The sequence below is a fragment of the Bombus vancouverensis genome, chromosome 2 (genome assembly GCF_051014615.1).
Source record: "Bombus vancouverensis nearcticus chromosome 2, iyBomVanc1_principal, whole genome shotgun sequence".
Lineage (NCBI taxonomy): Eukaryota > Metazoa > Arthropoda > Insecta > Hymenoptera > Apidae > Bombus > Bombus vancouverensis.
Genome location: NC_134912.1, coordinates 841,170 through 913,258, shown reverse-complemented (window position 1 = coordinate 913,258; position 72,089 = coordinate 841,170). Strand labels below are relative to the sequence as shown.

General features: G+C 39.8%; 1 long non-coding RNA gene across 1 annotated transcript; it reads right to left on the bottom strand.

Annotated features, from left to right (window-relative positions):
• Nucleotides 1-42,950: 42,950 nt before the first annotated feature.
• LOC143304229 (uncharacterized) lies at nucleotides 42,951-50,989 on the bottom strand. The gene is made up of 3 exons (XR_013060931.1): nucleotides 50,902-50,989; nucleotides 50,418-50,516; nucleotides 42,951-43,018 (listed from the first exon to the last, which is right to left on the bottom strand). It is a non-coding gene; the product is annotated as an uncharacterized LOC143304229 (long non-coding RNA).
• Nucleotides 50,990-72,089: the final 21,100 nt, after the last annotated feature.

Below are 72,089 nucleotides of genomic sequence, written 5' to 3'. Positions count from 1 at the left end.
GCTACTTTTAATGTATCTAATCGCTTCCTATGCTTCCTGATAATATTTCCTATCCGCTTTTCTTCGTTTCTTCTTCGCCATTCTTCGCAGATATAATTTTAGTCTAAATCATATTTGAGGCTATTATCGACGTTATCGTCGAAATTATAATCGACCATTCCAAATCTTTAGCAATGCGGGTGTTCACGCAAATTCACACTTTTATGAACGCAATCAAGGAAACGGTACGTGAGCAGAGATTTGTTCCATTCTTTAAACCTTAAAATTTTGGATATTTTTTGTAGATCTTACGTAGACTGTAAGTCTTTATCGTAAATATAGTTGTATGGAATAAAAGTAACGACGTAAAACTTATTTCGTTCAAATGCAACATTATACATTAATGGTACACTTTAATAACGTTTTCGTGTGTTTTCGTGTGTTTTCACGTAATTTTTAATTATATGCGAAATATTCAAAGAGACGTAGGAGGAGGACATTCTGTACGTGTTTATCGTGTAAGGATAATAAAGGAAATTGAACGTTAGTTAGCCAGTACAAAAATAGGTATAATTAGGAAGCCGGTATAACGAGCTTAAAAACTAAAATATTTTCCATATTTTTTTAGGTAACTAACTGAAACGGGTCTTTCCTTACGGAGGCTAATTACGAGTGTAGCGTATTTATATAGTAAGGATTTAGTATCAGAAAGTTTGAAAGCTTGGAACAAGATTTTATTACTTTCTAGAAGGAAAACGTATATTCGACCAACATACATACGTGCGATTGCGTGCTGTATGTATTTACGTATAATAATTAACAAGTCGCGTTACGAACGGATTACTAGTTAATAATCGTTAAGTATAAAAGCTACTATTTTGCTATCTTTTTTCTATATATTTTCTACAATTACCTTCAGCTGTTCTACTACTATTTTGTTATTGAAAATTGTTTTTCTATAAAAACCGAGAAACGTGACTTGTGATTTTCGTTTTTCTACTCTTTGTACGTGAAAGTTCTTAGCTCACAGAGAACGTTTCATTCAAAATTCATACTTTAATTGGTAATAGCAAACGAACGATGTTCCCTCATTATTCCATACACTTCGATTCTACGTTATACGTTGAAAATGGTAACTGCTATTTATCCGATTTGGCAAAAATGAAACGGCAGTTCTGCTGGAATCGAAGTCGAGCATCCAACGTAAGATATAAATATTTTAGGCGCGAGTTGTTCCGCTAGAAAATGGCGATTGTGGATTAACAGGTCGGTAATCGAGAAAAGTCCTCGTGATATTGAGACACAACGTGCATTTAGACTCACGGCGCGGTAGCTAACGACGTTTAACGGTAAACTCGTAGTTGTACAGTTGATTTCGCGTAATGCCACGTTAGCCGCAATATGGAAATCCGCGCTGCGTGAGGATAATACCCTGTCATATTGTGAGTGCCGCATAATATCATATTGCAAAACATTACAACGCAGGTGTGTGCATGTAGGTGAAACACGTTGTCGGGCTATTCAACCAATCTCTTCGCTATCCCTCTCTCTCTTCTTCCCTCTTATTTCCTTCCGTCGGAATTTTTGCTTTCCCCTTATTAATCGCGGCAACCTTCTTGCCGTCGCGTTAATAATTACAGCTGGCTGACCACGTGGTTTTGTTTCGGATTCTACTTAGCTTTTCTTTTGAAACTCGAATTATGATTCGAAAAGGGAAAGAGAGAAGGTAAAACACGGAGCTGAAGAAGCGACGCTCCGGCCGGCCCGTGAAATAAAAGGATCTCTTTTGAACAATTAGCTTCCGGCAGATATAAATATTGAGACAGCATTAACCGGAGAACTTTCTTTAGCATCGCGCGAAATATAATCAAAGGAAGGGAAATTGAAGGAGACTCGCGCCAGGGATGAATACTGCTTTCTGTCGTTTCCATGTAAATAAAAGATAAATTAGCATACGATCTAGTTATAGTTACAACGTTAATTAAAGAACTTGAATGGATAACGTTCGCTTTTTTTTTTTGATATTTTACATTCGTCTCGGATCGGACAGTACATCGTATAATGCAATACAAAATTTGCGCGGTAAAAGTAGAATTAGAATTACGAACACAATTTAATCTATTCGTTTTAAAGTTGAAAAATTTGAGAAAAAGATATGGTTGATTAAAAGAATGACGTTGTTGCAGCATACGATTTTAATTACCATTGAGATATGACTTTTAATCGCACGTATTTCTTATTGTCGTTTATTCTATTTATATCGCTATTTCATTGTTCGTCTTTATCGTTACTACTCGGTGATTGAAATTTCTAGCGCTCTAATCGATACGAACGTACTATGTATTTGATTGATTTGTTGTAACAGATACAAAAGGAAGCAGTATCAGTTACGGTCCGGTTAAATTAATTCTGATAATCCTACACATGTAACGTGCTCTAATTACTACAAATAATATTATTAGAATAGATTATTAAATCGTCCAAATTAATTAACTTATTGACAGATTTAACAATCACATTTAAACACTGCTGACGCGATTCAACGATGTAATATCACATTAATCGAGCGATTCGAACAATGAAAATTCATGGAATCGTCAAATCGTTACAGTTAGATGATACAGTTATACTGTACATGTGAATGTGTGCGTAAGCGTCAGAGGGCGTCCGGGTCTCAGTTGAGACAAAAGACGATTGGAGCCTGTTAGAAGAATCTAGAAGAGTCGGTTGACAATAAGCGTGCGTGCAAGAAGGTTATCGAGGTCTTCGGAGTGTAATATATAAGTATAGCTGTTGTGTGCGAAATAAAGTGAACTATTTGTATTTCCGAATCCTCTCTATACCTTAACAATTTCGTAAAAGTTCGTATATACGCGTGCAATTAATAACGATGAATATTGTATCGAATACTAACTATGTAATATAAATTATAGTTGAAACAATTGATTTCCCTTTTTTTAAAAAACCGAAACGATAGAACGTACAGGTCAACTCGGAACTTCTGAAACGTAATTGCATTTTACCAATATAATCAATCGAAAGTTAAACTATTTTAATCTTCGGCAGTACAATGCTGTTCGTTTTCGTCGAATGCGAACTTGGAGATTACGAAGCGATCGTGAGTACAGACAGATCGATCGTAATCTGACTACGAACTTCTGTATTCGTCGCATAAATCTAGCTTATCTACCAAGCCGCGGTACAGTCTCCACGCCTTCTTGTCCGGCTAGTTTTTGTTTTAACCCGATACGTTCATCCCTTTCTCCGACGATACATACAAACACTTGTCTTTTAACTTTTACTATCTGTTATATACATCGGCCAAAGAAAAGAAGTACTACTACTACTACAAATACTAAAAGCGAGCGTAGTGACAAAGTAGTAACAAGAATGGCTTCCCGGGCTCTGGATAGTCCAGAGGATGGGGAGTCATTGGTACTTGCCCTCTTCTATGGCAGTTTGCCGGTCCTCTTCGGCTCGTAACCTCTTCTTTCTTCGGGCGCAATGCCCGCTGAAGTTTCGTGTAAGCTCGAGACTTTCAAAATCGCAAACCAAAAAATAAAGTATAAAGGTGAAATAAAAACATAAATCGCGGAAGCTGATCCGAGTGCACATGGATGAACAACGATCATATAGCGATCGTTGTCCGTTTGCATTTGCATGCTCGAGCAATATTAAAGTTCGTTTCGAAAACTACTCGCGATCACGACGGCGAAATTAAAAAAATCGACGGGCAAAGCCAGAGACGATGACATGTTTCATTGGTGCCAGCTATACCGTCGATTATTCGAATGAAATTCCCTGAAACAGGTTGGTCACTCGAAAACGCGTCTAACCGATCAGAGGTTCACCTCCACAGCGTGGTTACGCTTAATCGTGTAGCTAATATTACCACGAATTGTGATTGTATTGATACGTCTCCACATTTTTCGTATCTTAAGTTGTAGCGAATGAGAAAAACGACGCAATTCCACAGCCTAACCACACACATACACAATATGGAAAATACGTCGTGCACGATACCCTAACACATGGTCAGCAGCTGAGAAATTTTTGCATTAATTATAGTCATCGTGCCCAATGTCTTTTTCCCATTCAAGTAACACCTGAGCACGTGAATGACATCCTGACAATGGGCACGGCAATTGTTAAATCTGAAAATCCTAATCTAAAAGCATGATTAGTTTGTCTCATTTGTATTTAACGGACTAACGTCCTTTGATTTTACATTTTATTACTTCGTTTTGGATTATAATAACTCTGCTTTATTAATTTAATAAATTACTGAAATTTTAATATTATCAAAAAAGTAACATTAATTGAAAAAAGACTAAGACTCGATGAAATAGAATAATTGTCTCTAAATGCATTACCAAGATAGAAATAATCTTCGGCAATCTCTTCGTCAAAGCACATTTCCAAAAATGCAGAAACAGTATTACGACCGTTCGCGGAGAGACGCGGTCGCGAGGAAAACGCGTCAGCGAGAGGCGTAAATTCTCGCTACGATTCGGTGAATCGACGCCGCGAAGTAGTCGTTCCCCTGTTTCGGTTAAGATAACAGAGGTGGTTAAATGAATATGACACAGTAGTAAGTTATATTTCACCGTTTATTCCAACAACTTATAACGAAGACAGTTACGCTGATGCGTATGTACGAGATGAGTGAGTGACTGATCTGCGGGTGTGTATACCCGGTGGAAGGACGTTGACCGTTCGAAGGATGTAAAATCAGTACTGTCTTGGGAGACGATGCTGTGTCGGAGGAAAGCTAAGGATGGGTGTGTCTAGCGCACGGGACCATCGGATTTGTTCGTGACGATTTTAGTTAGGAGAGTGAGGGAGTAGGCTTCGTCGTTAATTGGTTAAACGAAGGGTCTTAACCGCCCTCGAGAGAAAGTGGTTAGTGGGAGGAAAGTTGCAGCGTACGTGAGAAAAACTAACTTTCCATTTTCAGCCGTGGTAGACAATAGTCTCTAGAAATTCCTCGGAACCAGATGTTTGTTTCGTTTGAAGGACCTTTTCTAGGAAATCTATGAGATTTATGGTACTTGAAACTATGGAGGATACGTTGCGAGTATCCGAAGACATCTGGTTGCCATATTGCCCGCGGTGTGTGGCCTGGGCTAGGTAGAGTGTTACGCGACGTAACAAACAGTGTTCAAAATTATTGCTTTGTTTCAAAAATCTGCCTGTCGCGAAGTTTCTTCTTGCACATAAAATTTCACACATTCTTGTACGGAAACGAAATAAATTTTAATTCATATTTTAAATTCTACTTACGTTTATAGTATCTGAAGTCAAACAAAAGAATGTGATATATTATAATTAATATTGTCACAAAATGAATGTATCGTTTATTGCATGTATCGTCATTATCATTGAGTAAAAATAGCATCTTTCATTCCAACGAAATCGGAGGGCATCCGATTTTTCCTTCGGTACCTCTTATTTATACTAAAATTCATTGCTTAAGATTAAGTGTATTTATGTCATACAAGTATATTCGTCTAGATATTTGCCTTTTGCAAATATTTATACTGAATACTATTATACATATTTGTCAGTACCACGAATATATTCTCAAATTTATATGTTTAAACTAATTATTAAAAAATTAATGATTATAATCGCGATGTGTAAGAAAACCTATCCTGAACTAATAAATAAAGATATGAAAAAAAATGTTATTACTCACGGGTGTAAAAAATACCCGCGGTCACTATGCTCGCAAAAAATTCTACATAATACAACCAGTCACCCGTACCGATTCGGACCTTTCATCCTACGACATGATTGAGTGACCGGAGGAACAAAAACGCATGCGACTCACCATTAAAAGCGGAGAAGCGGAAAACGTTCCCATCGACACTGCATTATCTCAGCAAATATCGTTTCAAAGACTAACATCAGGCAGGAACTGTCGAAAATCCAATGGTGGAAATGGAGGTTATGAACAATCTGTTACAAAACAAAACACGATAAGTGATCGCTGATTATTTGGAATGTTGGAGATTGTGAAAAATGGAAATTTATTACACTCGTAACTTTAGTAATAATAAAGATTGAAATTCTAATAAACATCCTGTTACGACCGTTCGCGGAGAGACGTGATCGCGAGATAGCACGTCAACGAGAGTTGTAAATTCTCGCTACGATTATGTTAATCGACGTTCCCCTGTTTCGTTTAGGATAACAGAGGTGGTTTAATGAATATAGCACTGTGTTAACACTAATAAATTAACGTTTATTTCAACAACTTATTAATTAGAAGGATATAAATGGAACAACAAAAGAAATGTAACTACGTCATGCGCGATATAAGATATGTATTGACTGTTTGGCTTCTCGAAACGTTCTGCCCGCCTTTCGATTTTTTCCGTTTTTTCTGGAAGGCGACCCCCACTACGTTCGGATCACGCCACATTCTTTTACGCCGGATAAAATAACGGCCACGAATCGAAGTTTCTGGAGGTCGCCCTGCTTAATAAACTATGCGCTTGCCACTACAATGTTTGTTTGTCGGGCAGCCGCGACGATCCGCCCGCGACATTGTAGTGCCGCGACCGACGGTTAAGAATATGATCTATGGCAAGCCGCATGGCGTAACATTCTCCCCCCGTTGAGAGGGTACCGATCAAATTAGCGAGATGTGGTTGAAGTTCCTATCTTAGTTCGTCTCGGTGGCTAGTTGTTCGGGTTTCTCGAGATCGGGTTGAATTGGCAGTGGGACAAGCCTTTTGACGGCCCGATCCAAAACGCTCTTTGCCGTCTGAACTGTAGCTGTCCGGATGACACCATCGGCGCCTGGATGAACCTTGATAACTCGGCCCAGAGGCCAATGCATGGAGGGTACGTTGTCCTCTCTGAGGATGACGATTGTGCCCTTTTGGATGCCGTGTCCACCCTTGCTCCACTTATTTCGGTTGGTTAACTCGTTCAAATACTCCTTATGCCAGCGGTTCCAAAAATGCTGTTTAAGCTGTTGGATATGCTGCCATCTGGAGAGTCGGTTCGATGGAATGTCTCTGAAATCTCGATCACGTAAGCACATTAGTGAATCGCCAATGAGAAAATGTCCGGGAGTGAGGACTAGGAGATCATTTGGATCGGTGGAGATAGGAGTTAGCGGGCGGGAATTGAGGACTGCTTCTATTTCTATGATGAGAGTGTTCAATTGTTCAGAGGTGAGTAACTCGTTGCCGGCTACACGCCTGAGGTGGCGTTTGAATGACTTCACCGCTGCTTCCCATAGCCCACCGAAATGCGGTGAATGAGGGGGAATGAAGCGCCATTCGATTTGTTTGTCGGCTAAAAATGCGGTTACTTTTTCCTTGTGATCGTCCGATTGTAATAGATCGTGAAGCTCTCGTAATTCGTTGCTTGCTCCTCTGAAGTTGGTGCCGTTATCAGAATGGATGGTGGAGCAATACCCTCGTCGAGCGATAAATCTGCGAAGAGCGGCGATGAAGGCTTCGCTAGTGAGATCGTCAACGAGCTCGATGTGTACCGCTTTAATTGCTAGGCATACGAAAATGGCTACGTATACCTTTATCTGACGACGGTTACGATCTCGTTTTTCCTTGATGTGGAACGGCCCGCAGTAATCGACGCCGACGTTTGTGAATGGGCGAGATTCCGTTACTCGCGCCTCCGGCAGATTACCCATCACGTATTCTACCGGCGGTGGTTGAGCGCGGCAGCAGCGGACGCAGCCTTTGATCGCCCGCCATACTTGACTTCGACCGTCGACGGGCCAGTATCTTTGTCTTACTGCGTATAACGTAGCCTGCGTTCCGGAATGCATGTGGATCTTGTGCTCGTGTTCTATGATGCGTGTTGTAACGGATGACTTGGGTAATACTATGGGATGTTTCTGGGCGAAGGTCATCGACGAATGACTGAGTCGACCCCCGACTCGCAATATTCCTTCCTTGTCTATGAACGGATTGAGTCGCGTGAGCTTACCCTTTATCGCCGCGTTCCGATCTTTTTGGAGTGTACGAATTTCCTCGGAGAAATGGATGTTTTGCAACAATTTTATCAGTTTATTGTGCGTTATGCGTAACTCGGTAACGGTTAGGGGTGCCGCTCGGTTCCTTTCCTGTCTCCAACGGAGGCAACGAGCTATGATTCGTATCAACTTGGGCCAGGATGAATACCTTTCCAACAAACTGTAATCGGCGGGGTTTGCGGACAGACAAATCGCCCCTTTCTGCTCCGGTACTTCAATTTGCGGTGTTAGAGCCCATGTCGGCCAATAGCCTTCCGACTGGTAGAGCCATGCAGGACCGTGCTGCCAGATGGTTGGGCGCAGGAACTCTTCGGGTGTTTGGCCGCGTGATATTAAGTCCGCGGGATTGTCGTCGGTAGGAACGTGGCGCCAATCGCGGATGCTGGTTTTTGTTTGAATTTCGGAGACTCTGTTAGCGACGAATGTTTTAAGGGTGTGAGGTGATGTATTGAGCCAATGGAGGACGATAGTGGAATCGGTCCAATAGATAGTTCGAGTAATTTTTTGTGATAGGGCTTGTTGTACTGTTGACATCAGGGACGTAAGAAGGAGTGCTCCGCTCAGCTCGAGCCGAGGAATGGTCTGGCACTTGAGTGGGGCGACTTTCGATTTTGCGGTTAAAAGTTGGGTCCAAGCACGGCCGTTGATGGTAAGGGTTCGGAGATAAACACAGGCTCCGTAAGCCTTTTCGCTGGCATCGCAGAAACCATGCAGTTCAATTTCCATAGCGGACTCGATTATTGCTTTGCGTGGGAACCTGACGTTGTTTAATAAGGGTAATTGGGCATAGTACCTTTCCCACTCTGTATGTAACTCGATCGGAAGTGATTCATCCCAATCGATTTTCGACGACCATATTCGTTGAAGTAGCATCTTGGCCCGAACAATCACCGGTGCGAGCAGACCGAGCGGATCGTAAATTTTTGCAATCTCCGAGCTGATGATTCGTTTCGTGACTCGCGAGGGCGTGGGTTTGACTTCGACCGAGTAAAGAATAGAATCGTCGGATGAATTCCAAAACACCCCCAGCGTCTTCAAGGTTTGCGAGTCGCCCAAAAAATGTTGGTGATTTGTTTCTTCTAAGGAAAGTCCGTGTAACAAGTCATTATCGTTTGACGCCCATTTTCGTATGTTTAAGCCGGCCAGCTGAAGTAACTTGGTGAGTTCTGTTCTGAGCGTGAGGGCTTCGTCCTTCGTTTCAGCTCCGGTGAGAGCGTCGTCGACGTAGAAATCCCGCTGCAGTACCTGTGCTGCACGTGGAAATCGATGTCCTTCGTCCTCTGCCAGTTGCTTGAGGCACCGAATAGCTAGATACGGGGCTGCGGATAAACCGAACGTTACAGTGTTAAGCTCATATGTTTCTGTTTCTCCACTCGCGCTGCGCCATAATATCCTTTGATATTTCCGATCCTCTGGTCGTACGAGGAATTGCCGATACATCTTCTCGATGTCGCCAGTGAGTACGTATTGATGAGCGCGGAATCTAATTAATATACAAAATAGATCTTCCTGTAACTTGGGTCCTGTGTGAAGTGTATCGTTTAAGGAGGTTCCGGTAGTGCTTGGTGCCGATCCGTCGAAAACTACACGGAGTTTGGTGGTTTGACTCGATGCTTTGGTCACGCCATGATGGGGTAAATAGTATCCGTTATCGTCGGAGTGGTTGTCATTGACCTTCGTCATGTGTCCCAATGCCAGGTATTCCTGTATTACCGTTCGATATTCCGATTCGAAGCGTTTGTCGTGCTGGAATCGGCGATTGAGTGAGGCGAGTCGTTTACTCGCCAGCGTTTTAGAGGATCCGAGTGACTGAAGCTGATCGTTGAAAGGTAGAGCGACGATGTATCGTCCTTCGCTGGTGCGTCGGGTGTGGATTTGGAAGTGTTCTTCGCATCGTCGATCTGCCTCTGAGATATGTTTAATTGAGGGTCCTTCATCGATTTCCCAAAACCGCGCGAGATCTGCTTGTAAAGTCGTCGTGGATGTGTGAAATATGTTTGTCGCGGTTTGGGAAGTTGGACTCCCCCCGATTACCCATCCGAATCGCGTCTTTTGCAGACGCAGTCCAGGCTCGTCTGGCTGCGTGAGGTTGACTTGTCCCACACACATCGACGCGAGTGTTGAACCTGAGCTTAGTAGTACATCTATCGGAGCTGGTAAATGAAATCGTGGATCGGCCAATTTGAGATTTTTTGGTATCTCAAGTGTCGAACGATCGATGGGTTCGCTGGGAATTGAGGTTGATATGGTTGGAATGATAAGGAACGTTAATGTCCGCGTGTATGTACCGTCAGTGGAAGTGATCGTGGCCGTGATGTGTCGCTTAGAAGTCGTTGTCAAGGTATCTAGAGCTCCGATCGGGACCGAACATTTGTTTTGCCTTATCTTTAGCGATTTTGCTAATTCCTCGGTAATGAAATTCATACTGGATCCGGTGTCGAGCAACGCTCGACAACGGATTGGTTGATGTTTATCATTCAAAATGTTAATCTGCGCTGTGAGGACTAGATCATTGAACCGTAATTCGGATGCTATTGGTCTGATATGTTCGGTCATCAACGGAGTCGTCGATCGTCGGCGTCATTGGTTGTGTGTTCGTTTGTCAATGGGCGGTGGACTTGGAGACGCGGCTGTTCGTGGTGTTTCCGATCTGTGGTCTGTTGTGTGCCTTTTGCAACGAGTGGGTGATACGTAGGGTGGCAAAGAAGGTGTTGTGGATCGGCTATTTGATGGGGAAGATTTCGGGCTGGACGTGCTGGAACGAGACCCTGAATGGCGTTTTGTCCTATGCAGCATTGTATGATGTCGTTCTCCGCATACGCGACATGATCCTGCGAAACAATGCCGCGTTGTGTGCCCTTTCCCGAGGCAGTTGACGCATAGTGATGCTCTTTTGACCTCCCGAATACGTTCGCGAAGGGATTTGGTTTTGAAGGTGTCACATTTCCAAATGGGGTGTGGTCCTTGACAGGTGGGGCATGTTGGATTAACCTGTGTCGCCGTAAGTGCATGCCCTCGTGATGCGCGTTGACGGACCGGAGTAGTTTGTTCCGGTGATTCTCTTGTTTGTCTGACCGTGGTGATCGGTCTGGAGCTTCGTGCTAATCTCTCTAGGAAGTTTAGTAAGTGAATGTACGGAGGCACCTCGTTATTGGGCAGCGTCATTTCCCATTGCTTTTGGATACTCAGTGGTATTTTAGAGAGGATGAGGCTGGTGAGCACAGCACTGGTATCGGGGTAGGAGTCTCCTAATTTGTTCAATGCATATATGTGTTGTTTGAATGTGTGGACTAAGCGCCTTAATTCCGTTGGAGATTCCTTGGTTATCTTTGGATAATCAATTATTGCCATGCAGTGACTGAAAGCTGTGTATCGTGGACATTCGAAACTCTCCTTGAGAACGGCTATAGCCTGACTGTAATTTACATTGCTAAGGGGTAACGCGTTTAAACAATCGGCTGCTTCTCCTTGCAGGGCGGACTGCAGGTAATGGAATTTCTGTATGTCAGTGAGACTAGGATTTTTATCGATTGTGGAGGAAAAGGTGTCATAAAAAGTGTTCCATTTTTCTAAGCTTCCGTCAAAAGTAGGGAGCCGAAGATCTGGTAATTTAATGGATATCGGATTTAAACTTGCGGATGATGCACAGGTTGGAGGGTTTATGGATGTCGACGGCGAAGCTGTTTGCGCGTTCCTCAGAAGATTTTGTAGCCTTGTATCTACCGCGACGTACTGATCCCTTATTTCGAAGCCGCGCACTTGTTCCTCCTCGTCCAATACTTCTAATTCGAGTTGGATCGCTTCGAATTGACTCGCAACTTCGGTCAGTTGTTTCTCGTAATTCGTTAATAAGGAGTTTTGCTGACTCTCGGATTGCTCGTACTCGTCCAGTCGGTTCGATAAGTATGTGAATCGGCCGCTACAATAGCCTCGTCTCCGACGCAGGGAGATGAGTTGGTCTTCGCTCGTCATCGTTGCCGAGGATAGGAGATGGTCGAAATAAGGAACGAGCTTACCTTACTGTCGTGCGGCGTGAGGTCGCGTGTATGTTTGGTGAGGAACGCCTTGTTCCTTCCCGACGGCCACTCGTTCGATTGTATTGTTAAGTTGTGAAATTCGTTGCGTTGATGATTGTCCAGCTGCGACGGAAGGCTGCGTGGTTGCGTTCCCTTGCCAATGGGATGTGTTTCTTCGAAGATGACGCGCCTGACGTCACTGGTTTCGCTGTAGTGAATGCTCCTGCTCCCGCTGCTGGTTTTGATAAAGTCACGTGGCACTGTGTGGTCACTGGTAAGTGCACTCTTCACTGGCACGTGATCCGGCTCGAAGGACCAAAATGTTACGACCGTTCGCGGAGAGACGTGATCGCGAGATAGCACGTCAACGAGAGTTGTAAATTCTCGCTACGATTATGTTAATCGACGCCGCGAAATAGTCGTTCCCCTGTTTCGTTTAGGATAACAGAGGTGGTTTAATGAATATAGCACTGTGTTAACACTAATAAATTAACGTTTATTTCAACAACTTATTAATTAGAAGGATATAAATGGAACAACAAAAGAAATGTAACTACGTAATGCGCGATATAAGATATGTATTGACTGTTTGGCTTCTCGAAACGTTCTGCCCGCCTTTCGATTTTTTCCGTTTTTTCTGGAAGGCGACCCCCACTACGTTCGGATCACGCCACATTCTTTTACGCCGGATAAAATAACGGCCACGAATCGAAGTTTCTGGAGGTCGCCCTGCTTAATAAACTATGCGCTTGCCACTACAATGTTTGTTTGTCGGGCAGCCGCGACGATCCGCCCGCGACATTGTAGTGCCGCGACCGACGGTTAAGAATATGATCTATGGCAAGCCGCATGGCGTAACACATCCATAAATGTAAAAACTGAAACTCTAATATAAAAGTTTAAAATCTAGAAATCAGAAATCTAACGATTTTTTAAATATATTAGTCATTAGTTTTATAATTTGGTATTAAGACTTTAACACTTTTTTTATTTTAATAGAAGAATAATCTTAGAAAACCCTAACCTATGAAATTTTCAATCAAATTGTATTTCTTAATCAATAGTATTCAAAGCAAAATATACAGAATACACATAATTCAAGTAAGATATGTGAAGTTACTTACATTCTTGGCTTTTGAGCCACCGTTGGAGCATTCCCAAAAAGACAAAGAAGTTCAAGCTGTGATATGTCTATAACAAAACAGAAAATATCATTAATATTGTCAATACACAATAATAAGCATGGAAATTTAACAACAATAAAGACTAAACTCTAATAAGTATATAAATTGAAACACTAATATAAAAGTTTGAGAATAAAACATTCACTGATTTTTGATACGTATCAGACAGTTTTATTGTACCTTAATGTTAAGATTTTAAGACTTTATTTGAATTAAAAAGGACATTTACAGCTTTCTAAATTATCAATCGTTTTATTGTATAATTAACAATATTTCAAAAAAAATATAATAAATAGAACAAATTGAAATACAATGTGTAAAACTACTTACATTCTTGAGCTCCTGCAGAGGCTTTGTTTTCTTGATGCACTGACTCTAGTATCGAAAAAGAATGTTCAAAAGAATATAAAATAAGACCACATTACCACGACCGCAAAAATTATAACCGGCGAACAAGAGCTCTAATGTCGCGTAGAAAATTGTTTGATAAAATTTTACTACTTTCGCGTGTGATTATTTAATTGAATTTAATCAAAACGACCGTGATTTGAAAATATTGAAAAATACTTTTGCGGAGCAAACGCTGACTCTACAAACCGCATTGCACGTGGTCACAAATATTCCCTAAAAATAAAGTTGTTTATGGGTGGGGTGGGGTGGAATGGGGAGTAGAAAAGAAGCGAAATATTGTTTCGATGTTTTTCTTCTTTTCTCTATCGAACGTTTATTTAGAAAATACTGCTACTTTTCTTTTACGTATGAAAAATATTAATTTAAAATTATAAGATATTCCTCGATATCGAACAAATGTTTTTACGAGTACCATGAATGCAATGTAAGCATTTGCAAGAATTATACTATGAATGTTCGTTACTAGAATATGAGATATACACTAATACACTATAATCCCGCGTTATAAACAGTTGAAAATATTTGCAAGAATTCGAAAGTTCACAACCAAATATACTTAAATAATACTACAGAAACGCATGAGAAATCTTGTTTTAAAGTACTTGAGTTTAGTTGCGCGTCACCTCTATCAAAGGAACATATGTTACGAAGTTAAACGATGGTAAAAAATATAGTAATGAATAATGCGAAAAATACACTAATGAAAGTAATAAAGAACCGATGCCACCAATAGGTTTTAATACGTTACAAACCTGACGCAACGTTATCCACGTTATCGGTACGAAATGAGACGACTAAATGACTTCTTGTACCTTAGTTTCGCATAGCAACTTCCAAAGTGGCGATGGAAGGGGGGACACACGAGCCGGTGGCACAAGCAGCTAAGCAGTTAACGATTACACGTTACTAGACAAAGAAATGTATACATCAACAAAAACATTCCTATTCTACGGAGAACTTCCTTTCGAATTATGCAGCAGGAATCTTTCGAATTGCGCAGCACGACTCTTTCTCTACACCGATATTTACAAACATCGTACAATAATTCGTAGCCCTACTGGCAACATCACAGACATATTTGTCTAACTTATTACCTTAGTTACCTTACTTTATAATCTTAATTTCGTTAAAGAAAGCAAGATTGAAACAACAGCATGCAGAAAATGAAAAATTACTTAAAATTACCGGTCGGAAATGACCCAGTATGCAGAAGAAGGGTTAAGCGCTTTTTAAGTGCGTATTCGCTGTTAATACTAATATAAAAATAATAAAAGAGGAAAGTTATTTATTCCTAAGCGAAAACTGTGGTAAGAGAATAATTTTCTCACGGTTAAAAATTTGAAGTCCATTGATATTTTCTCTATAACATTTTTATTATCACGACATAGTATCTGAAATTTTGACCAATCCAATGATTTTTATTCTTAGAAATATCTTGAATACGGAGAATTAAGAAATGTACAGTGAAGGATGTAAATAATGAAAATAAATTATGGCGGAGGAATCAACGAAGGAAAGTTATTTCGCTAATTATTATACGAATGAATATTCAAAATGTCGCGCAACGACTACTAAACTATTTAATAGGCACTAACCTTACAGGGCTAGTCAAATGACTGGTTTAAAGATCTAATTTAAAATTGTACATTTATCGTTATTTCTTTTGTTCATCTAGGTTTAGATGAATTCTTATATTCTCCGATTAATTGATTTCTCAACTTTTAAAACCAGTTATGTGACCGGGCCTGATGAGATTAGTGTCAAAAGCCAGCCTGAAATTTTATTCAATTTCTGATCTTCGGCTGATTTTCAGTATTTTGCCTCCGACCTTTCACCAGCAATTAGATTTGACAAACAAAATGCAATGTAAGACTTGCCAACGTTTAGGCCATGTGGCTTCTAACTGCAACAGACTGCCGCAGCGTTAAATTCAACGATAAATTATGATCCAGATGAACGTATTAATCCAGATTCCAGAGGATAATACAAATCAACCTTGTTGCGTGTGGTGTAAAAATTTTGATCATCCTGTTCACATCAAGATTGCTCTCAATGCTTATTATTAGTGTTAAAATGCCGATAGCAAAAGAGAATTTGGAATATTAACGAAGACCGAAACAAATAAATACGATTCGTTCGTGAAACAAGTGACTCAAAAATTACTTGCAGTCAAATTCCATCGAGTAATAACTAGATAATTGTCCTAACCTCTGTATTCCCTTATTTCATCGCGATATATTTGATGGCTAAATATGAACCACAACCCTAATACTGTCCTTGGAGAAACGGCTAAATACTACAATACAAAGCTCAAACTCTAAACTTATAGGGGAAATCTTCACGTTTATACCGCAGCAACATAGCTCAATAGTGAACCGGCTCCTCTCACTTCACTAAATAATAGGGCGACGGTCCCCTAGACGAGTCAAGTAACTCGGCGGTAAGAACAGAGCATCGCTTGCAGCATTCAAGATTTTCAAGAAGCCAATATGAAGCTAAATCTGTATATCCATTATTAAGAGGGGGGGTTAAAGTTTATTCGTACAAAAAAAGGCATGTTTTGTGAATTTTTTCTGACGATACAGTTAAAATTTCTTTTTTAAAAGCAATAGTACATTAAAGTATGACATTCGAAGAATATTGCATAAAATTTTCGTTTGGGTCTGCAATTTTATCAAGATAAAGAGACCAAAGAGATAAAAGTATGTCAAGAGTAATATATTACAGATATGGTGAGGAAATTCGGTCTTGAGGATGCGGAAATTGCAACTACCCCATTGAAAGCAAAGTTGTTTTGATAACAACCCAAAGGAAAGTCATTGGTTATTCGCCAAAAGGGGCTGACGTTACTGTTACGCCATGCGGCTTACCATAGGTCATATTCTTAACTGTCGATCGCAGCACTATAATGTCGCAGACGGATCGTCGCGTCTGCCCGGCAAACAAACATTGTAGTGGCAAGCGCATGGTTCATTAAGCAGGGCGACTTCCAGAAACGTCGACTCGTGGCCGTTATTTTACCTCGCGTAAAAGAATGTGGCGTGATCCGAACGTAGTGGGGGTCGCCTTCCAGAAAAAACGAAAAAAAATCGAAAGGCGTTCAGAACTTTTCGAGAAGTCGAACCGTCAACACATCTCATATGTCGCGCATTACTTATCAACCAAACGCAGTTACATTTTTTTTTGTTCCATTTATATCTTTCTAGTTAATAAGTTGTTGAAATAAACATTATTTGTGTTAATTCCGTGGAATTTCATTGAACTACCCTTATTATCATAATCGAAATAAGGGGATCAGTTCGTGGCGTCGATTATTTAATCGTAACGGGAACTTACAACTCTCGTTGACGTGCTATCTCGCGATCGCGTCTCTCCGCGAACGGTCGAAACAGTTACCTTAAGGGAACATCTAACATTGGTCTGTGTTTCAGGGATATTGGTGATGATATAACAGGATATGTCGACTCCGACTGGCGGGGGGGGGGGGGGGTGTGATGTTGATGATAGAAAATCCAGAACTGGCTTCATATTCAAACTATCGAATGGTGCTATATCATGGGAATCTAGAAAGCAAAAAAGTATAGCAATTTCCAGCACCGAAGCAGAATACATGGCGCTAACAGAAGCCACTAGAGAAGCCGTATACTTGCGACGATTTCTATGCAAGTTTGATATGATGGCTGAAGAAAGAGCAACCGAAATATATTGTGACAACCTGAGTACAGCCAAATTAGTCCAAAATCCAGTATTCCATGGTCGCACGAAACATATAGACATCCGCCATCAATATATTCGTAAGATTTTCCAGAAAGGAATCATTGGAATTCACTATATGTTAATTTACTAACGAAAAGCTTGGGCAAGCCAAGTGCTCACATAGTGACCATTGGTTTGACGAGCATTCGAATTCCGATGAGAGGAGTGTTGAAAATTACAACGTGAGTTCGTGCTCGCCATCCATATGCAGATGCGTTAATTATAAGAAATAGTAACTAAAGGATGATCCTAGTTACATTCGATTGATTTAATCGATAGGCTTAAGATGCCTTTTTGTTTTTATCCCTAGTTTTTGTAAGCGCGTGCAATAACGGTTTTTTGGCTCAGAACGGTGTGATAGATTTATCCATTCAATAAAATAATAACTATTGTCATCTTACCTCTGAGTATAGAAATAACGACAAAAAGTCATGTCTTCGATTTTGTAAACAGCAAATTTACAAATATCTATCTTTCTGCAAAAGTTGATGATTTCTGACGCACAATGGTGAATGGATTTCTTATCGTGTATGGCTTGTGTTTGTTTGCACATTGTAATTCCTATTTTTATATTAGACTTTTGATCGAGGTATTCATTATCAACGCTCATGTATGTATATTGTTGTGTAAAAAATATTGGATGTTCAACTACTGGTGCCAGAAATGCATGGCCTCTTTTGGTTGGTATGAGGTATACTCGCACTATATCCCATGCCGAATCTGTTAGAAAAGGTACAATTATTTTAAAGAAAACTTTACTTGTGACAGCGAATACAGTTAGCCTTGATATATCTAGAATGAATTAATAATTTTTGTATTTCGTTTCTATTGCTGTGTTATACAGGTGATGTCATAATGCTTTCTTATAATTTTCGATAAACAGTACATATTTATAGCGTTGAATATTTCATCGAATGGAATCTGTTAGTAGTCTCTCTTTAGTGGTATTCATCATATATTCGTCAAGTTCTACTCTTACTTCATCGATTAATTGAATACTGTCGTATTTTATAATTTTGCGTATGAGCGCGATTTGATTTGCAACTATAGTTTTTAATTCGCTTCGTCTTTTCTTCGATCATTTTCATTCGATCATTCAACTATCATTGTTAATTTAACGCTAGCTATCGCCACTATAATACGAATGGCCTGTATACATATTAAATAAATTATAATAAATAACTTATTATTTTTAAATACAGCTTGTCTTATTTATTTACACTTTCCTTTGTCTTACGACCTACATCCGCCTTGACTTACGCATTGTTACGTAAAATTCGTGATATAAAAGGAGAAGCTGAGCTATAGCTTAACTTGACTGTCCTTGAAATAAAGTAAAACTCGAGCGAGAACGTAAAATATTTATTGCGGGCAATCGCAACCGCGGGTTCGACCTTTTCGCAATCTACTAGTGATAAAAAGTTCGCGTACAACGCAAATAGCGTGCAAAAGAACGGTATAGAGCATAGAGCGTAGGGTATAGCAGCGTCGCAGAAAAAGAAAAATCAACAGCTTACGAACAACGATACAAATGATCATGGAAGTGCGTTTCTGCTCCCCGGTCTGTTCGAACTATGACGATTTGTCTTTCTGATCTTTCCGACTCGACTGTCGCACCGTTGACTCGACCGTCAGCCTTAAATTGTTTCGCATTTTCTAGAGAACGGACGCTTGAAACTACGTGCTTGCGGTACATTCGATAGCCAGGACAAAGGGATTATTCGTGAGCCTGTTTTCGCCCTGCGAGACGAGAAAATTATTCCCTGATGCAATTGTACGCGGTTTTATGTAACTTTGATTCTATGCGTGAACGATATTTAGCACAGAGGAGACGGATTAAAATAGGTTCCCATAGGTTCCCACGTAGCTAAAATAAAGCAAAAGTGCGCGAAATTAACGGATGACAATTGACAAATTTCTTGGACGATCTACGTTTATTACGGAATGGTTGGCTGCGAGAACCGATATCTATAACATTTAAGTTGTCCGAGAGAGTTTCACGATAAAGGAACAGATCTCTGCCGATACTCTCTATCTAACTATCGTAGCAGACCTGCGTACTTTTGCAAGGTTCTCCCAATTAATACAAATTTCTAACTACCGTAAAATCGAGATATTATACGTCGTAAAGCAAAGATGAGGACAGTGGCGATGACCTCGGAAACGCGAAAAATATCTCAGAAGGTAGAATTTTGATGACGCAAACAACAAATGTTCGTGATGGTTTTCCCAATAGCGATTCTGATTCCCCCTTGACGTGTCTGCTCAACGCTACTTCCGGCATCGTGATAACCACCGTAAGACCTAGGACGCCATTACAGCCTCCTTTACATCGTATATGTCCTTCTCGCTGTTGATGAAAATCCTATTTGTTAAATTAGACGTTTTCTCGCTTTTAGACAAAGTAAACCGCGTTTCTCACAGATGTTCGACAGATGGTGATGATGCGATATAGTACAACAAAGTGAAATTTTACGCGCGTGAATCTAGCAGGATTATAATGTAACAGGAGCACAACAAAGTGGAAACTTGTAATGAACAAGGAAGAACATACTGTCAAAGAAACTCTTTTTCTCCATTTTCTTTCGTAGAATTATATTTCACTTGCGAGTATTATAGCATGTCTGCCTTTGATACAAAAGTCATAAAAGGTTTACGTATCTACACGTATATTTACACTGTATGAACGAGTATTACAAGCATGCATTATCGACAAATAGATGCACGTTCGAGATAAGAGTTCCTCGTTGATTCTTTCTCATGGTATAAATAACGAGAAATTATCAGGAAGTATGTAATAACGTTACAGTAAAACTACTCGTATTTGTTAATTTTACACGCATGTATAACAGCTACAACGATATTCTTCGTTAAATCTCTCGTCGTTCGTCCAGTCGTATAATGACCGTCGGGTCGAGCCTGGGACGCTACTCCAGTCGCCGACGGGGCCTGGGGGCTCCGAAACCCCTGTGTCGTAATTTTCTTTCCTTTATTAACTTTATCCTTATTTTTAACTTAAGAATGCCCTTTTTCGTAGCCGGTCGTCATAATATCTCACAGTAAACCTTCCAAATATATCCCCTCATAAACCAACAAGACTCGCCAAGTCGTCAACAATCTACGTCCTTATTCTGTTTTGCTAATAGAATTTTTTTGGTTTTTGCAAGCGACTATCGTGCTAATTTATGAGCAATCGCTTTCTCCGCAATGTTTGCATTTTCCGAAGCTTCTGTTTGTGCAGCAGCTCTAGTGTTTTGTTCTCGTGTTTTTGTTCGAGTTATTCTAGTTGGTGCATCAATATCAACAGCAAGTTTTGGACTGTTCATGCCTGCCTGTTCAAATACCTCAATTCTTTTTTTTTACAGATACCTTGATATATTGATCCAATAGAGAATTCGATTTATACGTGTTTCTTATTTCCTGGAATCCTGTAATTGTATTCTTTTCCCTCGGAGATGGTTTTGTTGGAGTATTAAGTATCGAATCTTCGCTCGATGTCATAGATCTGTTCTGCCGTTTTTGTCGTTTCTTAATTCCTTGTTTCTTAATATTTGCTTTAGACTTTTTCGCTTCAGGGGATGACTCATCTTCTATGAGTAATTCATCAAACTCTTTGTTTGTCATCGTTTCTTTTATCTGCTGCATCTTATCCTGCAATGTTATTGACGACGATGATGTAAATTTAGGTTCATTATTTTTTCCTATACTACTAGTCAAGTTTTTATTAATTACTACAGTTTCGTTTAATTTTATTGGTGATAAAGATTCTAATCTAATCTTCTGCGTACAAGTAGAATTGATGTCCATCGTGGAATTCATAAGAGAAGTAAATATCTCAAGTGCATTCTCGCACATTGAAAGTTCTTCAATATCATTTCCTGTTGGTGCGATTACTGTATCATCAATAATATTAGAATTTTTACTCTCCGTGTTTTCACTCTGTGAAAAAATTCTCTTTATATTACTATTTCTTGTTGTCATTGAAGACTTTAATGGTTCCATCTTTTCTGGCTGTATTGCATCTTCCACTATAAAAAGATGATCCTGTGAATGTATCTGTGAAGTACCAGCGATCCTCCTTGAAATTGTTTCGCTTAAAACATTCTTTTCTGTTTTACTATGTTTTGTAGGACCTTGTGTGTTTTTTTCATCTGAACTACTTCTACCCCTTTCGTTTTTTTTTAGATCGGTTTCCACATTTCCTCTAAAAATTTAGAATGTATGTAACAACGTTATAATAGTATCTATATGTCGGATTTGCACTGGGAGTAGGGTTGTGTGCGTCAAATGAATCTTCTCGAGAATTAGCCATTGGTACAGTACACACAGGTGTAGTTTATTGCAATGATAGAATAATTACAGTCTTGACAATTGATCACGGCGGTTCGGCACTCGCGACACTAGTGACAATGGTCTCAGGCTCAATAACGAATCCGCGGCCAACGGGATGACAAAAGAACGTACTCACAAAGTCTAAGTCTGGTTCTTTGTTAGTAAAACGTGAAATAACCACTGATCGCGAAGATGTTACTCTTTAATCGATGAGATCGCGAGCGAGAATGCCTTTCCCGTTCCGATGATGCCGCAGAGGAAAACTATCACGGGGTGTGTCTAAGGACACGAGATCATCGGATCCGTCGGGTATAGCCCTCGTTCCGAAAGTAAGGGAAATTGGCGTCGCTGTCAATTGGTCAGTTTGGGACAAAGACTGTCTGTCCGTTTGGAAAATCTTAATTGCCGGAAAAACCCAGGTTTTATAGCGGGTCCTCGGGTTAACTGGACCTGTGCTGTGTACGTGCCTCAACATCAGGTATTCATTGTCGGAAGGAACCGTTGGAATGTTTTACTGTCAAGTACCTCTATTGGTATTTCTTTTAATGAGGGTCATACTATAATTCCACACCTTTGTTAGGCGAAGCGCCCGTCCCGTTGACCGCGGCTACGTTCGGCGACGGATGGTCGCCTTGAGCCCAAGTTTATTATCACAAATCGCAAACAAGTACAATTGGGCAGGATGACGGCAAATTGTTTAATTACGACTGTAAACTTCAATTACAGTTTTACGGATTTTCCCGAAGTTCCAAAGGGAAGGCTCTGGTGTCCTTTCATCTCCGACATGTATATTCGATATATCTTTGGTAATCATTGCTTTAATCTCATTCTTTGATCTAGTACTCATATTTAAAATCTACAAATAAATTCTTTATAAGTATTTAATATATATGTCGGAGAAGCGTCAGGAGTAGGGTTGTGGACGTTTGATAAATCTTCATTGGAATTGGCCATCGTTGGGTTATAACGAAGGTACGGTCTGTTAATACGAGTATGGATACTACCGACTTGACAATCAACCGTGGCGGTTGGACACTCGCGATACTAGTGATGTTGGTCTTAGGTTCAATAACGAATCCGCGGTCAACGGGATGATAGATGTACGTGCTCACAAAAATCTAAATCGGACTCTTTTCGAAAACGTGGAATATCCACCGAGCGTATAGAATCTAAGTAACTCGCTAATACGACCTCACGAGAGGATGACTCTCCGTCGCGATGATGCTGCAGAGGAAAGCTATGATGGGGCGTGTCCGAGGACACAAGATCATCGGATTCGTCGAGGATAGCCTTCGTTCAGAAGGTGAGGGAATTTGGCGTTGCTACTAATTGGTCAATTTCCATATCGGTGGTTAGAAAAAGATGCTAGCCGCCCTCGAGGGAAAGTTGCTAGTGGGAGACGCCGTTTGTTGAAAAATAGGGCTCTCCTATCTTCCCGTAGCTGGGACAAAGACTGTTTGTTTGAAGGACTTTAGTCAACTAAATTCTAAGATTTATGACGGGCCCTCAGCCTAGCTGAACATGTACAGATTCATCCCCTGAGCGCGGCTACGCTCGGCGACTGGCTGTCGCCTCGAGCCCAAGCTCACTATTACAACTCGCGAACAACTACAATCGGATTGAGTAACTACAATTGTTTAATCACAGCTATAGTGGACTCTAGATTACAATGTTGCGGGATTATCCAAAATTCCAAAGGCTCCGGTGTTCTTTTCATCTCCGACATATACATTAAACTACACTTTTTAATAATACATACCATAATTTAATATTGTGGTTGAAATTATGACATATATAAAATTAATACAAACACTTAACTTAGAAACATATGTAAATTATATAAAAAAAAAAATTTATATGAAACAATAGTAAAATAATGGAGTAACGTTGAGAATAAAATCTAGTTTAATTATACATATATACCCTTTTAACAATTCCGTTCTTATCAATTTTATTAAATTTACAGTGAAGCTTACAATTACACTAATGTCAATGAATATTAACGTATATGTTTATTATTACACCAAATAAAAATGAAAGTAGTCTAATGAAAAATACAATATACTTTAATGGACATAAAACTAGTAAATAGCGAAGCATTTATTAATATTATTATATAGTACTATATTATATTATTATAATATTTATTAATATTTACTTACCTTTTACGTTTGCACAAAAACTATGAAATTTTAAATATAAACATTTATAACAGAGATAAAGCAAGTCACAGAAATTAGCGTCTTTCAATGGCAAAATGCGTTCAAGGAAGTGAAACGATAATCTCCGTTTCGCGTCACAAGCGGAATTGTGCCAGTTTTGGTCCTTGAAAGTACATGTAGCGGCACATGAGCTAGAGGACAATTCAAATCATGTTGTTGTTTTTTTGCCTTGGAGTATCAATATCGTTAGGACATACATAATGTAACAGTAAATAAACTCCAGGCAAAACAATGTCGCCGCTACGTGCTACTGTCGAATGAAGACGAATTTGAATTTTCCGACTCTCCCCCGACCAGTTTAACTACAGTTTAACTACACCAGTTTAAACGGATTCAAATATATTTAGAATAAATAAAATAAATAAGAATAAACATAAATACCGTCGAGAGGCGCGCGTACAAATATATTCGCGAAGCTAGGGTATGATCACTCGCGAAAAACTCGATAACTATAACTCGGATAATGTCTCGGATAATAACTCGTAGATATTGATCGATAATTCGTATATACTCTGTATATACTAACTCTCTCCTGATCGCGTCCGTTTATTTATATTGGGGGAGGGGGGGGGGGGGAGTCAGAAAATTTGAATTCATCTTAGATCGACGGTTGCCCATAACGGTGACTTTGCTTTGTTCGGAGTTTACCTATCGATATTTTTCGCCACGTCCTATGACTCATGTGCCGCTGCATCACCCCCTACCAGTGATAACGTGATTATTAGGTCATATTCGTAAAAAAATTATTTACACTATTCTCGCAAGTCGTCGCAATTTTAAAAGTTGAACATATACAATATATTCTGTGTCCGACAATTTACGGTTCTTACACGAAACCTGCCTGAAACCAATCGCGAAAACGGACTCTTCGCGCAGACCGCGTAACGTACTCATTCCTGGTGTTTTCTTCCGCTATTCGATTGTTCTTGTTTGCATCGCTTTCGTCGCGGGCGTTCGCTTAACCTACCGGAATCAGTACGTTACGAGATTCGGCGGTTTTTCCCTCTAAATCGTCCGGTACTACAAACGCGGGTTTTAATCGGTCTATGGACACGTCGCGATTACTTATTTTAATAATATAATTTTTTTTCATCCCTTTTTACAACTTTAAACGGCCCGTCGTGCCGCGGCTGTAAAGAGCCTTCTATCGCGTTATAGCGCAAGAAAACATACAGCGATGATTCTAGTTCTTTAAAAATGAAAATATTCTTTTCGCCATGACGCGTCACTGGGTATGGCCTGACCTTCTCCATCCGTTCTTTTAGCCGGTTCGCGTATTCCGAGTTGGCCCGCTGCTTGGTTGCTAAGAAACATTCCGCCGACAATCGTATGCCGGTGCCGTAAGTCATGTCGGCTGCCGTTGCATTTAGGCCCTCCTTTATCTCGGTTTGAATGCCTAATAGTACTATCGGCAGAATTTCGACCCAATTGCTCGTATCGTGTCACTCGATTGCCGCTTTCAGTTGTCTGTGTAGGCGCGGGATGATAGGCCGTCGTGCCTAAGTGCTTGACACCGAGCAACCGGCATAACTCCTCAAACAGTCGCGATTCAAATTGTCGTCTTTGGTCGGTCGTTATTTTTAAGGGGACGCCGAAACGAGCTATGAAAGTCGAAAGGAGGGCCGAGGCAACGGGTGGCGCTTCCATATCAGCAATGGGAACGGCTTCGGGCCAACGCGAAAAACGATCGATACTCGTTAGACAATATCGACAACCTCGCGAATATTGCATGACGATAATGTCTAAGTGTATGTGTTCGAACCGGTCTGCTAACGTTCTTAACGTTCCGACGTGTGAGGATACATGCCTGGTGACTTTGCACCTTTGACACGGTATACATTGTCGCGTCCACGTTCGACAATCATTATTGATGGACGGCCAGACGAAACGCGTCGTCACCAATTTTTTCGTAGCTCGTATCCCCGGATGGGAAAGCCCATGCAGCGACTGAAATACAGTGCGTCGTAACGATTCCGGTACGTATGGTCGCAGGATTTCGCACGTACCTTATTGCGCGGATGAACACATATGTCGGCACCAGTGCCCACTAAAACCGAAATGTTCGTCAGCTTTTCCTTGACGCAGATGCGGCGGATTTCCAAGCCGTCGTCGTATGCCGCGTTTACGGACGGCTGGTCGCATTTCCCTATTTCCAATTGCACGGGGATCGACATTTTCGAGCGCGTTCTCGGAATGTCTGGTTATAATAGCACAGGCCGGAATCGTACGTTCTTTCTCGCGACCTCGATCTACTCCGACTTTTCAATCTCGATCGCCGACGCGAATAATGGTTGATACTCGTCGCACACATCTGAGCCATCAGTTGGTTCATCTGATCGCTTAACGTGTTGAAAACGGCGAGCCATGCTTGCTTCGATGCTTCATTTTGCGCTGGTGGATCGGTTATTATTGCGACTTTCTTTTGTTCGGAGTTTACCTATCGATATGTTTCGTTCATCAAGGCGGTGTCCGTGTTGCGAGGCACAACAACAATATGAGTCGCTCTCGATCCGCCTCGTCCTATGACTCTACCGACTATCTACCGAGTATTGATCAGTTACTCACAAGTTATCAGCGAGCGATTATACACTGTCTTAGCGAATCCGTTAGTACGAGTCTCTTTGCGAACATTATCTGTTCTTATTTATTTAATCATTTTAAAATATACTTGACGGTTTCTACAACGGGCAATCTCGTCTAATAAATCTCACGATCAACCATCCTCTACACACAAGTCCTCTAAATACATAACGACTTTCCAGTTCAATTTGGATCATTGCATTTAACGCCATCTATTCTCCCGGGCGCGTCATTTTTCTCTAGAATTTAAATTGCATCCGATGTAATTTGATTAGTCGAACAATTATCAATTTCCATAACTGTATCTTCACGTAAAATAATTTTCTGTTAGCGTCCGCGGTTGTAAAAATAACGATCAGGTATTGAGATATTTATACAATGGTATACTAACTGTTACGTCGCCTAAAACATTTGCACTCCAGCCCTCGCGACCGGACAACGTCCATTCGACTAAGGTAAACTCGTTCCTATTATTAAAATCAAATATGGCCCAAGCTGAACCGATCAGCACATTGCGGCGGAGACGAAGCGCCCTAGTCAGCCGATTTGCAACCACGAAGCGTCAACTCGACGAATATGAAGCGTCTGGACGGGTAGACAAGAACTTTTTAATAGCTTGCCGTAAATCGTTCGACGAGAATGGGAGGAAGATCAGCGCGGTTAAAGATGAATTAGAAGCGTTAGATGAGGGGGAAATTGCTCGTGCAGATTCTTTATCGCAAGATCGTCTGGAGATTGAAATACGGATCCTAAATCTCTTTGACCAAATACCAGCAATAACCGCTTCGCCAACAAAAACACGCGATACATGCGGAAAACCGGAGCCGACACCAATCACTTTACCAGAGGTCCGCTTGCCCCAATTTGACGGTGCCTATTTCTACGACACGTTCTCATCCACAGTGGACCGCAATGAAAATTTAACAAAGGTCCAAAAGTTCCAACATCTACGCTCATCTATAACTGGACGGACCGCACGAAGTATCCAATCATGGGAACTCACAGAGGCCAATTACTCCACCGCGCTTAACACCTTGAAGGAGAAATTTAATTGTTCCCTCAGGATCTGTATGCGTCATTGGGAATTGATGCGCAGTTATCCCGAAATCAAAAAGGAAACTCCAGAAGCCATAGAGAATTTGCTAGAAACCGTCAACGTTAATCTCAAAGCGCTCGAAAAATTAAGACAACCTGTAACATCAGATGTAGTGCTTATCGAGTTGCTCGCGTCGAAATTACCTTCGGCCAGCATGCATAAATGGCAACGCACGTTTCAAAACCAACAAGTGCCATCCTATCAACATCTGATGGATTTTCTCAAAACGGAAATCAACTCCTCTCTAAAGCAAAGGAAACAAAAGGGTCAACCCACAAACATCATCGTCACCGACAAAACACACCGCATGGGCGAACCTTTACCACAACCAGCAGGACGCTGGTGTGTCCGACCTGCAACGGACCCCACGAACTCAGATATTATAAGGTCTTCAAAGCCAAATCGGCTACAAAACGTTTTCAATTCATAAAAAGACGCATCGCTATGTACAAACTGTCTAGGCAGAGGACACTCGAGGACACAGTGTACAGCGAGTTCGTGTCATATCTGCGGGCAACGACACCATACTGACCTAAACCGACAACAAACACAGGCAGTTTCACGGTCGTCGAGCGGTTAGTCGTCGGGCAGCCGTTCATCGAGCGGTCGGTCGTCGGGCAGTCGTTCATCGCACAAACGATCCTCTAATGGACAATCGCCATCTGGATCATCGAAGTCGAGTTCGTTCCACCATGCGTGACGGACATCCGAATCTTCACAGAAACATACACCTTCGGTTCCAAGAAATACGAAAGTTCATGCTTCGTATGAGTCACGCCCATCACGGACCAAGGGCACCGCCTCAAACTCCTCGTCTAAATCCCAACCGGAGCAAAACTGACTAAAGAAACAGACCACAAAAAGGGGGACCGAGTTGACAAACACATCTCCAAACGTCACACTGCATCATGATCTGCTGGTCACAGCACAGATCGATGTGCTAGACAAAAGAGCATTACCAATCCGAGCCGAGCTAGACATTGGATATAGTATGAATTTCATGACTGAGAAATTCGCAAACTCCCTCGACATGAAACGAAGGAGATGTTCGTGTTGGGTAGATGATACATTTATACTGTACATGTGAATGTGTGTGTAAGCATTAGAGGGCGTCCAGGTCTTAATAGAGACAAAAGACTGTTGCCAGATGTTAGAAGAATCTGGAAGAGTCGGTTGAGAACAAGCGTGCGTGCAACAAGGTTGTCGAGGTCTTCAGAGTGTAAGATATGTGCATAGCTGCTGTGTGTGAAATAAAGTAAACTATTTGTATTTCCGAATCCTTTCTTTACCTTAACAGTTCGGTCCCAATCGGCGCCCTCGACGACTTGACTACAGTCGCTAGGAGCCAGATAACGGCAACCATTGTTTCTATGGATGGCAAATATGAATGTACAGCAACGTTCTTAATAATCCCAACAATATCGTCGTTAGTCCCAGACTACCCAATCGATCGGTCCGCCATCCAGATACCCAAAAATCTAAGATTAGCCGACCCAGCATTCTACATACCAAGCCCAATCGAAATATTATTAAGTTCGAGACCAACTTTAGCATCATTATGTGTCGGGCAGAGCAAAATATCCCACTCCATGGATACTGAGTTGTGTTTGCAAAAGGTTCGATTCGGTTGGGTTATCGGGGGGAGCCCACCCGCTCAATCGATGTACACACTTGTTTCACGCTACCACAACCGACATATAAGCGGATCTCGCACGATTTTGGGAAATCGATGAAGGACCATCCACCATACATTTATCGGAATCGAAATTGCAATGTGAAGAGCATTTCCGCAACCATGTCCAACGCAACAAGGAAGGGCGATACATCGTCGCCCTGCCATTCAACGAGAAGCTTCCCACGCTTGGGACGTTAAGGTCCGTTGCAATGAGTAGACTCGCCTCTCTTTATCGCCGATTCCAACGCGACAAGCAATTCGAAGCCGCGTATAGTATGGTGATCCAAGAGTATGCAGACTTGGATCACATGACGAAGATTACGCACAACCGTCCCTCAAACAATTGTTATTATTTGCCGCATCACTTCAACAACGTCCCCCCCCCCCCCATTTTATGTGATCAACCGCCGTGGAGGTCGTTGGCGGCCCTTCATATTCGCTTTCTCGTTGTACCATTCCGCAAGACTTTCACTACGCGGTACGGCTCAAGGAACTTTGACTGCAACTTCAGCCCAGGACCACCCTACGTCCTCTCGACCTTCACTAGATCCCCTGTCTTGTATGTTGTCGCCTTCTTGCGCCTCTTGTTAAACGTCCTTCGCCAACAACAGATTGATATCTCGTATTCGCACTACCTCAAATTTGCTCGTAGCCGCCTTATTCTCGCTTTTCCTTCGCGTCTTAGAACTAGGCCTTGTCTGTTCGACTCTATAGTTTGCACGATACTCTGTACATTCTACGAAAACTTCATCGCAACCATCCGTGTTGTTTCCACCCGACGTTACCGCGATTATGTTCATCGCAACCGGCTCATCTCCCTCTGCCTATCGAAGATCGAGGGCCGAGGATGCCGAGAGCCCGTAAAAGGCCTGAGGCCATTCTTATCAAAGTAGGAAAGGGTAAGGAATGGCTGCAAGTTTACAAAGAGTTAATGGTAGCGAAGGACATCCTAAAGGAAAGATCTGGTATACGAAGAACAAGAGTTGATGATATTTTGATAGAGATGAGGACTGACAGCGATGTGGAAATTGCTGCCAATAAGCTAAATGAGCTCATAGGCGATAAGGTGCGAGCGACGCCTTTACAGGATAAGGTGTCGACCGAGATCAAGGAGGTGAATCCCCTGGTGAGTAGGGAGGAACTTGTTGAGGCCCTGATAAAAGAGCTCAAAATTAAAGATGGTGGAGAGGTGGAAGTGCAGATGATGCGAAGGGCGCCATGGGCACGCAATCGGCGATTATCGTCCTGCCAAAAGCGTATATCGACAATAGTGGCAATAACATCAAGATCAGGATCAAGAATTGCCACACTCGAGGTAGAACTCTGGAAAAATACATTAGAAACAACAACCTCAATATATTATCCACAGGAAGACCGACATATTGGCCGACAGACCTGAGCAAAATCCCTGACCTACTCAGTTTTGCAGTTACAAGGAGACTAAACGCAAATAAACTAAAAATAACACCCAGTCTCGAGCTTAGCTCCGATCATACACGCATAATAATTGCACACAGATACAAACCAATACTTTATAGCAATCCAGAGACACCACGCAACAAAACCACCAAATGGCAAACTTTTAAAGAAATAATCGAGAGCAAAACCAACTGCAACATCCCATTGGAAACACCCGAACGCATCGAACAGGCAGTGACAACATTGACAGAAACTATCCAAGAAGCAGCATGGGCAACCACTATACCTGAACCAACCAACAGACAAACAAAAATAATTCCAGCAGACATACTTGAAAAAATTAGAGAAAAAAGAAAAGCGAAAGCAAAATGGCAAAAACACAGAACAAAAGAAAAAAAACACCTAAACAAGCTCACAAAAGAAACAAAAAACGAAATAAAAGAGCACAGCAACAACGAGTTCACAAAGTTCATCGAGTCGCTATCTGCTCACGAGAACTACAACTACTAGCTATGGAAAGCCACAAAAGGAATAAAGAAGACAACAAAAATGGTACCAGCAATCAGAAGAGCAGACAACACATGGGCAAGAAGCAACGAAGAGCAAGCTGATGAATTTTCCAACTACCTGTACAACACATTTACACCACATAATATCAACAACAGCAACACTCCACTATACAGCAAATGCACAGGCTCATTAACGAAATAATACTAGCATTAGAAAACAAACAATACTGTACAGCCCTCTTATATGGACATAGAGAAAGCATTTGACAAAATAAACCACGCAAGCCTATTACAAACTATCAGGAAACAATTCCCGGAGCAAATATACCAGTTAAGAAAATCTTACTTAAGCAGCAGGACCTTCGTAATAAAAATCAAGGACACATACTCGGAAGTTAAAGACATCAAGGCAGGGGTTCCGCACGGAAGCGTCTTAGGACCAATACTATACACACTATACACGGCCAACATACCAACAACTACCAATAGCAAAATACTGCCAATAACAAATTACTACAAGAACATGTCACAAAAATAGAAAAGTGGCTGCAAGATAAACAAATAACAGCAAACCCCGATAAATGCAACCATATTACATTCACACTGCGAAAACAGGCACCACCAAACATCCTACTGAACGGCACGCACATACCGCAAACAAGACAAGTCAAATACCTAGGACTCCACCTAGAAACACAACTCACATGGAAACAGCATACAAAATCAATAATAGACAAAATACAGACAACAAGGAGACAAATGCATTGGCTAACAAGTCGAAAATCCAAATTAAGCATAAAAAATAAATTAAAAATATACAAAACGATCATAAAACCAATCTGGACGTAAGGAATACCACTATGGAGGACAGCAGCAATGAGCCATATAAACAAAATAGAGACAGTACAAGCTAAAATTCTTAGAACAATAGTATAAAACGCCCCGTGGTACGTTAGAAACGAGGATATACGGAAGGACCTGGGAATACCAACGGACAAAGAGGAAATTAACAGACACGCAGGAAAATATAAAGAAAGAATAGGAAACCAAACCGACTAGCTGTGGAAATGATCAACACATGGATAGAAGATTGAAAAGGAAACACCCAGCAGACCTCATAAAGGACACAACCTAACAAACACGAAGATGGTATCCCACTGGGGGTAGCCACCCACATGATAATCTAACAGCTAAAAAGTTCTACCAAATGTCCAAACTGGACAAATTGTGAATGTAATCAATAAAATAAAAAAAAACCTGTGATCTGAGTTTAGCCATACATCTCCTAAAAGGATTAAGAGATTTTTTAACAAATTCCCAAAATAACAGTGAATTTTAAAATAAGGATAACGGAAATACATAAACATCTTGTTAATAACGACGTGGGTATACAGATAGGAACTAATATCTGGAGAATATATGTGACGGGATGATAGATCTACTTGCGCGATACACTAACTCAAGCGTGTAACACTCACGAACCGTAAGGCGTTACTCCTCGATGAGATCGCAAAAAGAATGCATCTCCGTCCCGATGATGCCACCGAGGAAAACTATGATGGGGTGTGTCTAAGGACGCGAGATCATCGGATTCGTAGAGGGCAACCTTCGTTTAGAAAGTAAGGGAAATTGGCGTTGCTGCTAATTGGTCAATTTCTATATCGGTGGTTAGAAAGAGATGCTAGCTGCCCTCGAGAGAAAGTTTCTAGTGGGAGACGTCGTTCGTTGAAGAATAGGTATCCTGTATCTTCTCGTAGTTAGGACAAAGACTGTTTGTCTGTTTGAAGGACTTTAGTTGACTAAATCTTAAAATTTATAACGGGCCCTCGAGCTAGCCGAACATGTACTGCGGAGACGCATCGACATCTGGCAATCATCTTAGTCGAAGAATAGGGTCTGCGTGTGGCGAGCCACGGGACAGAAACCGTTGGAATGTTTACTGTCGCGTGTCGCCACGAATATTTCCTTTAAGGAGAGCTATAGAATTACTCCATACCTTTGTTAGACCCCGTTTGTTCATCCCGTGACCGCGGCTACGTTCGGCGACTGACTGTCGCCTCGAGCCCAAACTCATTATCACAACTCTCGAACAATTACAATCGGATTGAATAACTACAATTGTCTAGATTACAATGTTGCGGGATTATCCAAAATTCCAAAGGCTCCGATGTTCTTTCATCTCCGTCAAATATATATTTTTTATGTATCTTCAAACACAAAGTAGAATATCGAGCATTTTCCTGTGGATTGTAAAATGATCAACTGTGGTTGATAAATTAATAAATTGTAAAAATTTGTCGATTTGTACTACGATGTGCGGAGTGTGAATAGTAACGATAGTGAACGCACAATTGAATACCCAAACGACGTACTCCTGAGCTTTATACTTATTTTTAGAGGACGTAGAGAGGACGGAGCTGTCAGCGTGGTCGAAATCTCCGGGAAAACCGGAGAATTCGGTCAAGGAAGTTAGCCAATGAAGGGATAGTGCCTGTAAAAGATAGTGGGTGTAAAAGTAGCGGAATTCGGTCCTGAAAGGACGTGACAAGTGAAATAAAATCACGTGTGAGTTTGTGATGGTGTGAAAGCCATATTGGAACACGTGACAACAGTGCCTCAGCACGAGCTACCAGGGGAACTACACGGACACAACCATACTGGTATGCGCGCCGAAAATGCGTCCTGCCGGCCATATGAAAGTGATAGTGACTGGTGGCAGTGGCAGGCGCGGGTATGAGTGTTCATTTTGCGCGCCTAGTGGGAACAAAGGACACAATTTTAGAGGAGGAGAAAGAGGCGGATGAAACCATGAGAAGAGGGGACGAAGCGAAGTTGGCTGCTGAGCCTATACACGTTAGCTCCAGACGTACGAGGAAGACGGTGGGGTTTGAGGAGGGGTCCTTCCGCTCCTCACTGAACACGGGGAGCCTACGGACCGAGCAAATTTCGGAGGAAGAAGAGACCTGCTCTGTCGGAGCGCCCCGCGCGAAGAAGAGAAAGGCCAACGGATCTCCATATCTTTCCACGGAACTGGCCGTCGAGATGAGGACATTTACTACGGCGGACAGGCGAGCGGAACTGCTCCGTCCCGCTTCCGAGGTAACCAAGGTTGTCGAAACATCTCGCAACCTCAACGACACACACGTGGAGATGCTGAGAGAAGCGGCGAGGTCAATCGCCGCTGGCGCAACAGAGATTGTGAAAAAGATGGACACCGCACCTGGCGCCTTCCCGATCATGGAAGGGCGCATAGCGGCATTAGAGGCGGAGAACGAGGCGCTCCGAAAAGTGCTGGCCTCGCGCTCCACGGAAGAGCAGAACGGCGGGACAGCGCGTCTCGCCGCGATCGAACGCAAAATGGAGGAGCTAGGCCCATTGCTGATCCAGCTGATGGAGGAACGCCTCCAAAACATGGAAAGAAGAAGGGAAATGGAGGTCGTCTCCGAGGAGACCACGAGAAGGGTGGAGCCTGGCGTTCCGCACACTCCGGCGTCCAAGGAAGGACAAGCGGTTGCTATGGAATGGCAGACCGTTGAAAGAGGAAGAGACAAAAAGAAGGAGCTGGCAGGGAAACAACCGACAAAGAGAACTCCGGGGACAGGGGCGAAGAGCACGAGGAAAGCCCCGGAGAGAGAATCGGAGAACGTACAAGGAGCGGGAGACAAGCTGCCTCCCCCAAACACACCGCGATCATCGGCGGTAACGAGCACGCTGAAGGACAATCAGGCCAATCTTACGCGGAAGTGTCGACCGCGGCCCAGGACAAGGTCCCTGTGGCCGAGGTCGGCATCAGAGTGGCAAGGATACGTAAAACTATGACCGAAGACGTCGTTCTGGAGGTCTCTGAGGACCAGAAGTGGGAGAAGGCCGGTCGCCTTCTGTCGCAGATCCTGGATCCGAGCAAGGTCCTCGTGGCGTCACCCTTGCGCCACGCGGAAGCAAGCGTGATCTGCGGTGGCAAGTGGCAACGAAAAGGGCTCGCCGCTGCAGGGAATGCCCCACTCAAAGCCCGCGAGGAAGGAGGCTGGCACGGAGGAAGCCATGGAAACTTTAGGTGATTGAGAAAATGCGCATCCTTCAGACCAACTTGGGACTGTCCAAACGATCGCAAGACCTGCTCTACCAAACCATTCGGGAAAGCACTGTAGCGGCACGTGAGCAGGACAAGTCAAATCCTGTTGTTGTTTTGCTTCGGAGTATCAAGACCGTTAGGTCACAAGTATTGTAAGGAGTAATGAACTCCGCTACTTACAACCGTCAAACGCAGTCGAGTTCAAATTTTCCGGCTGTCCCCTGACCAGTATAAATAAGCAGACGCAATCACGAGCGTGAGAGTTCATCGAACAGAGTCGAAGCATTTTGACGCTTAAACAGGCATCGCACAGATCTACGAAGTTTCTCTGAGTGTTTCACGGGTATTTATTCCGTGACACAAAATTATACCAGCGGACTCGTAATTAACTATTTGATTGAAGATATATTTAACGGATTGCGACGGCAATAATTCGTCTACGTTATTTCGCTACATCAAAACAGATCTATCCTCCACATTGGTGACCCCGAGGTGATCTGAGTGATAGAAATAATCGGGAGAGTGCCGACAAGACTTCGAACTCCGCGAGTATTAGAGTGTTCGAGATGACGACTACCGACAAGAACGAGCTCGCTAACGTGGACGCGGTAAACGCTCAGCTCCGCATACCACCGTCCTGGGCGGACGATGTAGAGCTGTGGTTTAATGTGTTGGAGGCACAGTTCAAACACGCCCAGATTACGAGCGAGGAGCCAAATATAATGCTGCCATCTCGAATATCGATAAACCTCATGTCCGACTCATCCGCGACATCTTAGTCAATCCACCGGAGAGCGGGCAGTACGAATTCCTCAAAAAGGAACTCATTAAGAGCTGGGCGAGTCAGACGCCTGACGCCTACGCAAAATAATAGAGAACGAACTACTAGGCGACAGGACGCCTTCTCAATTTTATCGAGACCAGAAAAGCCTCGCCACCCCTGCAACATCGGACGAACTCATCCTAACTCTCTGGGAAGGCCGACTCCCGGTGCACGTGCAGCGCGCGCGCACGCTGACTTCTTTCTCTCGCAACGCGCTGTATATGGACGTTTCGTGTTCTAAGTGAATCCGTTAAGCCAAGAAGACGAGTTATCGAGCTCCAGTTCGACCTCTAACTCGTCTACGAAACTACTATGTTGACTCGTCGACGCTCGACACCTTTATGTGTTTAAAGATCGATATGGAAATTGGAATTCACCATCTCATGATGCAATTTGGTGACTTCTGTATGTGAAACGGAGCTATCGAATTCCAGCCCGTGCTTGTCTACGCATCCACTTTGTTATTATGTCGTTATCGATGTTTAACGTCTTTATGCGTTTAAACAACTACAGAAAAATTCGAATTTCGAACGTTGGAAAAATTCGAACGTTGGAGATTCTTGTATGTGGAAAGAAGGATCGTCGTGGAATAAGTAACGAATAAAAATGTGCAGAGATCATTTAATTGAAATCATTTTCATTTAAATTTTTGGTTGTAGTAATGCAGAGAAAAAAAGTAAATATTGTTTTAATATAGGGGGAAAGTATTTGTAGAGTGCTAGCAATATTTTTAGTAGTTTTGGTTTTATCTATTTGTGGAACGCTTTTATTAGTACTAGTATGTCGTGTTTCGTTTTTCTTTTAATAAGGATATCACTTTTCACGTGTATGAAATCTTATGTGAGTCGGTTTAATCGCTCCGCGTGAGGTGATAAATGCATTCTCATCGAAATGTTATCCTAACGTTATCAAATCGAAGGTCGAACGCGAAATCTAGCGCGTAGTCAAGTTATCTTCGATCAAGGAACTTGAAACGAAAGTCTGACATTCTATGATCGTATTGGATTTTAATTAATGTTCGCTAATGGAATTTCTGTATTTATTACCAAATCGTATTTTGATATACCAGAATTATGAAAACTATATAGAACGATGCAAGAATTACACTGTTATGTAGACTAAAAATTATGTAAGAATAATTAGCTGTCCTGTTTAGGTTATACGATTCTTTCATCTCAATATCGATCTTTTTTACTTTCCTCCGACCTAAACTATAGTACTTCTCATTCCCCCCTTTCACGATGAAGTTTTTATAATGGGAAGTTACTCGAATTAATAAAACACTCCATTTACAAGAATTATTTCGAAAATGTAAACTATCGTTGAATCGAATCGATTTAATATATAGTGTATAGCGTACAATAATCTTGTTATGCCAGAGTTTATAGTTTCTTGCTAGTTCATATATATATATTTATTTATTTATTTGAGCTCGTGACAAGAGAGTATAGGCAATTAGAGGGATCAGTAATAGCATATATAGATATTTAGTATAGGAGAGATAAAGAACGAAGGAGTAAAAATAGGGCTGTAGACTGATGAAGAAATTGGAAAAGAAGAAGAAGGACAGTGCGAAGATAAAGTGCGTAGCTAATTAACCAGGTAAATTAGATGAAAAGGTTAAGATTTGTGCAATAAATAATAGATAGACGTATACACATAATGGTTGGTAGTTGGATAACGTTCGAATACGTTAGATTGAATAGACAATAGCAAAATAATAAAATAGCAAAATAGCAAAATAGCAAAATAGCAAAATAAATGTAATAGCAAGATAAGGGTAAAATAAGGTTGTGCATTAAGATAAGCAGTAAAGAAAATAATTAGAAAACGAGTTCATCTTACGACATATGGTGTACAATCAAAGTTATACAACTTTCTCAAACAATTTAATAATGCTTTCTGTTCTACAAGATATATGTTGCTAATAATTCTTTACTGAAATTGCATCGCATCGCATCGCATCGCATCGCATCGCATCGCATCGCATCGCATCGCATCGCATCGCATCGCATCGCATCGCATCGCATCGCATCGCATCGCATCGCATCGCATCGCATCGCATCGCATCGCATCGCATCGCATCGCATCGCATCGCATCGCACCGCATCGCATCGCACCGCACCGCACCGCACCGCACCGCACCGCACCGCACCGCACCGCACCGCACCGCACCGCACCGCACCGCACCGCACCGCACCGCACCGCACCGCACCGCACCGCACCGCACCGCACCGCACCGCATCGCATCGTATCGTATCGTATCGTATCGTATCGTATAGTATTTCCTTATTACATCGAGGCTTGCGCATATTACAATCAATCATTTTTGAGTATGTACACGAGCACGCTGGATGTATTTTGTTTCTGCTTTAATTTATTCCTTGAAGCTAAATCAATCTTCGTATAATAAATTAAGAAGAATTCGTACAGTAAATTCATTCTTCTTATATTCTTTATCGAAATAATGAACTAAATTGAGAAAGACAAAGGAAAACGGTTGAGAGAATAGGGAGAAGAAGTAGAAGAACACGAGAAAATCACTGACTCGAGGCTGGCTGTTACAGAAAAAAGGAAACGGGATCGAATGAATGGGGCGTTAGCCTACAGCGGTATACGTGAGAATAGCGAACACAATCAGTAATGACGTTATTGATACAAATTTTAGCACCGACATACTTTCTTCTATATCTATCATGTCGCTTGTCATTTTTGAAAAATAATACAAGGTCGTTAACCTGAGTAAAGCGTTGCGAAGATTTCAATTAGATGTCGCCGTTTGTTAAAAAGTTATTGTCACATTGAAAAGTTTATATTACAATTATTTGATATTTCGATACAGTAGGATCAATATACATATATACATATATACATTGATTATTATAATTGAATATAATAATATTATACTTTATCATATATATGATAACAGTGATGCAAATCGAATTTTAAGTTAATCAAGAATCAGCTTGTATTTCAATGTAAATAATGTGCGAAAAATGATGTACTTTCGTTTAAACATTTTTTAAATAATAAGTTTTTAACGAACGGCGACACTCGAACAAAAGCTTTGTAACACTGCTCGGGTTGATGACCTTGACGACATGTCAAAGAATCATGGACATGTTTTGCGAACATTTACCAATAATAATGATAAAAATTCGCTGCATTTATTTATATATCTATTATATATTTATATCTACCTACGGTAGATAATTGCTTTACTAAGATTACAGGAATTACGGTTGTTTACGTACTACTGCCCATTTCGGAATTAGCCACGTTCGAGCATAGAATCATTGACAAATTTTCAAAGCCGATTTTCTCGAGAACGAAGCGTCACATAAGAAAACTTGTATTCTATATATCCTTCTTATTTCTGCATAAAGAATCGCCTCGTGTTATTATCAATTATTATTAATCACGTTATTCGGCCGAATCCTCTGTCGTATATACATATATGTATGTATTTACATGTGACATGTGAAAATAAGAAAAATGTTAAAAATTTAAAATAAGAAAAATAAATTAGTCGTGGAATTTGTAACATGTGAATAAATGTCTAGCGAAATGAACTAGTAAATTGAAAGCAATCGTATTAATCGTATCGTTTGCATTTTCAATTGTTCAGATTAAATGTAAAATCATATAGGAAATCCAATAATAAAGTCTATAAGTTGTCAAATGTTGCTCATCCACGATGTTTCACGCTGCGTATCTGAAATTTCATGGAAACGCGTATTGCTATCAGACATTCCGATTTTGCAATCGCCTCTTCCAAAGCCTGCAAATCACTTTCGAGGTCATCTCGCGGATTTGCAATGAACGAACGGTACGTATTTCCTAACCTAGAAAAATATTCTGTAAACACTCGGTCGATTAAAATTTCTTCCTCCGAAACTTCAAATTCTGGATACTAGATAGATGGGAAAAAAATAAAAATGTAATGGCAACTATTACGCGATACAGATACACGGTAGAGATAGCCTAGCCTCGTTGTATGTATCTCGTGTTAACGTAACCTTTAAGCACCGACTTGAGAATATGGCAATGCAAGATAAAAGTAGAGTTACCGTTGGAAACATTACGAAAGTCATTTTCATTAAGAAGTTTCATACGATTCTTGTATCTATCTCTATATCTTAAAGTTTTAAGGTAACGAGTAGTTTCTCCGTTAATAGAATAGAAAATACAAGATACAGGTAAAATCTATCGACAGTGGCGGCGACGGGTCTGTCCACGACAGTGGTAATCGCAACTCGAGATTGCGCAAGTTCCTTCTCGATCTTATCACGACCGCAAACTATATACTGTACATGTGTATACATTACACGTGCAATACGTATACGAATACGCGTACGCATACACGGACTGTCATGACAATATGTACAAATACATATGATCTACATACGTATGCGCGTATGTATGCACGTACAAGTAAACGAACGAACTAAGTAAATGCTATAAAGACTGTGTTAAAGAGAAATTGGCATTAACAGAAAATGTTTTTTAAAATTATAACGTAACGTAGGATTGGATAAAATTTGGTAGGTATTTTCGGCGAGTATCAAAAAGGAGTGAGCAAACATTTTGTTATAAAGAGATTAAATGTTAAAATGTAAAATTAAATGTTGAAATAATTATTAAATGGTAAATGAATGGAATTTCGAAGAAAAATTAAATTGTCAAATATTTATTTTAGATTAAGTCAATGTTTATAAGCCACCTTGTACAATTAAGGTTATTAAGAATATGTTAAACTTTTAAAACAACTCGACTCTTATTGTGATACACAGCTTATCCATTAAACATTCTAAACGCACCTATCAACGCACATTTAAATACAACTAATTCGTAAATAATGATTTCTGATATAACTTGTTTGGTTTTAAAAAGCAATAGAAATACAAAGAAAAATAAGAAACAAAGACATCTATATTCGTATTATCCAAATATAAAGAGTCAATATATTGAAATTATTATGGAAAAGTTGATATCTTTTGTTTGGCTGAAAAATAGTTGTTGACAATACCGATATTACATATTATCTAGTCTCTGCGCATGCATGCATACGTTTTAAAGTTAATTATTTGAATAATTTCCTTCTAGTTGGAAATCTAGTTGGAAGAAAAATTTGCAAATGCCGTTACCGTTTGGTCAACGTAATAAAACGTAATAAAACGTAATAAATATGATTAAAGTTCGTTATTATAATATCGAAATGTACAGGTTGTTTTGCAAAATTTTCTCATTAAAACTGAATATTATTTACATATAGAATATATACATACTATATAATATCGAAACGAATATTTCTTAATTAATCTTGGCCCTGTTTGTTTAAACGGTATTCGATATTTTTGTGAAAACGACGTAATTCCAGATACAGCTAACTTGAACGATGAGAAAGCGTGAAATACTTTAGATTCAAATATATAGCACAGCTGATATTTCAGAGTATTTGTCTTTGTTTATTTTGCGATTTTATCAGAGGTAGAAGGAGTATTGAGGTAGAAGGAGACATCCGAATATATGTTTGCCCCGACGCACACAGGGATATGAAAACGGTAACGCGATATGACAATGTCGATATAGAATGCAGTTTATGCAGTGGGAATAGGTATGCGCGCATACGTGCAATGTGCGCATTACGAAGACAAATCCGTGTCGCGCGAATGGCTTTCGTCGGGTATACGTAGTCGCACACGACACGTACATGAAAAGAAAAAAAGAGAAAAATAGAGATAGGGAGAAGGAGCGTGTACTGGAAACTCCCTGGATCCTTGAGACGCGGATAGGCCTAGTGAGACTTATGAATATTGATGAACCTTTCCCGACGTACTTACTGGCCCGACCGCACCTCGATCATTTGTTGCTACTCGACGGCAATCTTCCTCTTTTCTTCCTCCTATTTGTTTTCACAAAGTAAGTTTTTCGAGCATGTCGCGTACTTATTGCTAGCTACACTTTTTCCTCCGCTCATCTACTTTCTTATCCAATCGACTTACGACGATTGTAAACGTACCGCCCCGTGTATTATAAATATTGCCAACAGAGAAGCGTTAAATACGAACGTGCTTCGGTTGCACACGATGATCGTTAATACGAATCCCTTTTAAATCTGTTCGTTTCCCATTGCCAATTTGCTATTAGCATTTAAATGTTTTTGGTGAAAATAAATTAGCCTGAATGATTTTTTAAATTAGTCAACCTAACCCCAAGGGGTTCTGGAGGACAATTCTTCGATCTCATCTATATGACGATGAACGATGCGTTTGGAAATATGCAGGATAATAAATCTGTATTTTTGATTCAGCAGACACGCGACTGTAAATGCAATTAGGCGGTGATGTGGACAAGTCGAGGGGAAAGTAACGCAGAAACGCAACATTCCTTTACGTTCCAGTAGAAACGTAAGATACGCGACGATATAATTAGTTTTTATTTATTTTGGGGTTAGGTTGACAGGACTTGACAGGATTGGACAGGATTTGACAGCATTTGACAGCATTTGACAGCATTTGACAACATTTGACAGGATTTGCCAACATTTGACAGCATTTGACAACATTTGACAGCATTTGACAGCATTTGACAGCATTTGACAGCATTTGACAGCATTTGACAACATTTGACAGGATTTGCCAACATTTGACAGGATTTGCCAACATTTGACAACATTTGACAACATTTGACAACATTTGACAACATTTGACAACATTTGACAGGATTTGCCAACATTTGACAGCATTTGACAACATTTGACAGCATTTGACAGCATTTGACAGCATTTGACAGCATTTGACAGCATTTGACAGCATTTGACAGCATTTGACAGCATCTGACAGCATTTGACAGCATTTGACAGCATTTGACAGCACCTGACAGCATTTGACAGCATTTGACAGGATTTTACAGGACGCGTGATATAACCTGGAAAAGAAAATTGCGAATCGAAATATTATGATTTACATTTACTTATTTCTATATGAAATAACTTTTTTGTCCAGTTGTAACTCGCGTCTTGCTACACCCTATATATATTTTATATATACATCGGATTTTCCTTTTAAATAAATCATACAACAATAGGGTAGAGGCTGCGAATGTTACGCTATCTGTATATAATGGGAATCATGGGAAGGCGATCTAACTAAGCTATTAGGCGCCGCTACCGATCGTTTTCTATCGGCGTCGGCGGTGTGAATTTTTCCGAAGCGCGAAACCAATTGGACGCGATCTCGTTGAGCCAGGCGAAAACAAAATGCGGTACTGTACTTACACGAGACGACGGTAGCTGGCTATTGCAGCCGATGCCAAAGCGAACCGGTTTCCCGATGCTGCTGAAAAATGCTTCTCGACCGGCTATAATAATTTTAATTGACACTCAGACCAGACCGCTGAGTATCCTCGATCGGCATGCATGTACATATAACCTCGTATAAAGTGTCGTATCCAGCAAATGAAAAATGGGCATTGTTCGTATTTTTATGTAACCTTGGTCGTCTTATCTAGAACGTTTTTATTTTTTTCCACCGCTTTCGATCGCTCGCCGATCAACTATCGTAGAATATATCGTAATACAAGATCGATCGCGAAAGCAACGTATTTGAAATTCACGTTGATTATAATTTTTGTTAAAATGATCTTTAGCTGTGAAAGATAAATCCTATCGAATATGTTACATTTTGGCTCGATCGCGGATAACAGTTTTATCTTTAGCGCTGTACAACGCCGATAATATATTAATTATAAAAATCTTGATTGTAGCAAGTATTTTGAAATTTGTTTGGTATTTCGATTTCGATTTCGATTAATCGTCGTTCGTAAGTAAAAGGAGAAATCGGAGAATGCTGAGAATGGGTAAAATAAGAGAAAGGAGGAAAAAGAAGAAACGAGAAAACGAGAAAACGAGAAAACGAGAAAAAGGTATATGCGATTAAGGTTAGAAGGCGCGTTCATAAGCGCGCAGCCATGGAAAATATTCCTGTGAAGTTGTTACGTAGGAACGTATGCGCGTTCAACGAGATATTAAGCGTGTACGTATGTATATGCAGTTAGGCCTACTCGAGCTGACTGGCCCGGGTGAAAAGAAAACCCGCGCCTACCTTGCAAGTGAAACACAGAGAGGGGGCAGAGAGATTCCACGTCGAATCCAGTACTTTTTGTACTTACGTGGAACGCGATTGCAAGGAAAGCTTCTATGAAATACCTTAGTATGCTCATTGTGTAACGTACAGTCTTTGTAAACGTGCAATTATCGCACGTTATCGTTCGGTAGAAGCAGCAAGACAATCGATCGTATGAAATTTTTCGACTCGCTCGCATGTTTCTCCTTGCTCGCAGCTTTAGCGTGTACTTTCTAAGTTGAGTAAAAGTGTTTCTTCTATCGTATTTAATTCTTCTATCGTATTCATTATTAAATAATTCGATTGTTAAAACGTCTGCTATAATTTTAAATATAAATGTTAGTTTCTCACTAAACTATCGACTCAAATATCGACTAGGCTATAAATTTATAAAATGTTGTTTCCTAGCAACCGAGTCTAGCGATTCTCTCGTAGTAAGTCTCTCGGTAACTTTACCATACAATCTGATAAAGTAACTTTAATTTAGATACGCCGATATTTTGTTATTTTGACGTAACAGAAAAATACGTAGGTGAATTATAAAAAGGATTACATAGGATTACAAAGGATTGCATTGTGCGATACCGTTTGTACCGACATTTGCTTAAAGAAGCGTACGTTTCGAATACGTCAATTCTTTTTACTTTGACATGACAGAAAAAAATATGTGAAAAAAGTTATATGCGTTCTGTGTACGTAATTTTTGTATTAATTTTTTTATTCATTTTTGTATTCATTTTTGTTCACGGGACGAACGCATTCGTTCGTTTTATATAAATTTGAGTTTGACAGTTTGTCTGATTTATGCACTTCGTAACTCGTTGCGCACGTATATCCTTCTTTGATGTCCGTTTAGAGAGGGAGATATTACGTCGCCGATACGCATTTCCGCGAAACATGGCGTTTTTTTTGGTAATTAAAATTTGTCTCTTGGACCCAACCAATTAATCCGATAGTTTTTAACGATTATAAGAGAATCAATGTTAATAATAAGTTGCATTTGTTGCAAATGTTAATAATAAGTAACGTAGCATTTACGAAAGAAGACGCGTTTCAGTCGCTCGAACGTAAATTAACTTTTGTTCGCGCCAGCGTCGATTAAGAGAAGAGGTACGGGAGGAGGTTGTAACCCTTTTTTCTTTACCTTTTTTTTAAATTTACCCTTTAAAAAGATACATTTGAGGGAAAACTAAACTAAACATTTTTGTTTATATTTCAAAGACCATTTAAAGAATGTTTCTACGAAGGAGGCCTGCGGAAGCTTTAGTCCGACACTGTCTTTGCGTCATTCTGTAAGTTATGAAAATCATTCTGCAGCGTAACGTTAAAACGACGCGAAACGTTAACGATAATCTCTAACGAAAAGTCTGGACGTGGAACGAACGGTGGATGTGCTCAACGATAACGTCTTACTTGGCCCGCGTATTATCAGCATTGACAAGACTAATGTAATAGGAAAACAAACGTGGCTCGTCGTACTTGCTTCTTTCATGGTCATTCTGAATCTTAATCGGGGCCTACGGTATATACATATGTACGACCCGCTCGAAATAGAGCCGGCGTCGTGTACTCTTAAGGTCATCGATCCCTCTTCCGCGTCACCTGCCATCCTCGTATCTTTTATCTAGGCATGAACCTAACATCGATCGATAAGCAAATCGAAAATACCGTAATTATGCGATTTCCTAACTTTTCCCAATTTCCACTTTTTATATTTTCAAATTCGATTTTATGGCGAACGAAGCGTTGTATGAAAAGAAATTCTCTTTTGTATTATCGATTTATTCCCTTTTATTATCGTTTCTATTCGTTCATCGCGAATCATACAGACCCTTGTCGATCGTGCGACATACGATTACATAATCGTGCCGATTAGGGGCAAAATTTTGTTTGCCCTGTAATCGAAAATCGATTCTCGGATATAAAAACACCGATGAATTTTTCAAATTAGCGACAGAAAGTATAGCCAGAAGCTTACTTTTTTTCCAAAGCTTTATTCTATTACCAAATGGACAAGTGAATCGGCAGAGTTCGAGAAACTAACGTACTTTTTAATACACGTTTATAATTCGCATAAAGAGAACGGAGTAGGTACCTGTGGAATACTGATAATCGATACACTCGATCGATAACGAATCTTTGTATATTTACAACCGTAGATGAAATATGAACGTCGTAATTACGCTATAGGACGATTCAGCAACGTTATTCGTTCCACTTGAACGTATTAAAGTTACTTTTTTTTTACTAAAGCTTTTACTATCGTTTACTTACTATCGTTCAGTTATAAATAACGTTAAATTCAAAATTCAAGGATTTTATGGTATATCGAAGTATATAGTTATATATAAAAATAATAATAACAAGTATATAAAAATAATTTTATTTCCTTTTTTTAATTATCATATAGGAAAATTTGCATCGTTTGTATGTCTATACACTGTACACTGTACACTGTACACATAAAATACATGTACATATACGGATGGTTTTTGAGGAATGCGTAACTATACGAAACATTTTTCAAGGATCATTTTTCCAGTAGAATGGTAAATTGTGCGATACTGTGCAACGTAACGATAACTTGTATCAAGGATTTATAAATAATTGCGTACGGAAAATCAATCTGCAAGTGAAATAGTAGTACTGTTAATAATATTATACCGCTTTTACCGTATAAAATATTCGATTAGAACGAGGCGGCTGGCTAAGGACGCGATCATGCCGCTCTCTGAGCGGCGGACGCTGAGCGGCGAACGCTAAGCGGCAAAATTGGCATGTGAAACGGTGGCGTTGACTGTATCGTCGCTCCTTCTGCTGCTTACCGTTTACCTCTCTGTATGATCACGGTGTTGGCGGTTCTGCAGTTGGCATCTTTTTCCGCCAAACGTTCGTAAGGCCGAATTTTCATAACCGTCCATTTCCGTGAACAGCGATCCTCGTTTACGGCTTTAGCGACCCAAAATACCCCCGAAAAGACACACCCGAATGAAAAATTGTCCATTCCGTGAGAGAATAATAATTCTTCGTCGCCAAATTAAAACATGTACGCAGATAATCGGACTAAGGTAAAAAACGACGTGTTTTAACCACTTGACTAATTAACTGCCATTCTTATATCTTGATATATATATATATATATCGATATTTACGAATCGAAACTATACGATATCCGATACCATATCGATAATATGCGTAATAGGTATGATATATCTGATAAAATATATACCCGTTCTCGTTGGTTCGTTGCGTTTTATTATACAAAGTCTTCGCTATATTCTTCTATATCGCTATATTCGCTTCGCTAATAAAAGAAAAATTTATATTAGAAGAAAAATATATGAACATTGTATGTAGAGTGTTGGGACAAAGGACAAGTTTCGAAGTCTGCGGATAGAAGCGAAACGGAGAACTTGGAAAATAGGCTGGAAAATAGAGAGAGAGAGAGAGAGAGAGTGACAGGAACGAGAACGTTTTCTCAAGTTCTCGATAAAGGTAAAACGTTATGAGACTGCGTTCGTCCAAATATACGAAAAAAAGTGCAATCCTGGTGCATCGTGGTGGATGGCGTGGTTAAAGTAGGGAGAAAAGACCTTGAGTCGCGTCACGTGACCACGAAGCTGCATGGGAGTTGGGTAGGGCGGTTGCAGAGGGCCTTGACCTTACCGTCGGCGTCGCAGCCATAGTTGTAACTACCATCGTCGTGGCCTTTGCGAACATCCGAGAAGAGGCCGATATAGCCGCGTGACGCTTCATTTTCCTACGGTTTAATTCTTCCCGTTCTCCCGCTCGTTGGTTACACCAAAATTTCCACTCTTCCACGATATCCTACCGACTAATAGTTACCGCTGTACGAAGCAATGTCGTCCGTTCGTCGAACAGATGTTTTTAAAAACTTTACGAGTCACAAGTTAGTAGTATGAAAAATATATACAAGATCGTATACTTGAGATTTCAAGTATATAATCTAACTTTACGTAACGTAACGTAACGTAACGTAACGAAAATAGAATTAAATTTTATGCGAACAAAATTATGTATAAAATTGGTAATTTAAATAGAAATAAAATGAAATTTTCCCCCGAGTCGCATAGCTTTATGCGAAATTCAACGCGCGAGCGAAAATTTATTAATTAATTAATAAAAAGCATAGAAAATTAGCTAGAAAATTAAATAGAAAAATAGTCGGTCGTAGTATGTTTTACAATGTTTCTTGTCGCTTTCTCGCTTCATTTAGCGAATAGTTCTTACGGTATATGATGCATATTACGTTACGAAGGAAAGAAAAGACTTGTATCATGAGTATTTCTGGAATATGTTCAAGGACTGAACGGTAATTGCAAAAGAAATAAGGTAATACGAAATTTATCGGTAATATGAAATTTAGCATATACGCGTAGTTAGGAAAGTTATTTTCTTTTTATCGTACGATTCGGTCCGTCCTATCCGCCACAGTCCGAAAACTATATTTTCTGAAACTGTATTTAAAGATAATATCTTCCGTAGAAAATGACAAAACCGAAATAATGTTTTTTTCTCCTTTCGTATCTGATTAATAAATAATCTCGTATAAAGATATATTATACGTTTTTGTGTGTGTGTGTGCGCGCGTGTGTGTTTGAACGATATCGCAAATTTCTTCGCATCTTGGATAAATATTTGGTCACTGTGATTTACAATACTCGATTTACAAAGTAACCATGGTAGTTTTTAGTAGGTATTGAGATTAAGCGATTTGGAACGAATTAACGACGAATTGGAGGTAACGTTTAAGCGATAGCGTTTTTCACGAGAAATCAGCGTATTATAAATTTGCGTCTGTTGAAAGACGTAGCAACGTGTTGCCTGGACATACATAATTAACGGTATTGACGCATCCAGAGTATCACGCGCACCCACGTTCTGTAACGGACAAAGAACGGAATTTCGTATAATAATTTTTGTTTTCCCTTGCTCGGTGCATTATATCGTGTTGCATGATCGCCGAGTTACAAACAAAAGATACGAGTACGAAGCGCGTTTATGTTTCCGCGCGAAGGTCGATCGGTGGTTCTGCGGGACCGGAAGTGAACGGGATGAATAATGTACGCGCTCACAAACTCTAAGTCGGACTCTTTGTTAATAAAACGCCTAATATTCACTGATCGTAAGGCGTTACTCTTTTCGTCGATGAGATCGCAAGAAAGAATGAGTTTCCGTCCCGATGATGCCACAGAGGAAAACCATAATGGGGTGTGTCTAAGGACATGAGGATTTGTCGAGGATAACCTTCGTTTATCAAGTAAGGGAAATTGGCGTTGCTGCTAATTGGTCAATCTCCATATCGGTGGTTAGAAAAAAATGCTAGCCGCTCTCGAGGGAAAGTTGCTAGTGGGAGACGCCGCTCGTTGAAAAATATGTCTCCCCTATCTTCCCGTAGTTGGGACAAAGACTGTTTGTCTGTTTGAAGGACTTTAGTTAACTAAACCTTAAGATTTATAACGGGCCCTCGAGCTAGCCGAACATGTACTGCGGAGACGCATCGACATCTGGCAATCATCTTACTCGAAGAATAGGGTCTGCGTGTGACGAGCCACGGGACAGAAACCGTTGGAATGTTTACTGTCGCGTGTCGCCACGAATATTTCTTTTAAGGAGAGCTATAGAATTACTCCATACCTTTGTTAGGCAAAGCGTTCATCCCGTGACCGCGGCTACGTTCGGCAACTGACTGTCGCCTCGAGCCCAAGCTCACTATCACCAATCTCGAACAATTACAATCGGATTGAATAACTACAATTGTTCAGTTACAGCTATAGTAGGCTCTAGGTTACAATGTTGCGGGATTATCCAAAATTCCAAAGGCTCCGGTGTTCTGTCATCTCCGACATATTTATGTGACACAGGTATATTCGTGTCGATACTTGTCTATTTCTACCGAATATTAATATACATATTTATAAGTACCACGAGTATATTCTCAAATGTACATGTTTCAACTAACTATTAAAAAACTAATTATTATAATCGCGATGTGCGAGAAGACCTATCCTGAACTAATAAATAAAGACTTGAGAAAAATGTTACTACTCACGAGTTTAAAAAATATCCGCGGTCATTATGCTCGCAAAAAGTTCTACGTAATACAACCCCACGCCGATTCGCATCTTTCCATCCTATCACACGATTGAGTGACCGGAGGAACAGAAATGCATGCGACTCACCGTTAGGAGGAACAGAGGAACAGAAGCGTTACGCCATCGAACTGCCGTGCTATCCCAGCAGAACAAAACACGATGAATGACTGCTGATTATTTGGAAAGCTGGAGATAATGAAAAATGCAAGTTTATTGAATTTGTAACTTTGCTAATAATAATAAAGATTGAAGTGCTAATAAACTTCGATAAGTACAAAAACTGAAACTCTGATATGAAAGTTTAAAATCTAGAATAATTTCTGAAATATGTTAGTTATTTGTTTTACACTTCGATATTAAGACTTTAACTAACACTCTTTTTATTTTAATAGAAGAATAACCCGAGAAGATCCTAACCTTCCAAGTTTTTAATCAAATTGTATTCCTTAATTAATAGCGTTCAAAGCAAAATATACAAAGTATACAAAATATACAAAATATACAAAATATACAAAATATACAAAATATACAGAATAGACATAATTAAAGTACGATATGTAAACATACTTACGTTCTTGGCTTCTGAGCCACTGTTAGAACATTCCCAAAGAAGACGGAAAAGTTGAAGCTGTAATATGTCTACAACAAAACATAAGATATCGTTTATATCGTTAATACATAATGTTACGTCCGGTGACTCTGTACACAAACCAGGCCCCAATCCGCGGGCAACATGACAGCCAGTTGTCTACGCATCATTACTGCGTACCCTCAATAGTCTTCAGGACCCACCATAAATCTTGGCATTTTCATAGTTCTTTTATTTCAAGTGTTCCTTAAATTTATTGTCTACTACGGAATTTATTGTCTACAATGCTCGATCCCGCGTTGAGAAAAATCGTAGGGTTGAGGAAGTGGAAAGGCAGAAATTATATTAACCGATTCAGCATCGAATATCTTTTAGACTGTGAGAAAAAGATCTCTCTTGTCAATTATCGATAATAGAAGTACATTTTTTTTTATCTCTCTTACTTTCCTACATCGAATAATCGGACGCATTTTTTTTTTTGTGGAGGAGGAGGAGGAGGAGGAGGGCGCTTACAATCCAGGCGCGATAACCGAGCTTCAACGTGCCAAAGCTGACTGAAAGGGAGAGAGAGAGAGAGAGAGAGGAAGTGAAGTTTGATTATTAAAATCAACCTATCGACTGCCGCTTCGTTCAACGTGAAAGATCTGGTTAAGCAAAAAGTGAGAGGAAAGCAAAGGCAAAGGGACTCGGTCAGTGTCGTCGGTACTCTTTTCCATTATGTAGCCACGATCTTCAAAAGGGTTAGAGACCTGCGGAACAGGGAAACTCGGTCAATGATATCGATGTCCGCGCGCGTCCGACAGCCAGCATGTTTAAAAAAGGTGGTTTATCGATGGTAATAAATCACGCAACTTGGCACCAATGCTACGAACCTCGAAGCTTTCAACGGATAACTAGCGATGGTATCAAGTTCGTTATATACTCGGAGATCTCTGTTTAAGGCTGTAGTTTAGACTGTTATCCAGATTTCTTGTTACATTTGCTACTTTTGCTACTACTTTGCTACTTTTGTTCGGAATTGTCGCATCTTTCGCCCTCGAGCGATTTTCCAGCTACGTATATACAAAATTCAGCATCTACGTATAAATCGGAATGAAATGTAAAACTCGCTAACGCTCGCTTTGTAGCGTTCGAATTCGTTTTTGGAAAATAAATTTCTCGCTGTCGTATGAAAATACATACGACTAAACGAGTAAAGATACGAAACTTTGTATATTCGAGCGCAATTAAATAGTAATAAAATAGTAAATGCTGTAATACTTAGAAGGACGTACAAATACTTTTCGTAGCCGTTGCAACAGTTGGTGGCTACAGTTACGCTGGCCAAGTATTGGAATTCGTTGTAGCTCTTAATGAGGATGAACCGAGAAATTATTATAATTATGCGAACGGAATACTGGCCGTGGTAAGGTGTTGACAGAGTAATTCCGACTCTGTTTCTGGAAATACGGATTCGAGGCGAGGGAATTCGAATCTGGTTATCGGTCGACCTTCTCTTTCTTTCTAATTAAATAATGAAATTTCGGAAACGATCCTCGAATCGGATCGATTCGACATCTCTGAACAATGTATTCGTTTATCCGTTTGCCCTCTGCTCGATATTTTGTACGCTCTTACAAAAAGTATTTACATTCTACGACATCGATACGAAGATAATATCTTGACTGGCTGATTTTAGTAAACGAGACGAAGCAAAGAAGAAACTAGAATTCAGAAATTAACAAACGTTCTTTTTCCTTTGCAAATGGTAAATCTACGATCTTCTTAGCGTAAATCGGTGGTTAAGTTGGTATTGTTCGTCGTTGAACATAGTAATCGTTTGTAACGTATCTAATACAGCGATCGATTTGAAAGAGGCAAAGAACGTAACAGAGCTACGGGGGAAGCTACGGTATCGACGTATTATCGGAAGGTTGCAGTGTGCAAAGTTTTCGCACACGACGAAAGTGTACGACGTGCTTTCTACGATTTTCTGTCGTTGCTGTGGCTTTGGTAGGAAAATGACGCTGTACACGTTAATATCTCGCGTATAATAAGACGGACGTTTTTTACCGGATCGGATTAAAGGTGAACATTTCGAGTAGAAGAAAGGTGCTGTTTCGAGCAATTACGAGATCGTGGAAACGGAAACGGAAACTGTGCATCGGTAAAGATGGCGGGAAAACTATTTAAAGGGGGAAATTAAAGAGGAAAGAGAAGAGAGAGTGGAAAGATGTTGTGCTTGGACATAAAGCTGGTGTCTCGTTTGCGAGGAGTCTCGTTGACGAGCGGCTCGTCGACGAACGTGTCGGCAGTCTCGTTGCCGGTGAGCTCGACCTCGTCGACGACCGTCGGCATAGAGAAGAAGAATTTCTCGAGCAAGCGAAGCAAAGGGGGAAGGGAGAGTTGCGCTGGAAATGGGAATTCGGTGACGGAAAGCGACAGCGACGAAGAGACGTTGCCTGCTTCTCGGACGATCCAGAGGAACAGGTCGAGATCGGTTTGCGTGCCTGCCTTGTCGTCTGCTGCTCGTTGCGCGCATCTTCACCGACGATCCAGCCATCATGCGTACGTTTCTTTAAACATGGTCTATTATCGTTGTGTCGGAAAACGGCTGAGCGATATGCGAGTTTGCGATACGATATAGCAGTTATAACGCGTGTCGTATAGTAACGCGCGCTATTTTATATATTCGATATATTGGCTCCGCTCTTGGCCACTTCCTCGCATATTTTGTTTGTATTTGTTTTAGGGTGTAAACCTCTGATTACTGCTTTGTAGCTTTTGACAGATTTGGGTTGGTAAGTATGATACCCAGCGTTTCTTTCCTTTAGCGCTTTTGTCACTTTCCTATAGGTTTCTGGGGTATTAGTTTGTACTTTTACTTGATCCAGTTTGAGCTGTTTAATGGTGTAGTTTTCTTTTCCTGCCGTGCTGTTTAGCAGGTCAATGAGGGGGTCTATTATTTTAGCGTCTATGTAGATTGGTGGTGGCTTGGGGGTGTGTGTTCTTGGTTTTTCTGTAGGGCCTGTGTCCATTTCTTCTGTCAGCGAGCTGAAGGAGTTTTGTGTAGGAATTTATTGTAGCCATTGTTGTTTTTCTGTTTCTGTAGTCCTCCTATCGTTTGTGTTTGTGTTTATTTCTTTTTTGCTGGGAGTTACAGTCTTCCAGCTTTCGTTATGTTGTGGTAGATCCTTGTTGATGTTGTTCTTTTCGTCGTCTTTTTGTATTATTTCCATCTCTATTTCGTTTGTATTTGAGCAGTTCTGTACTTAACTTGTTGGTTTATTTGGGCTCTGTTGGTCTACTGCCCTGTTTATAACGTATGTTTCTCCTTTGTTTAGTATTCTTATTGTTGGCATCTTTTGGGTGTTTTCCATCATCGATTGGTTCGGTCCCTTTTCTTTCACTCTTGTCGCGCTTACGGAGGTACTAGTTTTTACGTCTGCATAACTCGACTGCTCGGGCAGAACTGATAGCAATTGAACTGACTGACTTTCCGCTCTCATGCAATTACGGAGGAAAGCTCGGTGTGGGTGTGGTTTTTTGAACGGAGAGACCGGATTCGTTGCTCACACTTTTCGTTAGTAAGGTGAGGGCGACGATCTGCGATGTCCATTGGTTCTAGTCAATGTTAATGAGAGATAAGAGGGAAAGGAACCCCCCTAGCAATGTTGCTAGTTGGTGACATTGTTTAAGCGAAAACCCGGATTTTCTGTTAGGTGAATAACCGCATTTTTTGTTAGGTCACTACCCGCTTTCTCCGTAATTTTTAAGAGCACATAATAAACCCAAGGACTTTTCTAAAAACCAGCCACAAACTGAACAATTTCTAGAATTTGAAAATCCTCCAGGACAAACAGATTAACTGAAAAACATGTGTTGAAACAATGAAGTTAGAAGTTAAAGGATTGTGGTGGGTCCTTAGATTTATTGAGGGCCTGAATGACGGTACGTGGACCGTTGGCTGTTCAGCAGCGAGGGATGGAGTGCAGATGTTTTACGCGACATAACACCAGGTATTGACAATACTATCGACCGTATGCGATCAATATTCAAGAAATTAAGTACAATATTGACGAAAATTTATATATGTCGGAGATGAAAGAACACCGGAGCCTTTGGAATTTTGGATAATCCCGCAACATTGTAACCTAGAGCCTACTATAGCTGTAACTGAACAATTGTAGTTATTCAATCCGATTGTAATTGTTCGAGATTGGTGATAGTGAGCTTGGGCTCGAGGCGACAGTCAGTTGCCGAACGTAGCCGCGGTCACGGGATGAACGCTTTGCCTAACAAAGGTATGGAGTAATTCTATAGCTCTCCTTAAAAGAAATATTCGTGGCGACACGCGACAGTAAACATTCCAACGGTTTCTGTCCCGTGGCTCGTCACACGCAGACCCTATTCTTCGAGTAAGATGATTGCCAGATGTCGATGCGTCTCCGCAGTACATGTTCGGCTAGCTCGAGGGCCCGTTATAAATCTTAAGGTTTAGTTAACTAAAGTCCTTCAAACAGACAAACAGTCTTTGTCCCAACTACGGGAAGATAGGGGAGACATATTTTTCAACGAGCGGCGTCTCCCACTAGCAACTTTCCCTCGAGAGCGGCTAGCATTTTTTTCTAACCACCGATATGGAGATTGACCAATTAGCAGCAACGCCAATTTCCCTTACTTGATAAACGAAGGTTATCCTCGACAAATCCTCATGTCCTTAGACACACCCCATTATGGTTTTCCTCTGTGGCATCATCGGGACGGAAACTCATTCTTTCTTGCGATCTCATCGACGAAAAGAGTAACGCCTTACGATCAGTGAATATTAGGCGTTTTATTAACAAAGAGTCCGACTTAGAGTTTGTGAGCGCGTACATTATTCATCCCGTTCACTTCCGGTCCCGCAGAACCACCGATCGACCTTCGCGCGGAAACATAAACGCGCTTCGTACTCGTATCTTTTGTTTGTAACTCGGCGATCATGCAACACGATATAATGCACCGAGCAAGGGAAAACAAAAATTATTATACGAAATTCCGTTCTTTGTCCGTTACAGAACGTGGATGCGCGTGATACTCTGGATGCGTCAATACCGTTAATTATGTATGTCCAGGCAACACGTTGCTACGTCTTTCAACAGACGCAAATTTATAATACGCTGATTTCTCGTGAAAAACGCTATCGCTTAAACGTTACCTCCAATTCGTCGTTAATTCGTTCCAAATCGCTTAATCTCAATACCTACTAAAAACTACCATGGTTACTTTGTAAATCGAGTATTGTAAATCACAGTGACCAAATATTTATCCAAGATGCGAAGAAATTTGCGATATCGTTCAAACACACACGCGCGCACACACACACACAAAAACGTATAATATATCTTTATACGAGATTATTTATTAATCAGATACGAAAGGAGAAAAAAACATTATTTCGGTTTTGTCATTTTCTACGGAAGATATTATCTTTAAATACAGTTTCAGAAAATATAGTTTTCGGACTGTGGCGGATAGGACGGACCGAATCGTACGATAAAAAGAAAATAACTTTCCTAACTACGCGTATATGCTAAATTTCATATTACCGATAAATTTCGTATTACCTTATTTCTTTTGCAATTACCGTTCAGTCCTTGAACATATTCCAGAAATACTCATGATACAAGTCTTTTCTTTCCTTCGTAACGTAATATGCATCATATACCGTAAGAACTATTCGCTAAATGAAGCGAGAAAGCGACAAGAAACATTGTAAAACATACTACGACCGACTATTTTTCTATTTAATTTTCTAGCTAATTTTCTATGCTTTTTATTAATTAATTAATAAATTTTCGCTCGCGCGTTGAATTTCGCATAAAGCTATGCGACTCGGGGGAAAATTTCATTTTATTTCTATTTAAATTACCAATTTTATACATAATTTTGTTCGCATAAAATTTAATTCTATTTTCGTTACGTTACGTTACGTTACGTTACGTAAAGTTAGATTATATACTTGAAATCTCAAGTATACGATCTTGTATATATTTTTCATACTACTAACTTGTGACCCGTAAAGTTTTTAAAAACATCTGTTCGACGAACGGACGACATTGCTTCGTACAGCGGTAACTATTAGTCGGTAGGATATCGTGGAAGAGTGGAAATTTTGGTGTAACCAACGAGCGGGAGAACGGGAAGAATTAAACCGTAGGAAAATGAAGCGTCACGCGGCTATATCGGCCTCTTCTCGGATGTTCGCAAAGGCCACGACGATGGTAGTTACAACTATGGCTGCGACGCCGACGGTAAGGTCAAGGCCCTCTGCAACCGCCCTACCCAACTCCCATGCAGCTTCGTGGTCACGTGACGCGACTCAAGGTCTTTTCTCCCTACTTTAACCACGCCATCCACCACGATGCACCAGGATTGCACTTTTTTTCGTATATTTGGACGAACGCAGTCTCATAACGTTTTACCTTTATCGAGAACTTGAGAAAACGTTCTCGTTCCTGTCACTCTCTCTCTCTCTCTCTCTCTATTTTCCAGCCTATTTTCCAAGTTCTCCGTTTCGCTTCTATCCGCAGACTTCGAAACTTGTCCTTTGTCCCAACACTCTACATACAATGTTCATATATTTTTCTTCTAATATAAATTTTTCTTTTATTAGCGAAGCGAATATAGCGATATAGAAGAATATAGCGAAGACTTTGTATAATAAAACGCAACGAACCAACGAGAACGGGTATATATTTTATCAGATATATCATACCTATTACGCATATTATCGATATGGTATCGGATATCGTATAGTTTCGATTCGTAAATATCGATATATATATATATATATATCAAGATATAAGAATGGCAGTTAATTAGTCAAGTGGTTAAAACACGTCGTTTTTTACCTTAGTCCGATTATCTGCGTACATGTTTTAATTTGGCGACGAAGAATTATTATTCTCTCACGGAATGGACAATTTTTCATTCGGGTGTGTCTTTTCGGGGGTATTTTGGGTCGCTAAAGCCGTAAACGAGGATCGCTGTTCACGGAAATGGACGGTTATGAAAATTCGGCCTTACGAACGTTTGGCGGAAAAAGATGCCAACTGCAGAACCGCCAACACCGTGATCATACAGAGAGGTAAACGGTAAGCAGCAGAAGGAGCGACGATACAGTCAACGCCACCGTTTCACATGCCAATTTTGCCGCTTAGCGTTCGCCGCTCAGCGTCCGCCGCTCAGAGAGCGGCATGATCGCGTCCTTAGCCAGCCGCCTCGTTCTAATCGAATATTTTATACGGTAAAAGCGGTATAATATTATTAACAGTACTACTATTTCACTTGCAGATTGATTTTCCGTACGCAATTATTTATAAATCCTTGATACAAGTTATCGTTACGTTGCACAGTATCGCACAATTTACCATTCTACTGGAAAAATGATCCTTGAAAAATGTTTCGTATAGTTACGCATTCCTCAAAAACCATCCGTATATGTACATGTATTTTATGTGTACAGTGTACAGTGTACAGTGTATAGACATACAAACGATGCAAATTTTCCTATATGATAATTAAAAAAAGGAAATAAAATTATTTTTATATACTTGTTATTATTATTTTTATATATAACTATATACTTCGATATACCATAAAATCCTTGAATTTTGAATTTAACGTTATTTATAACTGAACGATAGTAAGTAAACGATAGTAAAAGCTTTAGTAAAAAAAAAGTAACTTTAATACGTTCAAGTGGAACGAATAACGTTGCTGAATCGTCCTATAGCGTAATTACGACGTTCATATTTCATCTACGGTTGTAAATATACAAAGATTCGTTATCGATCGAGTGTATCGATTATCAGTATTCCACAGGTACCTACTCCGTTCTCTTTATGCGAATTATAAACGTGTATTAAAAAGTACGTTAGTTTCTCGAACTCTGCCGATTCACTTGTCCATTTGGTAATAGAATAAAGCTTTGGAAAAAAAGTAAGCTTCTGGCTATACTTTCTGTCGCTAATTTGAAAAATTCATCGGTGTTTTTATATCCGAGAATCGATTTTCGATTACAGGGCAAACAAAATTTTGCCCCTAATCGGCACGATTATGTAATCGTATGTCGCACGATCGACAAGGGTCTGTATGATTCGCGATGAACGAATAGAAACGATAATAAAAGGGAATAAATCGATAATACAAAAGAGAATTTCTTTTCATACAACGCTTCGTTCGCCATAAAATCGAATTTGAAAATATAAAAAGTGGAAATTGGGAAAAGTTAGGAAATCGCATAATTACGGTATTTTCGATTTGCTTATCGATCGATGTTAGGTTCATGCCTAGATAAAAGATACGAGGATGGCAGGTGACGCGGAAGAGGGATCGATGACCTTAAGAGTACACGACGCCGGCTCTATTTCGAGCGGGTCGTACATATGTATATACCGTAGGCCCCGATTAAGATTCAGAATGACCATGAAAGAAGCAAGTACGACGAGCCACGTTTGTTTTCCTATTACATTAGTCTTGTCAATGCTGATAATACGCGGGCCAAGTAAGACGTTATCGTTGAGCACATCCACCGTTCGTTCCACGTCCAGACTTTTCGTTAGAGATTATCGTTAACGTTTCGCGTCGTTTTAACGTTACGCTGCAGAATGATTTTCATAACTTACAGAATGACGCAAAGACAGTGTCGGACTAAAGCTTCCGCAGGCCTCCTTCGTAGAAACATTCTTTAAATGGTCTTTGAAATATAAACAAAAATGTTTAGTTTAGTTTTCCCTCAAATGTATCTTTTTAAAGGGTAAATTTAAAAAAAAGGTAAAGAAAAAAGGGTTACAACCTCCTCCCGTACCTCTTCTCTTAATCGACGCTGGCGCGAACAAAAGTTAATTTACGTTCGAGCGACTGAAACGCGTCTTCTTTCGTAAATGCTACGTTACTTATTATTAACATTTGCAACAAATGCAACTTATTATTAACATTGATTCTCTTATAATCGTTAAAAACTATCGGATTAATTGGTTGGGTCCAAGAGACAAATTTTAATTACCAAAAAAAACGCCATGTTTCGCGGAAATGCGTATCGGCGACGTAATATCTCCCTCTCTAAACGGACATCAAAGAAGGATATACGTGCGCAACGAGTTACGAAGTGCATAAATCAGACAAACTGTCAAACTCAAATTTATATAAAACGAACGAATGCGTTCGTCCCGTGAACAAAAATGAATACAAAAATGAATAAAAAAATTAATACAAAAATTACGTACACAGAACGCATATAACTTTTTTCACATATTTTTTTCTGCCATGTCAAAGTAAAAAGAATTGACGTATTCGAAACGTACGCTTCTTTAAGCAAATGTCGGTACAAACGGTATCGCACAATGCAATCCTTTGTAATCCTATGTAATCCTTTTTCTAATTCACCTACGTATTTTTCTGTTACGTCAAAATAACAAAATATCGGCGTATCTAAATTAAAGTTACTTTATCAGATTGTATGGTAAAGTTACCGAGAGACTTACTACGAGAGAATCGCTAGACTCGGTTGCTAGGAAACAACATTTTATAAATTTATAGCCTAGTCGATATTTGAGTCGATAGTTTAGTGAGAAACTAACATTTATATTTAAAATTATAGCAGACGTTTTAACAATCGAATTATTTAATAATGAATACGATAGAAGAATTAAATACGATAGAAGAAACACTTTTACTCAACTTAGAAAGTACACGCTAAAGCTGCGAGCAAGGAGAAACATGCGAGCGAGTCGAAAAATTTCATACGATCGATTGTCTTGCTGCTTCTACCGAACGATAACGTGCGATAATTGCACGTTTACAAAGACTGTACGTTACACAATGAGCATACTAAGGTATTTCATAGAAGCTTTCCTTGCAATCGCGTTCCACGTAAGTACAAAAAGTACTAGATTCGACGTGGAATCTCTCTGCCCCCTCTCTGTGCTTCACTTGCAAGGTAGGCGCGGGTTTTCCTTTCACCCGGGCCAGTCAGCTCGAGTAGGCCTAACTGCATATACATACGTACACGCTTAATATCTCGTTGAACGCGCATACGTTCCTACGTAACAACTTCACAGGAATATTTTCCATGGCTGCGCGCTTATGAACGCGCCTTCTAACCTTAATCGCATATACCTTTTTCTCGTTTTCTCGTTTTCTCGTTTTCTCGTTTCTTCTTTTTCCTCTTTTCTCTTATTTTACCCATTCTCAGCATTCTCCGATTTCTCCTTTTACTTACGGACGACGATTAATCGAAATCGAAATCGAAATCGAAATACCAAACAAATTTCAAAATACTTGCTACAATCAAGATTTTTATAATTAATATATTATCGGCGTTGTACAGCGCTAAAGATAAAACTGTTATCCGCGATCGAGCCAAAATGTAACATATTCGATAGGATTTATCTTTCACAGCTAAAGATCATTTTAAGAAAAATTATAATCAACGTGAATTTCAAATACGTTGCTTTCGCGATCGATCTTGTATTACGATATATTCTACGATAGTTGATCGGCGAGCGATCGAAAGCGGTGGAAAAACATAAAAACGTTCTAGATAAGACGACCAAGATTACATAAAAATACGAACAATGCCCATTTTTCATTTGCTGGATACGACACTTTATACGAGGTTATATGTACATGCATGCCGATCGAGGATACTCAGCGGTCTGGTCTGAGTGTCAATTAAAATTATTATAGCCGGTCGAGAAGCATTTTTCAGCAGCATCGGGAAACCGGTTCGCTTTGGCATCGGCTGCAATAGCCAGCTACCGTCGTCTCGTGTAAGTACAGTACCGCATTTTGTTTTCGCCTGGCTCAACGAGATCGCGTCCAATTGGTTTCGCGCTTCGGCAAAATTCACACCGCCGATGCCGATAGAAAACGATCGGTAGCGGCGCCTAATAGCTTAGTTAGATCGCCTTCCCATGATTCCCATTATATACAGATAGCGTAACATTCGCAGCCTCTACCCTATTGTTGTATGATTTATTTAAAAGGAAAATCCGATGTATATATAAAATATATATAGGGTGTGGCAAGACGCGAGTTACAACTGGACAAAAAAGTTATTTCATATAGAAATAAGTAAATGTAAATCATAATATTTCGATTCGCAATTTTCTTTTCCAGGTTATATCACGCGTCCTGTAAAATCCTGTCAAATGCTGTCAAATGCTGTCAGGTGCTGTCAAATGCTGTCAAATGCTGTCAAATGCTGTCAGATGCTGTCAAATGCTGTCAGATGCTGTAAAATGCTGTCAAATGCTGTCAAATGCTGTCAAATGCTGTCAAATGCTGTCAAATGTTGTCAAATGCTGTCAAATGTTGGCAAATCCTGTCAAATGTTGTCAAATGTTGTCAAATGTTGTCAAATGCTGGCAAATCCTGTCAAATGTTGGCAAATCCTGTCAAATGTTGGCAAATCCTGTCAAATGTTGTCAAATGCTGTCAAATGCTGTCAAATGCTGTCAAATGCTGTTAAATGCTGTCAAATGTTGTCAAATGCTGTCAAATGTTGGCAAATCCTGTCAAATGTTGTCAAATGTTGTCAAATGTTGGCAAATCCTGTCAAATGTTGTCAAATGCTGTCAAATGCTGTCAAATGCTGTGAAATGATGTCAAATGCTGTCAAATGTTGTCAAATGTTGTCAAATGCTGTCAAATGTTGGCAAATCCTGTCAAATGTTGTCAAATGCTGTCAAATGCTGTCAAATGCTGTCAAATCCTGTCCAATCCTGTCAAGTCCTGTCAACCTAACCCCAAAATAAATAAAAACTAATTATAACGTCGCGTATCTTACGTTTCTACTGGAACGTAAAGGAATGTTGCGTTTCTGCGTTACTTTCCCCTCGACTTGTCCACATCACCGCCTAATTGCATTTACAGTCGCGTATCTGCTGAATCAAAAATACAGATTTATTATCCTGCATATTTCCAAACGCATCGTTCATCGTCATATAGATGAGATCGAAGAATTGTCCTCCAGAACCCCTTGGGGTTAGGTTGATTAATTTAAAAAATCATTCAGGCTAATTTATTTTCACCAAAAACATTTAAATGCTAATAGCAAATTGGCAATGGGAAACAAACAGATTTAAAAGGGATTCGTATTAACGATCATCGTGTGCAACCGAAGCACGTTCGTATTTAACGCTTCTCTGTTGGCAATATTTATAATACACGGGGCGGTACGTTTACAATCGTCGTAAGTCGATTGGATAAGAAAGTAGATGAGCGGAGGAATAAGTGTAGCTAGCAATAAGTACGCGGCATGCTCGAAGAACTTACTTTGTGAAAACAAATAGGAGGAAGAAAAGAGGAAGATTGCCGTCGAGTAGCAACAAATGATCGAGGTGCGGTCGGGCCAGTAAGTACGTCGGGAAAGGTTCATCAATATTCATAAGTCTCACTAGGCCTATCCACGTCTCAAGGATCCAGGGAGTTTCCAGTACACGCTCCTTCTCCCTATCTCTATTTTTCTCTTTTTCTCTTTTCATGTACGTGTCGTGTGCGACTACGTATACCCGACGAAAGCCATTCGCGCGACACGGATTTGTCTTCGTAATGCGCACATTGCACGTATGCGCGCATACCTATTCCCACTGCATAAACTGCATTCTATATCGACATTGTCATATCGCGTTACCGTTTTCATATCCCTGTGTGCGTCGGGGCAAACATATATTTGGATGTCTCCTTCTACCTCAATACTCCTTCTACCTCTGATAAAATCGCAAAATAAACAAAGACAAATACTCTGAAATATCAGCTGTGCTATATATTTGAATCTAAAGTATTTCACGCTTTCTCATCGTTCAAGTTAGCTGTATCTGGAATTACGTCGTTTTCACAAAAATATCGAATACCGTTTAAACAAACAGGACCAAGATTAATTAAGAAATATTCGTTTCGATATTATATAGTATGTATATATTCTATATGTAAATAATATTCAGTTTTAATAAGAAAATTTTGCAAAACAACCTGTACATTTCGATATTATAATAACGAACTTTAATCATTTTTATTACGTTTTATTACGTTTTATTACGTTGACCAAACGGTAACGGCATTTGCAAATTTTTCTTCCAACTAGATTTCCAACTAGAAGGAAATTATTCAAATAATTAACTTTAAAACGTATGCATGCATGCGCAGAGACTAGATAATATGTAATATCGGTATTGTCAACAACTATTTTTCAGCCAAACAAAAGATATCAACTTTTCCATAATAATTTCAATATATTGACTCTTTATATTTGGATAATACGAATATAGATGTCTTTGTTTCTTATTTTTCTTTGTATTTCTATTGCTTTTTAAAACCAAACAAGTTATATCAGAAATCATTATTTACGAATTAGTTGTATTTAAATGTGCGTTGATAGGTGCGTTTAGAATGTTTAATGGATAAGCTGTGTATCACAATAAGAGTCGAGTTGTTTTAAAAGTTTAACATATTCTTAATAACCTTAATTGTACAAGGTGGCTTATAAACATTGACTTAATCTAAAATAAATATTTGACAATTTAATTTTTCTTCGAAATTCCATTCATTTACCATTTAATAATTATTTCAACATTTAATTTTACATTTTAACATTTAATCTCTTTATAACAAAATGTTTGCTCACTCCTTTTTGATACTCGCCGAAAATACCTACCAAATTTTATCCAATCCTACGTTACGTTATAATTTTAAAAAACATTCTCTGTTAATGCCAATTTCTCTTTAACATAGTCTTTATAACATTTACTTAGTTCGTTCGTTTACTTGTACGTGCATACATACGCGCATACGTATGTAGATCATATGTATTTGTACATATAGTCATGACAGTCCGTGTATGCGTACGCGTATTCGTATACGTATTGCACGTGTAATGTATACACATGTACAGTATATAGTTTGCGGTCGTGATAAGATCGAGAAGGAACTTGCGCAATCTCGAGTTGCGATTACCACTGTCGTGGACAGACCCGTCGCCGCCACTGTCGATAGATTTTACCTGTATCTTGTATTTTCTATTCTATTAACGGAGAAACTACTCGTTACCTTAAAACTTTAAGATATAGAGATAGATACAAGAATCGTATGAAACTTCTTAATGAAAATGACTTTCGTAATGTTTCCAACGGTAACTCTACTTTTATCTTGCATTGCCATATTCTCAAGTCGGTGCTTAAAGGTTACGTTAACACGAGATACATACAACGAGGCTAGGCTATCTCTATCGCATGTATCGCGTAATAGTTGCCATTACATTTTTATTTTTTTCCCATCTATCTAGTATCCAGAATTTGAAGTTTCGAAGGAAGAAATTTTAATCGACCGAGTGTTTACAGAATATTTTTCTAGGTTAGGAAATACGTACCGTTCGTTCATTGCAAATCCGCGAGATGACCTCGAAAGTGATTTGCAGGCTTTGGAAGAGGCGATTGCAAAATCGGAATGTCTGATAGCAATACGCGTTTCCATGAAATTTCAGATACGCAGCGTGAAACATCGTGGATGAGCAACATTTGACAACTTATAGACGTTATTATTGGATTTCCTATATGATTTTACATTTAATCTGAACAATTGAAAATGCAAACGATACGATTAATACGATTGCTTTCAATTTACTAGTTCATTTCGCTAGACATTTATTCACATGTTACAAATTCCACGACTAATTTATTTTTCTTATTTTAAATTTTTAACATTTTTCTTATTTTCACATGTCACATGTAAATACATACATATATGTATATACGACAGAGGATTCGGCCGAATAACGTGATTAATAATAATTGATAATAACACGAGGCGATTCTTTATGCAGAAATAAGAAGGACATATAGAATACAAGTTTTCTTATGTGACGCTTCGTTCTCGAGAAAATCGGCTTTGAAAATTTGTCAATGATTCTATGCTCGAACGTGGCTAATTCCGAAATGGGCAGTAGTACGTAAACAACCGTAATTCCTGTGATCTTAGTAAAGCAATTATCTACCTTAGGTAGATATAAATATATAATAGATATATAAATAAATGCAGCGAATTTTTATCATTATTATTGGTAAATGTTCGCAAAACATGTCCATGATTCTTTGACATGTCGTCAAGGTCATCAACCCGAGCAGTGTTACAAAGCTTTTGTTCGAGTGTCGCCGTTCGTTAAAAACTTATTATTTAAAAAATGTTTAAACGAAAGTACATCATTTTTCGCACATTATTTACATTGAAATACAAGCTGATTCTTGATTAACTTAAAATTCGATTTGCATCACTGTTATCATATATATGATAAAGTATAATATTATTATATTCAATTATAATAATCAATGTATATATGTATATATGTATATTGATCCTACTGTATCGAAATATCAAATAATTGTAATATAAACTTTTCAATGTGACAATAACTTTTTAACAAACGGCGACATCTAATTGAAATCTTCGCAATGCTTTACTCAGGTTAACGACCTTGTATTATTTTTGAAAAATGACAAGCGACATGATAGATATAGAAGAAAGTATGTCGGTGCTAAAATTTGTATCAATAACGTCATTACTGATTGTGTTCGCTATTCTCACGTATACCGCTATAGGCTAACGCCCCATTCATTCGATCCCGTTTCCTTTTTTCTGTAACAGCCAGCCTCGAGTCAGTGATTTTCTCGTGTTCTTCTACTTCTTCTCCCTATTCTCTCAACCGTTTTCCTTTGTCTTTCTCAATTTAGTTCATTATTTCGATAAAGAATATAAGAAGAATGAATTTACTGTACGAATTCTTCTTAATTTATTATACGAAGATTGATTTAGCTTCAAGGAATAAATTAAAGCAGAAACAAAATACATCCAGCGTGCTCGTGTACATACTCAAAAATGATTGATTGTAATATGCGCAAGCCTCGATGTAATAAGGAAATACTATACGATACGATACGATACGATACGATACGATGCGATGCGGTGCGGTGCGGTGCGGTGCGGTGCGGTGCGGTGCGGTGCGGTGCGGTGCGGTGCGGTGCGGTGCGGTGCGGTGCGGTGCGGTGCGGTGCGGTGCGGTGCGGTGCGGTGCGGTGCGGTGCGGTGCGATGCGATGCGGTGCGATGCGATGCGATGCGATGCGATGCGATGCGATGCGATGCGATGCGATGCGATGCGATGCGATGCGATGCGATGCGATGCGATGCGATGCGATGCGATGCGATGCGATGCGATGCGATGCGATGCGATGCGATGCGATGCAATTTCAGTAAAGAATTATTAGCAACATATATCTTGTAGAACAGAAAGCATTATTAAATTGTTTGAGAAAGTTGTATAACTTTGATTGTACACCATATGTCGTAAGATGAACTCGTTTTCTAATTATTTTCTTTACTGCTTATCTTAATGCACAACCTTATTTTACCCTTATCTTGCTATTACATTTATTTTGCTATTTTGCTATTTTGCTATTTTGCTATTTTATTATTTTGCTATTGTCTATTCAATCTAACGTATTCGAACGTTATCCAACTACCAACCATTATGTGTATACGTCTATCTATTATTTATTGCACAAATCTTAACCTTTTCATCTAATTTACCTGGTTAATTAGCTACGCACTTTATCTTCGCACTGTCCTTCTTCTTCTTTTCCAATTTCTTCATCAGTCTACAGCCCTATTTTTACTCCTTTGTTCTTTATCTCTCCTATACTAAATATCTATATATGCTATTACTGATCCCTCTAATTGCCTATACTCTCTTGTCACGAACTCAAATAAATAAATAAATATATATATATGAACTAGCAAGAAACTATAAACTCTGGCATAACAAGATTATTGTACGCTATACACTATATATTAAATCGATTCGATTCAACGATAGTTTACATTTTCGAAATAATTCTTGTAAATGGAGTGTTTTATTAATTCGAGTAACTTCCCATTATAAAAACTTCATCGTGAAAGGGGGGAATGAGAAGTACTATAGTTTAGGTCGGAGGAAAGTAAAAAAGATCGATATTGAGATGAAAGAATCGTATAACCTAAACAGGACAGCTAATTATTCTTACATAATTTTTAGTCTACATAACAGTGTAATTCTTGCATCGTTCTATATAGTTTTCATAATTCTGGTATATCAAAATACGATTTGGTAATAAATACAGAAATTCCATTAGCGAACATTAATTAAAATCCAATACGATCATAGAATGTCAGACTTTCGTTTCAAGTTCCTTGATCGAAGATAACTTGACTACGCGCTAGATTTCGCGTTCGACCTTCGATTTGATAACGTTAGGATAACATTTCGATGAGAATGCATTTATCACCTCACGCGGAGCGATTAAACCGACTCACATAAGATTTCATACACGTGAAAAGTGATATCCTTATTAAAAGAAAAACGAAACACGACATACTAGTACTAATAAAAGCGTTCCACAAATAGATAAAACTAAAACTACTAAAAATATTGCTAGCACTCTACAAATACTTTCCCCCTATATTAAAACAATATTTACTTTTTTTCTCTGCATTACTACAACCAAAAATTTAAATGAAAATGATTTCAATTAAATGATCTCTGCACATTTTTATTCGTTACTTATTCCACGACGATCCTTCTTTCCACATACTAGAATCTCCAACGTTCGAATTTTTCCAACGTTCGAAATTCGAATTTTTCTGTAGTTGTTTAAACGCATAAAGACGTTAAACATCTATAACGACATAATAACAAAGTGGATGCGTAGACAAGCATGGGCTGGAATTCGATAGCTCCGTTTCACATACAGAAGTCACCAAATTGCATCATGAGATGGTGAATTCCAATTTCCATGTCGATCTTTAAACACATAAAGGTGTCGAGCGTCGACGAGTCAACATAGTGGTTTCGTAGACGAGTTAGAGGTCGAACTGGAGCTCGATAACTCGTCTTCTTGGCTTGACGGATTCACTTAGAACACGAAACGTCCATATACAGCGCATTGCGAGAGAAAGAAGTCAGCGTGCGCGCGCGCGCGCGATAGAAGAAAACCTTCAGCCACAAGAATCTCGCGTTAAGGAGCACTGATCCGCACTGTGCATCGTGTATTACCCCGGGGAGGTGGGGATAGAGGTGCAGAGTGCAAGAGGGGAGCGCAGAGGGGCTCAAGACCGGTCACGCCGTCATGCCAGAAAGCCTGCGCGCCGAAATATCATGACTGTTCAACTCGGTTAGCCTCTCTTGCTGCTCCGATTACTTCGCCCCGTTCGTAGACACGCGGCTATATCACGTTCTCGTTCTTCTGTCGCGGACGAAAGTCGCGGAATCATGAAAATTTTGTGTCAACAATTCCGTCCCATGGATTAATATACAGAGCGGAGTAAAAAGGGATAGAATTGTGATGTATAAAGTATAAAAGGGAAGGAGAGGCGGATAATCGACTCTAGGACAGGTGGTACAAACACGGAGGCTGACAGCTGATAGTTCGTGACTTTTGTATCGAGGGAAGTTACGAAACTCGTTACCACGAGAAAGGCTACGACACAGTCTCGCAGGAAAGAAACGGAACACGTCGGTGTGTGAGAACGTGCGTGTCGAGTGCATTCGCGAGTGCATTCGCGGTCGAGAAAGAGAAAGAGGAAAAGGACGTGAAGAGACAAAAGGGAGAGACGGAGAGAGATAGATAGTTAGAGATAGGCAGACAGATAGATAGGTAGGTAGATACATAGATAGATAGATGGATGGATGGATGGATGGATAGATAGATAGATAGATAGATAGATAGATAGATAGATAGATAGATAGATAGATAGATAGATAGATAGGGAGAGAGAAAGAGAGAGAGAGAGAATGCGCGAAATCGGTAATCGATCGATCTGCGATCGAAATTCACTGCGTCGCTAGGATATCGTCCTACCAAAATTGCGGTGATGCCCTTAAAGCGAAAGAACACGTTTGTCAGGGAAAAAATAAGGCGAAATGCGAAATGAAGGGCGAGACGTGGAAGAAGGGTAGAGTAAAAGAGGAGAGAAGAAGAGACCGACGAAGGGAAAGGGGATAACGAGGAGAAGGAGGCGGGAGTCGAGGGGTCATCGGGAAACATAATCTCTGTACGCGCAACGTTCGAGTAACCGACCGAAGTAATTTTCGACTTTACCTTCACTTCCGATACACTTCCGCGTATCCTACACTTACCTTATGTTTCGTGCAACCCTACGATCGCGATGAAGATTGCCCGTAAGCGTTCGCGTTTGAAGCCAGCGTCTGAGATCACACAACACTCTTGACAGTTTTCCGCGATGATGTACGGCTCGGCTGGTATAGTTTTTTCGGCTAGCACACGAGGACAGACAGGCCAATAGATCACAACACTACTACCGACACTTTCGATACGCGACACTATGGTAGACGTACGATCGGGCGTCTTCGGACGAAGTAACAGGCAAGCGATAGAGCTTGGCACACCTTCGCGTCACGTTACAACGAGCCACGGGCAGCTACAGTCACGGGCTACCTCGGACTCTCCGTCTCCGTCTCCGCTGTTGACTGGTGGCTACCTCGCACCACAAGCTCGTCTCGTACCTGTGTCTCTCTTTCTCTCTTTTTCTCTTTCTACGCTGGTGCTCCGAGCCAGCAGCCGGTAGTACAGTGCATTGCCACCAGATGGACGTGTGTATCAATGTACATAATGCATATAGCGAGCGATTCTACACGAAATTGATTTGAAACGATACTCGAGAAATGGACACCAAAGAAAAGAAATTTCAGAAATTGCTCCATTCGGCGTTTCATCGAGTGTATCTACAGGTACGTTCGTTAAAGTGGACTGATAAGGTATAAGATAAAACGTAACAGCTCGTAATAATCATTGAGCATAAATATGTTTAAACGTAACTTTTTTTATTATAATCAGTGGTACAATCGTAAAGACTAGTTGGAGAAACATGTTAAACGCTTGAACTTAACTTCTATTGCTATAATAGAATTTAATTGTTAAGTAACGAAGGAAAAATTACAGATTAATTATATAAATGTTAAGAAAACCTTATCTTATTTAGGATGTTCTTTTTTTAGAATACTTTGATCCATCGATAATCGAAGCAACTTAAAGAATGATTGTAAAACGTTTTAGATTATCAATGTTAGTACAGATTTATACGACGAATAACCTATTTAATTATAACTGGTAAATCGATACCTTTTATTTTACCTCTCCGAATATCTTACTAAACAGTCGTATTATTTATTAGATAGGTTATAGCGAGATAATCTTTAGAGTCGATTTTTGGGGTAATTTTAATCGAGGAACGTGCAAAACAACCGAAACGTTACACGGAAGCAGGATTTCAATATGGCGGACGCGCAACTTGATCTAACCGAAATCTCGCTAGTAGATCGAACACATGGTTCGTCATAATGCATCGTTTATTTTCTAATAGAGTATTACGTGTACCCGGTTTGTTATCGTTTATCCTGTGATTTTAGTGGAATAGAACAAGTTAGAGAAACACAAGTCGATCTTTGCAAGAATATGGAAGGTATAAGTGTAGATTTGCAATCAACTAAGTATGCAGTCTATCATTTTTGAGAACATAGTTAAAAAAGGTAGAACCTCGATAGAAAATTGTTTTGTGCCTACCAAGTATCGTAGAAAGCACCGCACCCTGCACGTTTTACATATTTTTTTATATTATTTGTATTTTATCTTCTCAAATCCTGCACTCTCAAACTTTCTATAAACTCATGAAAATCCGCAGTCTAGTAATTACTGTTGTATTTCATGATTTTTTACAATTAATTAAAATTTTATTCACAGACTGATTGATCAACGAAATCGATCGATTTTATTTTGTGCACAATGTTTTTCATAGGTATTTTAGTTACGAGATTCGAACATTTTATTTTACTTATTCGTCCATTATTATTATTATTATCATTATTACTACTACTATTATTATCATTATTGTTGTTGTTTCTGTTGTTGTTATTATTAGTATTATTATTATATTATTATTATTGTATATATGTTATATCGTATTGTTTTATTACGTATATTTCATTACGTCAATTAGCATTTATGAAATATTTCGTTAATTTAATGTACTTGTTCTTCGCTCATTATTATTTGGTATAGAGATATAGGAAATAATTAGAAAATATGAAAAAATATATAATAG